Source organism: Ipomoea nil, unplaced genomic scaffold (assembly GCF_001879475.1).
Source record: "Ipomoea nil cultivar Tokyo-kokei standard unplaced genomic scaffold, Asagao_1.1 scaffold2036, whole genome shotgun sequence".
Lineage (NCBI taxonomy): Eukaryota > Viridiplantae > Streptophyta > Magnoliopsida > Solanales > Convolvulaceae > Ipomoea > Ipomoea nil.
Window position 1 is genome coordinate 4,304,599 of NW_017618464.1, and position 54,598 is coordinate 4,359,196.

The 54,598-nt window shown below is 36.9% G+C and overlaps 6 protein-coding genes across 9 annotated transcripts; 2 read left to right on the forward strand and 4 right to left on the reverse strand.

Annotated features, from left to right (window-relative positions):
• Nucleotides 1–3,451: 3,451 nt before the first annotated feature.
• On the reverse strand, nt 3,452–5,744 carry LOC109148279 (2-oxoglutarate-dependent dioxygenase DAO). The gene is made up of 2 exons (XM_019296165.1): nt 4,796–5,744; nt 3,452–4,085 (listed from the first exon to the last, which is right to left on the reverse strand). Exons 1-2 carry the CDS (start codon nt 5,612–5,614, stop codon nt 3,774–3,776), a joined length of 1,131 nt encoding a protein of 376 aa, XP_019151710.1. The 5' UTR covers nt 5,615–5,744; the 3' UTR covers nt 3,452–3,773.
• Nucleotides 5,745–12,355: 6,611 nt separating this feature from the next.
• Nucleotides 12,356–21,472, forward strand: LOC109147950. 4 transcript variants are annotated; one of them, XR_002048737.1, is made up of 25 exons: nt 12,356–12,594; nt 13,012–13,130; nt 13,542–13,626; nt 13,983–14,036; nt 14,548–14,639; nt 14,739–14,842; nt 15,116–15,191; nt 15,347–15,803; nt 16,258–16,593; nt 16,753–16,929; nt 17,075–17,173; nt 17,265–17,343; nt 17,898–18,025; nt 18,156–18,441; nt 18,525–18,730; nt 18,811–18,935; nt 19,119–19,236; nt 19,439–19,491; nt 19,577–19,670; nt 19,744–19,933; nt 20,051–20,119; nt 20,246–20,346; nt 20,434–20,505; nt 20,831–21,180; nt 21,444–21,472. XR_002048737.1 is itself a non-coding variant. In XM_019295628.1 (24 exons), the coding sequence occupies exons 1-24, from the start codon at nt 12,556–12,558 to the stop codon at nt 20,936–20,938; spliced, it is 3,267 nt and encodes a 1,088-aa protein (XP_019151173.1). In that variant the 5' UTR covers nt 12,356–12,555; the 3' UTR covers nt 20,939–21,272. The 4 variants fall into 4 exon arrangements, 2 of the variants coding, with proteins under 2 accessions (XP_019151173.1, XP_019151174.1); XM_019295628.1 differs by lacking the exon at nt 21,444–21,472 and having other exon boundaries at nt 20,831–21,272; XM_019295629.1 differs by lacking the exon at nt 21,444–21,472 and having other exon boundaries at nt 18,528–18,730; nt 20,831–21,272.
• A 1,295-nt stretch (nt 21,473–22,767) lies between these two features.
• Nucleotides 22,768–25,683, forward strand: LOC109147953 (omega-3 fatty acid desaturase, chloroplastic-like). The gene is made up of 8 exons (XM_019295631.1): nt 22,768–23,579; nt 23,658–23,747; nt 23,962–24,028; nt 24,145–24,237; nt 24,345–24,530; nt 24,621–24,701; nt 24,774–24,911; nt 25,247–25,683. The coding sequence occupies exons 1-8, from the start codon at nt 23,068–23,070 to the stop codon at nt 25,430–25,432; spliced, it is 1,353 nt and encodes a 450-aa protein (XP_019151176.1). The 5' UTR covers nt 22,768–23,067; the 3' UTR covers nt 25,433–25,683.
• A 1,845-nt stretch (nt 25,684–27,528) lies between these two features.
• LOC109147954 (N-(5'-phosphoribosyl)anthranilate isomerase 1, chloroplastic-like) lies at nt 27,529–29,805 on the reverse strand. The gene is made up of 5 exons (XM_019295633.1): nt 29,701–29,805; nt 29,475–29,528; nt 28,638–28,996; nt 28,392–28,555; nt 27,529–28,018 (listed from the first exon to the last, which is right to left on the reverse strand). Exons 1-5 carry the CDS (start codon nt 29,717–29,719, stop codon nt 27,793–27,795), a joined length of 822 nt encoding a protein of 273 aa, XP_019151178.1. The 5' UTR covers nt 29,720–29,805; the 3' UTR covers nt 27,529–27,792.
• Nucleotides 29,806–30,926: 1,121 nt separating this feature from the next.
• On the reverse strand, nt 30,927–33,686 carry LOC109147952 (zinc finger CCCH domain-containing protein 47). Its single transcript, XM_019295630.1, has 2 exons — nt 33,558–33,686; nt 30,927–33,211 (listed from the first exon to the last, which is right to left on the reverse strand). The coding sequence occupies exon 2, from the start codon at nt 33,203–33,205 to the stop codon at nt 31,226–31,228; it is 1,980 nt and encodes a 659-aa protein (XP_019151175.1). The 5' UTR covers nt 33,206–33,211; nt 33,558–33,686; the 3' UTR covers nt 30,927–31,225.
• A 9,523-nt stretch (nt 33,687–43,209) lies between these two features.
• Nucleotides 43,210–44,844, reverse strand: LOC109147827. Its single transcript, XM_019295484.1, has one exon. The coding sequence runs from the start codon at nt 44,842–44,844 to the stop codon at nt 43,210–43,212; it is 1,635 nt and encodes a 544-aa protein (XP_019151029.1).
• Between the last annotated feature and the right edge of the window lie 9,754 nt (nt 44,845–54,598).

A 54,598-nucleotide genomic window follows, 5' to 3' on the forward strand; every position in this document is an offset into this window, starting at 1 on the left:
TCGTTTTTACAACCGTATACACCATGCATAGTGTACACAGTTGCACAGCATAACGCTCCGAGTAAGGTTGCCCTTAGGAGCATATAGCATGCCCTGCATTACCCATCTTGCGATTTACTTCCTCCACAAAATCCCAAAGAAATTGTTAGGGCTGGTGATGGGGAACTACTCTAAAAAAAAAAAAATTATAAAATAAAGTAGCTCAATTAATTAAAGAGTTCTCAATTTGACAGTCCAACGTGTGACCTTCGATCTTGTACATAAATTATACTCCATATGATTATGTGGTTTATAATTTATGTACAAGAAAGTCACACGTTGAATTCACCTCTCCATATAGTTATGTAGCTTGCGAGTTATTATACATGAACAAATAACTTATTACATGTTGGTTTTACGACTACTGGCATGGAAGTACATTTGATAATGTGATTGGCTTATGGTAATCGGGTATTTATGGTAGAATGGAATATTTTATATGATGTAGAGGAATTTAGAAAATATAAAGATATTTAGGTAGTGGAGGTGATTCGGGGAATAAAATGATATTTAGGAAATTAGTTTATTTAGGTTGACTTGCCTAATTTCGTAATTGCCACTTTAATTAATTCTTCCCCGTCAAAGTTGACTGGTCACTTAAACTGACTGGCTGGTTATGATTCAAATGTCGAGTGCCAAGCGCTAGATTCGGCTGGCTGACTACCATGCTCGACTGATTGCTAATGGTGCACATCTTCAAATATGTGGTTGCGAGTTTCCCACGTTACAAAACAAAAAACAAAAAACAAAAAACAAAAAAAAAAAAAACAAAAAAAAAACATTTTAAATTAAATAGTTGTGTATTAATTAATCTTGATCATGGTGGGTGTATGTCCTAATTTTTTTTTTTTTTTATAAATGGAACATTTCTCGGTTTCTTTACCAATAGCCAATTGTTTGTTTGTTTGTTTTAATTTTTCAATAATAATAAAAATGGTATAGTTGCTAAAGTACAGTTGTAGCGTTCGAAGTTGGTATGTTCTTGATACATCATATCATATGGTCCAAACGCCAAAGCTAAGCAACTAAATATGAAAAGAACGTGAAAAAGTAACGTAGTTAATTAACAACAAGGCATTACAAGAAAAACGTTACTGTCGCGACGGATGGCGCCACCAATAAAAACCGTAGCATCATATGATACCAATTCAAGTCTTTTAATTAATTTGTCAACAAACAATGTTGGACCAAGTTTAAAGCAATATATACATGGGGCTAATTAATTAGGTAATGTCAATTATTTGATTAATTAATTTAGCCTAATAAGCAGGATGAAACTGATTAAATGATCTTTCATTGTCACCCACGCACAAGGGAGGGGTTGATTCGATGCATCCTTATTCACCAATTCATCTATGGCTTCTTAATATATCTGCGATGAAATATTAGGTAGTAGATTTGATCTAATAGGGTTCCATTTAACATATATGCATGTGTTGAGAGAAAACTAGATCAAGAATTTTTATTTTTTATTTTTAAGAAAAACAAACAAACAAGATTTAAGTAGTTCGATAATGTGCAAAATTACTGCATGCGAGGCCGATGGCCCCACAACCTGGCCCACTTAGCGAACCCAGGATAGTTATGCTGTGGAACCGTGTTCACCATGCGCATATGGTGAACACAGGATAAATCCATAATTTCTAAGTTGTAGATTCATAATTTATGTATGTACTATAGATTCATAATTTCTATATTGTAGAATCATAATTTATGTACTGTAGATTCATAATATCTGTACTGCGAAGACGAAATAATGCGATTGCGAAGAGAAAAACATCGTTAACAACAAATGAAAAACAAAATTATGAATCTACAACATAGAAATTATGGATTACCCTTGTGTTCACCATGCGCATGGTGAACACGTTTCCACAGCATAATTTGCGGCGAACCTAGGTGCAAATTAAACCCCAGAGATAGATGCTATTGTTCAGCTCTAACACTTATATATCATCTTCCAGTAACATATGTGACGTATACAATATGTATAAACTCAATAGAATCTAGAAGCTCAAGTCTAATGGTGTGCATGACAAGATATCATTAATGACATTTAATGCGAACTCATTGAGCTATTGCCGTAGCATATAGATTCATACCTCAACTACCATCCTCGTCCTCAATCTATTTTACTATTTAACTCAAAATTTTGAGATGTGTTTTCTTTATTTTTTGAAGGAACGATATGAGCAATCTTACCATATTTAGGAAGAATATTGTCATGTTTATAATGAGTCAGTTTATGGTCATGCTGGAATTATTAGGAATTTAGTTTCCATATATGACCAAGGGCATTCAATGCTCGTACTAGTACACAACCCTAAAAAAGTAATTGTAATATTGGTTCCGAACTTTCGATACTTACTACACTATCACCTTATACAATTCTGTTCTTTCATTTTTCAATTCTCATATACTCGTTCTTCAATAGTTTTTATTTACCGACTTTTGACCATATCATACATAGTTATACTCGCTACAGTTATAATAAAAAAATTAAAATTAAATTCTTAGATCATAACTCAATTACATTAATTTGCCATTAGATAAAGACAACACCCCAAACCAAGAGAAATACGGCATACTCCCGTCTCAGGCAAATTATGTTGTGCATCCGTATGCACCATGCATGGTGCAAAATGACGTCGTTTTAATAAAACGCGCGTCTCCCCTTAAAAAAAAAAAAGCAGGTTCGATTCCCAACAACAACATATGAACTAAAATTCTATAATCGGTGAACTAAAATTCCATAATCGATGAACTATAATTCCATAATCTAATCTATGAACTAAAAATTCCAGAATGAATGAACTAAAATTCCATAATCTATAAACTAAAATTTCAGAATCGATGAACTACAATTCCATAATCGATGAACTATAATTCCATAATCAATGAACTATAATTCCATAATCTATGAACTAAAATTCCAGAATGAATGAACAATATAATGTTGTTGCTGGGAATCGAACCTGAATTTTTTTTAAAAAGGAGACCCGCGTTTTTTAATAAAACGACGTCGTTTTGACATCCGTATGTACCATGCATGGTGCATACGGATGCACAGCATAACTATCCCCAGTCTCATGGATTGGGTATGTTGCAATTGAATTGGGCTTTGGTTGCATTTGCCCACTACTCAAACGTACCCATTCATGATAGAACTCATAGAAGCCTATAAATTTCTACTTAACAACTAGTGTTATCGAGATAAAGTTTATTTTTAGTATATGCGGAAAGTTCAATTTTAATATATTAAATATTCAATATTTGTGTACTGAAAATTCATTATTTTATATACTATTTAAAAACGTATTTTTAATACATTAAAAATGAACATTTATCTGTAGTTCATATTGCAATGTGGATCATAATCCACAATATAATTTGCCTGTTATCAATGGCACTCTAAAAAAAAAATAAAAAATCTTCATACAATATATATAGTTACATAATAATCAAAAGTGGGTACAACTAAAATTCACCTGCCATGATACGGTGCAGTCTGTAATACCAATACCCACCAGTATCACAAGTGCTGAAGGAGACACAAAACCAAACTGCATGCACTAATCACCATAAGGTCATTAATGATGACTTTAATTTAATTTAAAACCAAACAGAAAAAAAAAAATTTAAAAATTAAAGAAGAAAAACTAACGACAACAACAATATTGTCACCACTGCACTGCCATGATAAAACATAAAACCAAACATAACTAAGGATGATTTCAGACACGGTATCTGAGAAGAGGATCCTTAAGGAGAAGGCGTTCATGGTAGATTCTCCAGGCGTAATCCTCGAATGGGAAGGGATTGAACATTCTTCTTTCTCCTTTACTATCCTCTTCGTGTTCCTGGTTATTACTGTTCTTGATATCCTCGTCCTCGTCTTCGTTATTCGCAGGGTTGGGAAGCATAGGAGAGACGATGCTGTCGAGGGGAAGAGTGATGAGAAGAGCGATTGATATGCAGCGTGACCCATCCTCCCCTGCAGGGACTGCCCTTCCTCTCACCTTCTGTACCTTCCCATTGCTCCACACCTATCATTCATTTAATTACAACTTATGTTTCATCCCTATGTAACATAATGACCAGGCTCGGTAACATAGTTAGTCTATCAGGCAATTTTAACTTATTTAACAACTATTAATTGTTTCACTTAATTAAATAATCAATATGAGTGTTCCATTATAAAGCTTTTTGTAACAATTTGTTGCTTCAAAATGTTAAAATTCTGATCAGCTTTTACAAAAAGGTAATTTTGCATGTGATCAATGAGTGACACTCTCAAATAAAAAGTTTGAGTTCAATAGGTTGAAAAAGTATATATGAACATATACTACTACGTTGTAATAGAGTTAGTTATACTAAAAAAGTTATTTTAATATAATTAAAGGTGTGACATTAAGTCAAAATCTCCTTCCAATCTTCCATTTAGGAAGGAAGGTCGAAAAAAATGCACCCACTCGTACTAATCTAGCTTAAAATATAATATTTTCTCATACTAGCACAACATTATTAAGGACTTAAAGCCGCATATCATTGCATTTGTTAGGTTTTGAGGGGTCCATTTGAGTCAACGTTTGAAATTTCTTAATATCAACACCATATTTCACATTAGGGAGAAAAAAATAGTTAACCCGGCCCACAAAATGGGAACCTGAAATATGGGTTGGCTTGAAAATCCAAATATAAAATGGAAAGGATCCAAATTTATATTTAAAAAAAAAAAAAGAATAAATATTCTGACCTGAGCAATGTCGCCGACGGTGACCAAAATCGAGTCCACCTCCGGGGAGATAGAGACCCAACCCGAATCCGTTAACATATGGTATTTCTGGCATCTTATTTGGTACTGTAACCCGATAGCAAATGGATACATCCGACCCGTTAAAACTGGTGTGCTGACGGAAGACCCGTCGGAAATCCACAATAATGAACTGACCCGTGTGGGGTCTTCACGGGCCGGGTTATCGAACCCGACAATGGAAGCCAGTGCTTCCGTCACCTCTTTCCCAATCTTTTCCATTTCGCGAGTGAACGCACGGAGAGAACTCAAGTCCAACTCGGATTCCTCGGAGGAGCACGCCGAGTCGAGGCAGAACGACTCGCCGGCGCCGCCGGCAGCGTGATCGTCGTCGTCGGCTTCGGAATCGAAACCTAACGGCCAGTTCTTCGGGAAGTACACTTGCTTTCTATCGCGGGGCAGGTCGAAGAGAGAGCGAGCCAAGGACTCGGCCGAGTTGGCTAGCTCAGATTCGACGGAGTGGCGGCTGAGCTGGAAGAATCCGAGGTGTTTACAGGCGGAGAGGACCTCCGCGTGCTCCGATAGCGAGACGGAAGGAACGGCGGCGGTCTTATTGGACAGCGGCGAGCGGCGGCCGGGGAGGGAGAGAGTAGGCGGGAGGCGGTGGAGGAGAAGAGAGAGAGCGTCGGCGTGTCCTGAGGTGGACGAGAGGTTGGGCTGCGATAAGGGAGTTGGCGGCGGAGCAGCGGTGGCTCCGTAGGGCGTACGGAGGTGGTGGTGGTGGTGGTGGGGATGCTGCTCGTGCGCTGATGACGAGGCCATCAAGTTTGATTTGAGGTCACGTGCGTGTTTGAGAGGGAAAGCGAGAGAGGTTGGCTGCGGGTATAAAATAAGCTGGGATGATATTTTTGGAGACTCGTGACAAATCCAAAAGATTATATGCTGGGTCGCTGGGATGATAGAGTATACCTTATACGTGTAACCAAAATATAAAATTGGGGAATTTTATAGGATAAAGTTCAGCACATAAACAATTAATAATTAATTTTATTTTAGCCCTTAACCATAATTACAATTATTTTCGTTTTGTATTATTAATTTGATGGGGCAAATTCATTATAAAATGTTTAAAATTCATTTTTATGTAAACGAGTGAAGGTTTGTGAGAATGTTAGATGTTTATAAGTTGGTTTTTATCACATATTATGGATGACTTAGGTGTGTTTAGTTTATGAGGTAGAGATAAGGAATATGAATGAAATTAAAGTCATAAACATTATTTGATTGATAATTTTTTAAAATATAAATAATTTGATTACCTCAGGAGCGTTGATTCTTTGTATCGGATAAAATCAATTAAAAAACATATATCATCTTATTGACATTTTTATGATTACACTGACATTAATTTCGGATATTAATTTGTTTATTTTCAATGTATAAAATAAAATAAAATTTATTACCACTATGTTATCTATAAACTTTTATTTGACACACATATTTTTTAATATTAAACTTTATTACAATTTAATATTATTGACTCTATTATAATGTAATATCTGTCTAGTCAATATTTCTATTAAGTTTCAAACATGTGACCTCCCATTCAAGGGAGTTACAGTTACGACAGGTTTTTGGCCTGGTGTATATATCTATCACCATTATTATGAATTGAACCTACTCAAAGCTACTACTTACATAGTTGCATAGCCTTGTTAACCACTCCATGAAAAAGAGACAACCGTACAAAAGTTAGTCAGGTGGGCCCTGAATTATAGGACCAAGACAAGCAAGCATGCAGTGAAGCTAGCAGGACTGCCCTTTCGTCTTCTTCTTTTCCTTCACTGAATTTCAATTAGAATTAGATAGGGCATCCAGGTCGGTCTCATTGTTTTGCAATCTCAGCCGGAAAACAAGATTCTTTTTCTTTTAATCATTGCCAAAGAGCTATTGAAACATCCTCAAAGTAGTGTCTTAATTACTAGGTACCATGCATATCTACTCATATCAAAATAATGTTTGGTTAGATTTTATTTGTTGTAAATTAAAGTAAACAAATGTAAATATAAATTTGATAGCATAAATAAACATTGAGTATAATGATTTCGGTCTACGCCACTTAGTTATATTGATAGATAGTGTAAATGTAAGAGGTAGTAATGATATTGGGAAGCTAAGGGTCTAGCCATATAATATGAGGTTATGAAGCTATGGTTGGTACACTGCAAAGTTGCGAGGAATCAACATCCTTTACACTAAGGGGGCGTTTGGTTCACAGAATCTTGGATTACCCCAGGTAATAGGATTACCTTCGGGAAGGTAATGTGAGATTTTGGGAATGTAAGATTACCTTGTGTGTTTGGTTTGGATGGTGTAATATAATATTACCTTGTTTGGTTCATGGTTATATTTTAGATTATATGGATCAATTTACAATAATGCCCTCAATAATATATATATATATATATATATATATATATATATATATATATATATTATGTGTGTATTTATTTATATCTATGAATGTATATCAAAGCTTAAATATTAAAAAAACTAAATATATAAATATACACATATGTATATTTGATTATATAAACATATATTATTATTATTATTATTATTATTATTATTATTATTATTATTATTATATAAGGATTAGTTAACAAGGGCAAAGTTGGAATAATTCAAGGTAATCTAATATTACCTAAAAAAAATGGGGGTAATCACATTACCTTGAAACATTACCGCCACATCAGCTTTGAGGTAATATAACATTACCTGGTAATCTCATAACTTGAACCAAACAAGGTAATATAACATTACCAGACTCAGATTACCTAGGTAATCTAAGATGACCTGAACCAAACGCCCCCTAAGATGGATGCTCTATTTATACTAAGTGGCAAGCCGATAAAATGATGACAAGTTAGTGACAAAGCTAACGCGGCGTCTATCAATTGGGCACTCGAGTCAGTCATAACACATGTAAACTGTAATGTGATGGCTGGTGAAGTGATAAGTCTAATAGCAATGATTGGAAAATATGTTGCTATCAAGATTGAGAAGTCTGTTGATATTAAGATAAAAAAAAAGCTTTTAATATCGAGATCATGAAGCCTTTTTATATTAAAATCATGAAACTTATTGATATCGAGATCGAGAAGCCTATAAATATTAAGGCCAAGAAATTTCATACTATCAAAACTGATAAGCTTATCTATATTCAAATAAAAAAGTCTGTTAAAATCAAAATTGAAAACAAAAAAACCCCACAAAATACAATACATAAATTATCAGTGCTGCTTTCTAACCCATCAAAATTAAAATACGGAAACACATATTTTAAGTTTGGGATAAATTGTCACGGCATTAACCTATTACCTGCTATGCGAATTTGGACGTGATGATGCCTGCAGGACACAGGAGGGTATGGTACCCTCTTTATTGTGTTTTGAACCAACTCGTTGCCACATTAATTTTAATTTATTTTTCCTAACTGCAAATTAAACACTTTTTTTCAGGTTAACGGCAAGCTGCTGCCGTGTTATCCGGAATCCTGTACCCTTCATGGAACAAAAGATGGTTTAATTTGTTTACTAACTCCAATAATCCTTTACATTATTATATCAGAAGCATGCTAATGCTTTACTCAGTGGGATTAGATACCAAATGTCATGTTTAAGATTTCCCAGGTTGAAGTTGTCGCTAATGAGGGACAAATATGCTCCTTGAAATTAACGATGTAACAGAAAGCCCTTAGAAAATTAAATGGTACTTATATCCCAAATGGATTAAGTTACTAAAAAAATTATCAATTTTGATCACACGGATATTAATAAAATTATGGTTTTGATTCATATGTTTAATTATTTCTACTAATTTTTATACATAACAATTGTTTTAGTATCAATTTTCATTCATAACTATTATTTTAGTGCAAAAATTTATCATGTCGGTCACCCCTCTGTTTGAAACATGCCGAAATTTAACATTCTAAAGAGTATTTTTTTCATCTTCAACTTAAGATCCCAATTTAAGCATTCTAACGAGTATTTTTGTCATCTTGTCCTTATAATAATAATAATAATAATAATAATAATAATAATAATAATAATAATAATAATAATATTTGCGGTGAAAGTTGCGGATAAATGAGAAGAGAAAATGATTTTAATTAGGAAGGGTAAATGATGTCATTTCTTTAAAATAATAAGGGCAAAGATGTACAAAAAAAAAAGTTAGGAAGCTAAGCTACTAGCTTATTTTGAAACGATACCTAAGATAGCGGCTCTGTTTGACAAACCTAGCTGAAAAGCTATAAGCTAGGAGCTGGTAGCTGAAAATGAGCTGAAAGCTGAAAAGCTATGAGTTCGGAGCTGAAAATTGAAGAGCTGTTAAGCTAGTTGTTATGATTGAAAGTGTTTGGTAAAATTAGCTTTTTGATAAGCTGATAAATGTAAAAAGACTAAAAAGGACATCTTCATAAAATTTAAATTAGTTTGTAATCTGGATGCTGCTCAAGCACATTAAACATCACGTCATCTTGTGAATTCTTCCGAATATAATTATGTAGTGCAAATGTGGCCATAATAACATTAATTTGGGGCTCCTCACTAAACTGCGACATTTTAACAAGTATCTTCCATCTCTTATTCAATACTCCAAACGATCTCTCAATACAACTTCGAAGAGAAGAATGTGCACGATTGAATGCTTATTGAGCATTAGTTGGCGGCTCTTGTTCAAATTGAGATTGAAGCCGTATTGCTAATCTAAAAATAACATTAATAATAATAATAATAATAATAATAATAATAATAATAATAATAATAAGCTAAAGTTTCAACATAATTGTTTAGCAGGAAACAAAACTAAGGAAGGGATTGACGTGAAAGTTGGGAAAGGGGAAGAGAAAGGGTTTTAATTCATAAGGTTAAAATATGTCATTACTTTAAAATAATAAGGGTAAGGATGGAAAAAAAAGTTAGGAAGCTAGTAGCTTATTTTGAAATGCTACCTAGGCTCTGTTTGGCAAACCTAGCTGAAAAGCTATAAGCTAGGAGCTGATATCTGAAAAGGAGCTGAAAGCTGAAAAGCTATAAGCTCGGAGCTGAAAATTGAAGAGCTGTTAAGCTAGCTGTTATGATTGAAAGTGTTTGGTAAAATTAGCTTTTTGATAAGCTGATAAATGTAAAAAGACTAAAAAGGACATCTTCATAAAATTTAAATTAGTTTGTTTACATATTAAAATTTAACATTTCGTTTTCCAAAAAAAGTAAACACTTTTTAAAATAAAACTATTAGCATGATCATGATCTAGCATCCCATAATGAAGTAGCAATATTGTTGCGAATCTCCTTCATCTCCATAGAGGTGTGACTTAAATTTTCGTTGATGGAGATATTGCTAATTTTTTAATAATAATAATAATAAGCTAAAGTTTCAACATAATTGTTTAGCAGGAAACAAGACTAAGGAAGGGATTTACGTGAAAGTTGGGATAGGGGAAGAGAAAGGGTTTTAATTCATAAGGTTAAAATATGTCATTACTTTAAAATAATAAGGGTAAAGATGGAAAAAAAGTTAGGAAGCTAGGAGCTTATTTTGAAACGCTACCTAAAGTAGCGTTCCAAAATAAGCTCTTATTTTAAGCTAGGAGCTTATTTTGGGAACATTACCAAACAGAGCTTATAGCTTATTAGTAGCTTAAAATAAGCTATAAGCTCCTAGCTTAGCGTTGCCAAACAGAGCCCTAAAATAGCGTTCCAAAATAAGCTCTTATTTTGGGAACATTACCAAACAGAGCTTATAGCTTATTAGTAGCTTAAAATAAGCTATAAGCTCCTAGCTTAGCGTTGTCAAACAGAGCGCGTCTCAAAATAAGTTCTTATTTTAAGCTACGAGCTTATTTTGAGAACATTACCAACAGAGCTTATATCTTATTACTTATTAGTAGCTTAAAATAAGCTATAAGCTCTGCCAAATAGACTCTACTTTTATTTTTCTTTATGATTGCATTAGGGTGACTCAGCCACATCTTATATATAATTTTTATTTTTATTTATTTATTTGTTTTTCCTAAATTTGGAAAATTTTAAAGGGAAAATGTACAAATAGACTATTGAACTATTTGAAGGATATCAATTAAGCCATCGAACTCGAATAAGCTCCAAATTCATCCATTAACCTGTAAAAAATAGCAATTAACATTTTTAGCAAATTAACAACATGTTTATGCTGATTTGGTATGTTTGTGAACGAGTAGAATGAAGCGCTCGTAGGTTAGTCGGTCGATATATCAGGCAACGACTGAGCGATCCGAGGCTGAGTAGTATTATTACAATTAATAAGTAGTAGGTTACAATGTAGTAAGTAGTGTTTGTAATCAGATGGAGATGAAGATATGAGGATGAGACCCTCCTATTTATACCGTCTAAGTCGGTCTACGCATTTAATGCGCCTGCTGCAAGTGGATCGACGTGGCTTCTTCTCATTGGCTCAGTCAGGTGGTCGCTCTGCAATTACGCGTAGGTTGACTAATCGATGAGGCGGAACTGCTACTTTTGCAGGTTGTCAGCGGCCGCCCTGCAGGCGCAAGTTGACCCTTATAACTTGTCGTGTAAGTTACGTCTTCGGCTCTGTAGGATACGTCATCTTGCAGGCCGATCGGTCACCCTACAGTAAACCGGTCGGGTGGCTCTCCGTCGGGGCGATTCGAGAGTATCTTCTTTTGTCACGAGGCCTATTGATACGAACGGTACAATAGACCACAAGTGATTTAGTCATGTCGGGTTGACGACCGTAACAGACCAGTTGGATAACTTCTTGACGGACCGGCTATGTGTATATTTTATTATTATTATCCTACTAAGCATTTGACCATCTTCTGAACGTCATGTTTTATATTTTATTATATATATATATATATATATATATATATATATATAATTTTCGTACAGTAAAATTACTTAATTACAACGAGTATTTTTTTTTGGTGCCGTAGATGCGAGCATTAGCCGATTCCTTCCTCGTTTCACCGTCGTTTTAGTGTATCTGTTCATTTATCTGCAGTTTAATGAAACGAAGATGACTTAATATTTTATTATAGGTTACTTGTGCCGTGTTTTATGGGTATTGTATTCATATATGTTAGGTTGTATATATATAAATATAAATAATATTAATATAATAAAATATAAAACATGACATTTAAGAAGGGTTAAATACTTGGTAAGATATCAAGTGGCTTGTAGTTCATTGGTATCGGGTTATTCCTCTAAGTGGGAGGGGTAAGGGTTGAATTTCAATTGAGGCAATTAGTATGTATATGAATATATGAAATACAATATATACACATTGCATTTAAATTAGTGTATTTTTTTCCTGATGAATTTGAAGCTTATTCGAGTTCGATAATTTAATTGTTAACCCCAAAATAGTTCAATGACTTATTTGCTCATTCTTTTAATTTTAAAATTAAAAATAATAAGAAAAAGAAAAACATTTTTTTTTAATTTTAAAATTTAAAAAAAATAAAAATAAGAAAAAGAAAAAAAAAAAAAAACCAACACCCCGGATACAGTTGGAGAGTTTTGGAGCGTGCAACGAACTCACTCTACGAAGATCATTGAATGCCATCATTCGCATCAGGCAAAGCGCGAGGAGCATTTTTGTGACAAGGCGGCAAGGCTTTGCAGTTACAGAAATTTCAACGAACAAAAGAAGGCACAAAGGAGGAGCTATTCGTCTTCTATGAGAGCAATATGTTCGCTAAATTATTCCAAAAGTTTTCTTCTCCACAGGTAGATTTCTCAAAATCTCGCCCGCATTTAAATTATGATTTTTCTGTGTTAATTTCGTTATAACTTTTCCATATATGATATTGTAATTAATTTTATGCAATTTTCTGCCGTTTCGCCGGAATCGCGTTTCTGAGATTCCAATGATATGAACTTTCAGCAAATTATATCAGCTGATCAGCAAAGTGAAAGAGAGAAAATCGAGAAATGATTTTGTTGTATATGCTGCAAGTCGAATTTTGCTTTTTCCAAGCTCGTGCTTCTGAATTTATCTACTTGATATGGAAATAATTGTTTCGTATGGGCTATATGTGATTTTTCTTCATTTTTTATAATGCGTACAGAACTGTCTTCTACTTGCTTAAATTTCTGCTCAATTTGACTCATGAATATGTCACTTCCTATCTTCTGTTGTAACAGAATGAGCCACGGGAAACTCCAAAACTACCAGCACAAATTGCTGTTCACTATGGGATTCCAGCTACTGCATCTATTCTGGCTTTTGACCCTATTCAACAGCTTTTAGCGATTGGGACATCGTGAGTAGGGAGCTTATTTCAGTGCAGTAGTAGAATAGTATTATCTATGAAGGAACATAGATAAACACCTAATAACACATGGATAACAAGAAGTTTGCATTTTCCTAGTAATTTAATTTATTCACTTGATTGTATTTGATGCTAATGATTTGTCCCAATAAATGAATGTGCACAATGTGTTATATACTGTATATATTTGTACTATATATACTCTGCATTACCAGCCAACCATGATGTCTTTGAGAGAAAGCTTTGAGACATCAAGTCAGCATTTGAATTCACGTAATTAAATGCATAATGATAACCATAACCACCGTATGCATACTATTAGAAACAAATAATGGCTCTCTAAATCTGGTATTGTGTTCAAAATTATTTTGGCTTGATTTTTCCTGATAATTTTAATTCCAGGGATGGTAGGATTAAAGTTGTTGGAGGTGACAATATTGAAGCCCTTCTTGTATCTCCAAAGCCAGCGCCTTTCAAGAATTTGGAGGTTGGTGAGATAAAAGTACTGTGTACTTGTGTAGTGGTATTTTAAGGTCTTTGCTGGAATTATCTTTTGGTATTAATATTCTTAGTTTTTGGGGGTGGGGGCACTGCATGCCTGCACAAGTGTGAAACTTAAAGCTAGTTAATTTCCAATTCCTTAATAGTATGTTTTGTATGATTGAGTCCCTTATTCATCAGTTGATGACTTGTTAGAAAACATAGGATGTCATTGTGAAATTTGTAACAGACCAGGTTCTTTTTCAAGTCTAGAACTTACTGATTTCCTTTATTTACAGTGCAAAACCTCCTTTTGTTTTTGCCAACTAATTATCATTTCTCTTGTGCTTTTTTCTTTTTCAGTTTTTGCAAAACCAAGGTTTCTTAGTGAGCATCTCAAATGAAAATGATATTCAGGTACTTTCCTCTCCAGTCTATGCAATTTGAGCCATAGAGTACTGTTCTCATCAACTGGGTATTCTTATATTGCTTGTGGCCATCTCTTTATCTCCCCACATCCCCACCCCAAGGTTCAAGAACGACAGTATTCTGTTATTACTGACCGCCAGTTTCATTCAAATTCTGTGTTAAACAATAAACTCAACTGTATATTTCTATATGTTCTGTGTGTCAATGTAAGTATAGAGCTATTTATATTAGACAAGAACTAATCCTAGCCATAGATTTCAAACACCTAAAACTAAGGCTAAGAGAGATCCTACCCACTACCCAGTCACCTCAATCTCGCTTTGATACCATGTTAAACAATAAACTCAACTGTATATTTCTATATGTTCTGTGTGTCAATGTAAGTATAGAGCTATTTATATTAGACAAGAACTAATCCTAGCCATAGATTTCAAACACCTAAAACTAAGGCTAAGAGAGATCATCTCAACTAAGACCCTATTTCTCTAACATTCTGCAGGTCTGGGATCTGGCAAGCAGACACTTATCTTCAAAATTAAAGTGGGAATCAAACATAACTGCATTCTCTGTTATCTATGGCACTCATTACATGTAAATGGGTAGTGAAAAATGATTTAATTTATTTTTACTCCATCCAAAAATCTTATGTCATTTATTCGTTCCCTAACCATGTTTTTATTCTACAAACAGGTATTTAGGGGATGAATATGGATATTTATCTGTGCTCAAATATGATGCAGGGGAAAGAAATGTTGTACAATTGCCATATTATGTGCCTCCAAATCTTGTAGCTGGTAATAGGGCTACTTGATTACTCATCTACATTATGTACTTGAATAGAGCTTTTTATTCTGGAAATTTCATCCAACAGCTAGGACCTGGTGTTTGTTTTAGCAACTTTCATAAATCTTCAATTTCTTTGGTCTGGACAGCTGCCTTCATTTTTTCTCAGGGTTGGGAGTGAAACTTCTTGTACTTTACCATTGTTAAAAAAATAAAAGAATGTATGAATTGATGCAATTTTTACATTTTCATTCACTCGTGCTCTAATTTTGTTTGATTTTCAGAAACAGTTGTGAGTTCAATGCCCGACCAACTATCTATTGTTGGGTTGCTTCCCCATCCTTGTTCATTTGGAAATAGGTAAGAAATAATAAGTTTTCCTTTTCATGATTTTCTGGTTTTGAAAATGTTTATATATGGAGTGCTAATTTGGCAAGCTTGCCATACACTTGATCAAGTTTTACTGTTTTAAAGCAGCATAACTTCTTAATCTTTCCTTCTCTATTTGTTTACAGAGTCCTAATTGCTTATGAAAATGGATTACTTATTCTCTGGGAAATTACAGAAGATAGAGCTGTTTTTGTTAGTAGTCAAAACCATCTTCAACCAAAGGAAATTTTTGTTTGTACTCAAACAAACATGAGCACAGTGCATGCAAATGATTCCAAAGATCATGACCAAGAAGAAAAGGAAATAAGTTCCCTTTGTTGGTTGTCCTCTGATGGATCAATTCTTGCTGTTGGTTATGTAGATGGTGACATTTTCCTATGGAACTTATCTGTGCCAGACTTTAGCAAAAGCCCTAAGACTGAAAATCTGTCTAACAATGTTGTTAAGTTGCAACTATTATCAGGAGACCGAAGGCTTCCTGTTACTGTTTTGGATTGCTCTGCTAACAAATCTCAAAACAGTTTAAGAGGCTACCTTTTTGTCTATGGTGGTGGTGAAATTGGAGCTGAAGAGGTTTTGACGGTATGCACCATTCTAACGTAATCTCTCACTCGTCTTATATTGCCTTATGTATTAACTTCTATTTAGAAATATAGCTAAATCTCTCATCGCCTTCCTTAGGTCAAAACATGTTGCATTGTGCATAAAAATTTAGCTTTACCAGCCAAATTTGTAGGCAGTCTGCCCAAAGACTAGAGTATTAATGGGAATAATGGGTGATATCTAGTTAGAAAATAAAAAAGAATTGGAAGTCATCATTTGTTTTCCCTGCTAAACTAAGGAAGAATAATAAAGGTTGAATTTCTATTGGATGTGTTCTATGGAGTATTTTGTTTTGAAACTTGTAACTTGTCATCTTATTCTTCCCCTTTTTAAATGCTATGCTTGCAATTCAACTATATGAGAAATGTTGTTGCATTTAAAGGAATGAAATCAGGAGTTTCTCTATCATTGACAAAATGTATTTGTTTGACAGATCCTGAAACTTGATTGGTCATCTGGACTTGCAGCACTGAAATGCATCGATAGAGTAGACCTTACACTTAGTGGATCATTTGCTGATATTATTACTGTACCAAGTCCTTGTGATACAGAGAATGACAACAGTTCACTTTTTATATTGACAAATCCCGGAGAGTTGCATTATTATGATAAAACTAGCCTGTCTACCTTGAAATCTGAGCCAGAGAACAAGCATAATGCTCACAGCATTCAATACCCAGTGGCCATACCTACTCTCAACCCATGCATGACTGTGGCAAAATCATGTTCTATGGATAGGAAATGGAATTTCTCACGAACTTCCTCAAAGGTGCTAAATACTAATCTTTATTTTGAATTATCATTACTTATAAATAATGCTTTATTGTAAATCTGAACAATGAAGACTTCATTGTGTGGTTTTTCAAAATTTTGTTGTCAAATGCTTTCTTTAGCCAGTTACGATCACAATAGTCATTGTACTGTGCAGTCTAAGAATGAAGAGGAATCAAAGTGGCCTCTAACTGGTGGTGTTCCTAGTCAATTGTCTTTAACTGAAGATAATGGTGTTGAGAGAATACACATAGCAGGATATCAAGATGGATCTGTCCGAATCTGGGATGCCACATACCCAGTTTTGTCACTTATGTTTGTTATCTCATCTGAGGTCTGTACAGTGTTTCAAATTAGTTGAGCCCCCTAACATGTAAATATTGAATAGGTATTATTTTCAGCTAAAGATTGTTCAAGGGTTCACCTATTCATTAATTGACTAGTTGATGCTCACAGAACACTGAAAATATAATTAACAGGTGAAGGGCATTGAAAGCACTAGTACCAGTCCAGCAATATCAGCTCTGGATTTCTCCTCCAGTTCTTTGAGTATTGCTATTGGCAATGAATATGGCCTAGTAAGACTCACATCATTCTGTACTGTTACATTTCACTAGCCTACTTCTATATCTTGACCAAAGGGACAGTCTGATTCTTTTATTCATGTAGGTTCACCACTACATGTTTGGTACCAGCTCTGGCTCTGAGAAAATAAGCTTGCACTTTGTTACAGAAACCAAAAGTGAAGGTGTGGTGTGCTTATAATTGATTATCTGTCACTATCCTTGTGCTTAAATTTTGAGAATAAAAACAGACAAGAGACAACAGAATAAGAGTTCTATAAACTGTGTGTTAAAGAAATTCAAGAAATTTATACCTCTTTGATTATTATTAAGCCTTGACTTTAAGCTAATCCATAAGGATGGCAATAAAAGATATGATAAACAATAAGATTGCATAGATCAGATTTAACACTAAGTTTTTCAGGAGCCAGTTGTCTGCAGATTCATTCATCTATTTCATCAATGTCTCAGGGTGTAAACAATTACTGTTTTAATTGATAAACTCTTGCCTAGAAAATTTCATTGACTAGAATGTAGAAGGTTGTCTGATAGGAGCTTTGGAGGCTATCACTGAAGTTGAAGTTATATTCTCTTACATAGTTTATGTAAATATTTACTAGAGATATATAGTAACCATAACAGAGATGTACTTTTGGGATGTGCTTATATTTTTTCTTTATATATATTTCTGATTTCTGATGCTTTCAGCATATTGGTGATCGACGTGTTTCATTTTCAGTTCACTCTTTCCCAAGTGGGGCTGGGTATCAATGCAAAGCTATCTTTTCACTTCTCAATTCCCCAGTGTGCATCCTGAAGTACATTGCTTCTGGGTCCAAACTTATTGTGGGGTTCGAAAGCAGCCAGGTAAAAGATCTGTTTATACAGTGCTGAAGGTTCTAGTAGAAAATAAGATATGCACATTCCTCATATGCTAAGTTGTGTATTAGTGCAATGGATCTTGTCAGCCGCTGAGATTTGTTTTGCCCTGTTACAGGTTGCTGTACTTGATGTTGATTCACCATCAGTTTTGTTTCTTACAGACTGTGTTTCTAGCTTAAGGTCTCCAATCACTTCTCTTTCTGTGAAGACATTTCCAGGTATCCGTCAGAACATTCTGAACCCTGAATGTTCAACCTCATATGAAGTTGCAGAAGAGCTTGCTTTTGCCTTGACCAGAGATGGACACATAATTTTAATGGATAGCAACACTGGCAATGTGATTAATTCTCAGCCAGTACATCCAGAGAAACTGACAACTTCAGTTTCTTTACATATCCTAGGTAAGTATTGGCTCCTTCAATTGTTTGATTAAGTACAGCTATAATACGTCTTTGTATAATTCTTTATCATTTCCTTGTATTAGCAGAGAGCAATACATCTTTTGACAAAGAGTCTGACAAGCATCCATTGTTCAAGGATATTGAAATTAAAGATCAATCAGCGCAATCTGGTGACCATGATCCCATAGATCCTTTGAAGCCTTCTCTAATGCCTAATGCTACAGATGCCCAGATTTTGGTTTGCTGCGAGGATATTTTATATTTGTTCTCTTTAAACTCTGTTATTCAGGTGCCTTTCTGTGTTAACCTCTGCAATAACTATAATCATTGTTATTCTTTCTCTAGTTGTGATTGGTGGAATAATCACAGGGTAATAACACTACTCTCCATGAAGTGAATCTTGCTAAACCTTGTTGTTGGACTGCTTTGTTCAAGAATGATGGTAGAGAATATGGATTGATCTTAGTATACCGGACTGGAGATATTGAAATCAGGTAAACCCTATTAGTTTCTGATTGTTAATGCACCTTGTTCTAATGATTATGGTAAAGTCACTGTTATAATGTTTTCTTTTTTTCCCTAAATGTTCTGAGATTTATTTCATGGTCTTTGTATCTCTTGATGCATCATTCTGGATAAATGTATAATGTTTTGATCCACAATCACATCTCTGGCAGGTATTTGCCAGATCTTAAATTGCTGGGAGACACATCACTATTGTCAGTACTCAGGTGGAGCTTCAAGACAAATGTGGAGAAGACAATTAGTTCTCCCAGTAAAGGGATTATTTCACTGGTTTGTAGTTTTCTACTTCTCTCTTCTGATATGTTCTCACTTAGTTAAGATTAATTGTTTGGTTATTCTCCTCTTATTATTTCTTGGCAATGTATTTTCTATATAATCTTTTTGAGATTTGTGAGTCATCCATTATAGTGATTGGCCACCCCTATTCTTCTCCCTTCAAAATATTTTGCTAAGTGGCATCCTGGCCTTGCAGGTCCATGGGTGTGAATTTGCCATTTTGGCATTGTGCTCTGGAAAGGACTTTAGGTCTCTCTCTGATCTCACACTTCCCTTTGTAAGCACTAATCTTGTTCAGAATTGTGATGGATGATGAGCAACTTTTTTTTTATAGGATTCCAGAGGCGTTGCCTTGTCTTCATGATAAAGTCCTTGCTGCTACAAAAAATGCAGCTGCTTGTCTAACCCAAAATCAAATGAGTAAAAAGGTTGTGGAATATAAGCACCTTATTATTCTCTATTTCTTGGCAATTATATAATTTGTTTTGCTTTTCTTGTCAGACTACTGTCAACAGTATGATTGCTGATTTCTTTAAGGGGCTTAAAGGGGAAAAAGGAGAGCAGGATATTGATGATACTGAAACTCGGGAAACTTTTATTGCACATCTAGAGAAAATATTTTCTAGGTTTCCTTTCTCAGACCCTCTTACAAATGTAATGGATGACCAAGGCAACTTGGAATTAAACTTAGGTATTTGTATCCCTCTTAATGCTACACAGTATTTGTATCCCTCTTATTATCTGTTTCTTTAAAATATCATTTGCTTCACTGAGTATTTGTTAACTATTTCTATACTTTGTGATACAGATGATATTGAGATTGATGATCCCATTCCCATATCATCGTCATCTCATCAGAGCAATACTAGCAAACAAGGTTGTTAGGGCATGTTATTTATTTATTTATTTTATATCCTGTAACTGTTTAATTCCCTAATCTATATTTACATGCTCCTTCCAGTCTAAATCCCTTATCAAACTAATATTTGTTCTGATGATTCAGAAAATGAAAGACAGCGACAAAAGCTATTTGAAGGTGGGTCCACTGAAACTAAACCAACACAAAGGACACGTGAAGAAATCATTGCCAAGTATAGGAAAGGGGTAATTTAAGTTGATAAACTTTCTGATAACAATGAAATGTTTATAGTTTGTTGAAACTGCATTTCCCAACTATGTTGTTACTTGTAGGATGCCGCCACTGCTGCCTCTGCAGCAGCAGAAGCAAGAAATAAGCTTCATGAGCGCGGGGAGAAACTTGAGGTATGTCCAATTTGTAGTTCTATATATGCACAATCGTTTATAATGATGCTATTGACTCATTTCATCCTAGATTCATATTTTCCCTTATAAACTGGCCTCTTATAGCCTCCATTTCAGATTCAACATCTTTGATTTGCATAAATGATAAAACAAAGCATGCTGCAAAATCTTTCATGCTATCTTAAGCAGCGATTGGTTTGGATTCCACAATAACTGGATTTCCGGTTGTTGGTTTAAATAACTAGAGGAGATAATACTCGATTTTAGGTGAATTTCAAAACCAAATAAATGCTTCAAAGACCACCATTTGTTGTGTTACCTGCAGCAACTGAGTGAACGAACTGCAGAGCTTCAAAGTGGGGCAGAAGACTTTGCATCATTGGCAAAAGAGCTGGCCAAGAAAATGGAGAAACGAAAATGGTGGAACCTCTAAAGCCATTGCTGTCGATTAAGCTGCACGTGACGAGAGTTGGTGTACATACATATCATATACATATGCTTCAATTAGTACCGTTTTAATTATCTCACAAAACATTGAACTTACTATTCTGGAGATGATGCGTTTAGTGATGCAACGCTGAAGCCATCAGGTGAGAGGACGGAGTCAATGAAGAAAGTCAAAGCCATACCGTGACTGTAATGACTTGTGCATGGCCGGCAGTTTGAACTTTGAAGGTAAGAACAAGCTTGTGTTGGAATTTATTATGTAAAAGTAAAACACAAACAATAAAATAAAAATAAAATCCAAGTCAAACTTTTGAATTCTACATTATTGTGTAATAGGTTTATTATTATTATTTTTCTTTTGTCCCAAAGTAGTAGTTAAGGGTTACGAGTTATGACGGTGAAGTATAGGATCTGGCGATCTGCGGTTGAAATTGAATATTCTAATTAGAATGCGTGTTTCAGTTAGGTCCATATTATTTGGTGCATTGTAGTGCGCAGTCACATGCAGGGACTGTTGCAGCAATCATTATTGGATGGACCATGGTCTACACAATGGTGTGGACTATAAATAAAAAATATATTTTTAATATATTAAGAGTACATTATTTATGTACATACGATGCATTTTTGAAAGTATATTTTTAATATATTAAAGGTATATTATTTTATATAATGTATTTTTAGTACAAAAATAATGTACTTTTAATATATTAAAAATATAACTGATATTTATGGTTCACACAATTGTGTGGATCATGGTCCACACCATAATTTGCCCTGTTTGCAGAGATAATGAGTTGTATGAAAGAATGAAACACAAGTTGTATGCAGCTCGATATTAAATACATTTTCGAGAATAGTCATGGTATATACGTCGTTCATTGAATTCGTACATTTTTAAACTACTTATTAATGACTTCCATGTTCAAGATGACTACTCAGGGAAAACCATGCAAGCCAATTCTGACCACGTAACTAGAATCCATCTTCTCGTTTTCAGGTCAATGTGTAAAAATCCCAAGATAAAATATTACGGAGTATAAACCAATTAATGAGTTTATTAATAATTGAGATTATTAATATGGATATCATAAATTAAATTTAATTTTAATCCATTGTTATAAACATATGTCATTTACATAATATTTATTGTGAACATCTCGTTTGACGAGACATCTTATATAACGCGACAAGGTATTATTAGAAGACACTGTGAATATTCCGCCAAGTACAAAAAATTAATCTTGTTTACTTCATATTAGAATGAGACAAATCAATATGAACATCATAAATTAATTTAAATATTAATCCACCATTATATAAAAATATGTATCAGTATTTATTATAGACGTAATTGAACACTTTGTTTGACGAGACACTTTACATAATGTGGTGAAGTATTATTAAGAGGAAAATTATTACGTGGACCCTTAAGTTTTATTCACACCCTCAAATTATTGAAAACATTTTTTGGGATTCACATAATGAAAATAATTTATTATTGTCTATCACGAAAGTAAAAGTAAGGAAATAAAAATTGAGAGGAAATGTACTAGAACAAAATACAGTATTGTGTGGCCAGAAGATTTGACAAATTCGTGTTATGTATATAAAATATTAGCAGAGTACCTAACAACCATAAATGTGGAAATTGTTTAATACTTGTTATTGCAAAACTTAAGCAGCCGGTCAAGCAGTTCTGTATTGAATCTTTGTATGAACAACGAGGAGATAAAGATAAAAGATCTAAGGGTCTATTTCTAAACTAAAAAAAATAAAAAATTAATCCACACGGAGAAAGAAGGCAATAAATAACATAAAAATTGGATCTTTCAAATCCTCGCACACGAAATTCACGTTCCCATTATATTCTAAGCTGCGAAGGAGAGGAAGAGGGCGGGGAATGTTTCCTGTCGTCTCCTTTATATATAAACAGAAGCAGTAGGTGAGAGAAAGCAGAGTAGCAGAAAATCTTGGATCATCCCTCTCTCTCTCTCTCTCTCTCTCAATTCAAGAATCTTTGATTTGTTTTTGGACTGATAAGCTCTGGTTCTAGAGAACCCAGAGCTAAAAGCCTAAAAAGTCTTGATTTTTGTCTTGGGAGGGAGCACTGTAATGGCGAGTTGGGTGTTATCAGAATGTGGTGTTAGGCCACTCCCACGGGTCTTTCCAAAACCTAGGGCTGTTTCAGCTTCTACCCATTCTCTCAGCTTACCAAAGCTGAAAGCTTTGGGAACAGATCTTGGTGGCTCTTCGTTTTCATTGCTGGGGATTAAAGAGAGGAACTGGGCATTGAGGGTGAGCGCACCAGTGAGGGCTCCATTGCTGAGTGAAGAAGAGAGGGAGGGAATGAGTATTGGGAAAGATGAAGAAGAAGAAGTTGAAGTTGAAGGGTTTGATCCTGGGGCACCCCCACCCTTCAAGCTGTCTGACATTAAAGCAGCAATTCCTAAACATTGCTGGGTTAAGGACCCATGGAAGTCCATGAGCTATGTGGTTAGGGATGTTGTGGCTGTGTTTGGATTAGCAGCTGTGGCTGCTTATTTCAACAATTGGATTGTTTGGCCTCTTTACTGGTTTGCTCAAGGAACCATGTTTTGGGCTCTTTTTGTTCTTGGCCATGACTGGTACTCATTTTTCTTTTTCTGTTTTTTACCATTTCATGTTCTAGTTGTGGGTTTTAAGTTTATTTGTGAACTCTGCAGTGGCCATGGAAGCTTTTCAAGTAACCCTAAGCTGAACAGTGTGGTTGGGCATCTCCTTCATTCTTCAATTCTTGTCCCTTACCATGGATGGTTTGTTCTCTCTCTCTCTCTTTCTCAAGTGTAATTACAATTGTGCATTTTGTAATGCTTGATTTTGCATTCGTGGATAACTGATTGTACTGTTTGCATTCTCTCGGGAGGAGGGTAGTTCTCATGTGATCCTGCCCCTATACATACATATATATATATATGTGTGTGTGTGTGTGTGTGTGTGTGTGTTTAACTTAATATGATAATGGTGCAGGAGGATTAGTCACAGGACTCATCATCAGAACCATGGCCATGTTGAGAACGACGAATCTTGGCACCCAGTAAGACACATTGATCTTGCTATCCATTTGCTCTTAATTTAGTTTTGTATTTGCCTTTTCACTAAAATTTTAGTAAATTATTGCTTCAATATAACATTCATGTTCATTCATATCAGATAACCGAGAATCTTTTCAACACTCTGGATGATGTAACAAAAAAATTAAGGTTCACGTTACCATTCCCCTTACTCGCATACCCTATCTATTTGGTAAGCAGTCCTTTTCTTTTCCTTTCTGTTTCCATATGTTATTAATCTTTTATTATCTGTTATTAAAATATGGCGTAGAAATTCATGTGTTATTAATCTACTTGCAGTGGGGTAGAACGCCTGGGAAAAAAGGCTCTCATTATCATCCAAACAGCGATTTGTTTACTCCATATGAGAGGAAAGATGTGATTACCTCGACGTTGTGTTGGACAGCAATGGTTGCGGTCCTTGTTGGATTGTCGTTTGTGATGGGACCTGTCCAATTGCTCAAACTCTATGGAGTTCCTTATATGGTTAGTCTTTATATTTTTTGCGAAGCACAATTAATCTCCTTTTTTTTCTCCCGTTCCCAATTGATTGAGTGTTTTGTTTCCGAAATGTAGGGTTTTGTAATGTGGCTGGATTTAGTTACCTATTTACATCACCACGGCCACGAAGAAAAACTTCCCTGGTACCGTGGACAGGTAAGAATTTTGGTTTCCATATCTTGAATTAAAATGTCAGCATAATTGTATAAACCACATTGGATTCAACAGGAATGGAGTTATCTTCGGGGTGGGCTTACTACTCTTGATCGGGACTATGGATGGATTAACAACATCCATCACGACATCGGGACTCATGTGATACATCACCTCTTCCCTCAAATACCCCATTATCATTTAACAGAAGCTGTAAGCCCCTCCCTCGTGTTCTAATCAACATTTTCTGTTTTTTTTTTTTTTCTGCCACGACTTTCTTGTAGTGCTGATTGTTGAGCATATAGTCATTAATGTGCAATCTAACTATCAGCTTAGGCTTTTAGTTGAGATGGAGCACATGGTTTAATTTGGTATCAAAGCCAAACCAAAGGGTCATGCGCCACCCATAAGTGACTACGGTCCACGTGTTGCTTAGAACCCACCGCACACGTGAGGGGGCGTGTTGAGCATACAGTCATTAGATGGAGCACATGGTTCAATTCTGATATCTTATCTATCCTCTTGAATTGTTTCGGTGGTTTTTGCAGACTGAAGCAGCGAAGCCTGTGCTTGGAAAGTATTACAGGGAGCCAAAGAAATCGAGCCCTCTCCCGTTTCATCTGCTGGGAGACCTCATAAGAAGCATGAAGACCGACCACTATGTAAGTGATACTGGGGACGTCGTATATTATCAATCTGATCCTGAGCTGTCTGGATCTCTGAAGAAAAATTGAACTTTCTGTCAAAGATGGGGTCGCGGGTAAATTTTTAATTTTTTTTTTTTAGTTAATTTTTACCGCTATTGAGGGAAATACCTCAGCTAGATTAAATTCATTTTTCCCATCCAGAATGTGAAGGGATATAGGTTCAGTATTGATAAACAATATATAGTGATTGCTAAATTTAGCTGTTATTTTTGTTGTTTTATAAGTATTTGGTGATCTGGTGATTCTTGAATGATACTATGAAAACTCTGCCACTATTTTATGATGGGAGATTGCCCACAAAATGACAGGAAAAAGAAAAAGAAAAACTGTAATGAAAACAAGGTTTCATTTTCAGTGATTATGTTACTCTTGCCCAGCTGTGATATTGATGCCATGTAAGAGGACAACCTTAAATAAAATGAAGAAATAATTGATGGAATGCTGGAAAGCATCATCAACTCATAATGAAGGTACAGTTATAATAAATCATAAGAATCATTAGTTTTGCTAAATAAATAATTATATTCTCATGAAATCTTGGGTGCAAAGGGCGAAATTTCTCGCCCCTATATCTCAGTTTTACAGGAATTATGAAATGAATTAAATCACGGTAACTCACTGGCCATTTAGATGAGATGATCAGTGTTTAGTGTCCACGAGGAGCTACCCCACAAGATAATGCAACTCCCACACTATAGCTGGCAGAACTCAATCATATATTTTTTATTTCTTTCACTCGAGAACCAATTGAGATATTTTTAGTCTTAAAATTTGAGTCCATGAAATCTTGTGTTTTTCTTATCCGAAAATCCACCCAATTATGTTCCTACCTGATCTTCTTTACACCACATGAAAAGTTTTAATATCCCTTATTTAGGAAAAATAATTATTAGGACTGAATGTTCCCACAACCCTTCTCGGTTATCGAGCCCCAAGAGGAGCACCGCCCTTCTCTTCGGCCTCCAGCCCCTAACACCGACTTTGTCTTAATCACGTCACGTCCATTATCCCTCACATCAAAGCACTTGGCACTGTCTCCCTGAACGGCCAACCTGCGACTTCCACGTGGAGGACATACCGGATCCGCGGCATGTGTTCCCTCCACCTTATATGAGGCGCATTTAATACTGAGAAAGAGGCTTTTTCATCTAATCCGCACTAGCTTCCTAGCATCGCCTAACTCAATGTCATCACTGATAGCCCTCATCGCTTCATCCCAAGGGACTAGGCCTATACGGCTATACCCATCCTTAGTTCCTTGAATATCCAACTATCCAAGCATACAACCAAGTTCAAGGACTAATGGCTCTAACTAAATGTCTAATATTGTAATTTCTCCCATCCCATCTTGTTTTATATGTTTGATTCAATTAATCATTTAATCAACACCTTTAATTTTATGTATTATTTAATTAAACATTAACTATATTAAAAGTTTTATTAAATTTAAAAATTATATTATGAAAACTCTGCCACTTCTTTATGCTGGTTGTGGACCACTGAGAATAGTGACAAACTGTTCCAATTTCAAAATATGATGGGAGATTGCCCACAAAATGCCAGGAAAAAAAAAAAAAAAAAAAAAACTGTTGTGAAAACAAGGTTTCATTTTCAATGATTATTGGAACTGTTACTCTTGCCCAGCTATGATATTGATGCCATGTCAGAGGATAACCTAAATAAAATGAAGAAATAATTGATGGAATGCTGGAAAGCTCATCAACTCATGAATCATAATGAAGGTACAGTTAGAATAAAGCATAATAATCATTAATTTTGCCAAATAAATAATTATATTCTCATGAAATCTTCGGTGTAAAGGACGAAATTCCTTTCCCCACAGTTAGCCTCACAGGAATTATGAAAGAATTAAATCACAGTAACACAGCAATCCTTTATATAGGAGGACCAATTGTTCACAAGAAATTACGGAGTACTTCACCAGAGGATGGAACTTCTACACTGCAGCTATCAGGACTCAATCATGCGTCCTTGGGTGCGATCTTATGAAATTGAGTCCATAATCTTGTGTTTTTCTTTATCTAAAAATCCATCCAATCATGTCCCATCCCAGACACAGTTGGTACACAAGAATGAACATTCACACCTGATTTTTGGAGTAATTTCACCACAAACCACCAACATGAATGCCATTGCACTAATGTAGACTGTTTTCAATAATGTTCATTCAACATGTTCTAATTGTCCAATCATGTTGCACCTTTTTGAGCAGAGCAAGTGAACTAAAATGAGAAATAATCTATGTAAATAATCTTGCACTCTTTATATAAGAATGACTCAAAGACCCTTTATATAAAGACTTAACTCTTAACTCACTTCTGCTCATACTCTAACACAAACTGTCTGTTTACAAGTAGTAATTTCATCTAACAACGTACAGAATTCACTGCATTCATGAAGGAGAGTATCTGCAACTTATCCTTTTGAATCCCATCCGGAGCACAAATGCCGCTGCTGACATCAACTCCATGCGGTTTTAGAGTAGAAAGCGCTTCACATACATTCCCGGGGTAAATCCCTCCAGCCAAGAGCCACCCATATTTACTTCTGGTCGGAGGGAGCTTAAAGCGTGCCCAATTGAATCCTTTACCACTGCAAAGTAAATATATTTTTCATTTAACCAAAAAAAAAAAAAAAAACTTAATTTCACCAAGCTGTTCAGTAACTCTGCAAATTAAGAAATTTCAGGTTTGACCAAACACAAAAAGCATTCTTCTTGTAAATATTAAGTTGTTGAAATGTCTATGGTATATTGGTATGAATAAATTCACAACGCAATTTATAGGTTAATTAACAAAAGACAAATCAAGCATTTCATCGACCAATTCAGTAAGTAGTGTAACAAAACTCGAAACACAAGAACACCCGAGCAGTTACTTAAAGTTGGTTCCTATCCAATCTTTCTAAGATGTAGTGAATTGGCATGAAAACTTGAGAGCATAGAAATAGTAGGATTTGCTGATACCTGCCGCCTTTGGCACTGTCAACTAGAACCCAATCAACCATAGAAGACGCTTCATCAGAAATAGTGTTCAAAAGTTCTCCATCTTCATTTGCATGAAGAACATATATTACTTTTTTTTCCTTCACTAGAAACGGGAAAACATCTCGTGAACCAGTCCCATGAAGCTGCACCGTTTTTACATGTTATGTGCTGAAGAAGAACAACTAAGTAATCTAAGAAGGAAATTCATATACACGAGCTATTTACCTGAACCAATTCAAGGTCTGCTGCATCAGATGCTTTCAGTATTGTATCAGCATCATCATCTACAAAGACCCCAACAGGCTTTGCTCCATATTCCCTCGCAACTTTTGAAATTTCCTTTGCAACGGTTAGTGAAATAGAACGCTTTGAGTTAGGCCATATAATCATACCTATAAAATCTGCACCAGCTTCTGCTGCCAAAGCAGCATCTCTAGCTGATGTAATTCCACACATTTTGACTAAATGTCTTTTCTCTTGTTGCTCATTGTGAGCACATGATACTTTGGTTGACTTCAATATCCATGTTCTGTTCCTTGAGGAAGTTTTGATGCTAGCAGAATGTGTTTCTCTACTTGACAGATCTGCAGAATGAATGAATATACAAGACAACAACTCAATGCATTATGAGCCAGCAAAAATAACAAGTTATCAGTAATTCATATGCACAAATGCACAATGGTCCCAGTTTTACAGAAGAAAACATTCCATAAAAAGGCACTACTAAACATAATTTCACTTTCTTAAAGTATTATGTGCATCTGTTTGGGAAGATAGAGAATCAGGAGCATTCTTTAACTAACAACAGCAATTCCAACATGTTGGATTAAATGCAAACCTTGATGTGCATTGACAAGTTCCTAATACACCCAACTACCCAAGGTTGAAGCTCCTCAAAATTTCCTCCCACCCATTTTTCCAAATAATCCATTAAAGGGCGAAATTTTGGATTTTTTAATTGCTCAACTTGTTGCATTCTTACTAAAATGATGAAGTCGTATGAAAGCCAAAAGAAAAAGAAAAAAAAAAGGCAGATTTGAAAACTTGAAGATTCTTGATTACCTCGCGCGAGCAAGTTATTGATTTCGGGTTTAAGCTGGATCCCCGCATTTAGCCCTGAAAAACAAATTCGCCATCTAGGTAGGAAATGTATTTGCAAGTAACGCTAAACCAAAAAAATGCTTCTATGGGGAAAATTGACAAACACTTAATGTGCATTTCAGGCCACATGTGTATGCTTGTGCAAATGTATATTTAATGAAATGAGAAAGACGCAGAGAGAGTATACCCCCACGAACACATAGCATCTTTCTTCTTCTATGTTAGACAGCCTTCTCTAGACGATTGATTTATGAACCCCAAATACTAAAGGAAAGTATGTATTTGAATTTATGACTAAAGAGGGGTACGAATGATCAAATTTGGAACAAAATTAATAGTTAATACGGTAACTCAGCCCAACAAAGTATTGATTCAACTGAACATGACTAACTCTCACGTTGGAGAGACTCGATCTCTAGTCATTCTTTCAAAATTTTACTTCTATGACCAGTTGAACTACCCATGCGAGCATTAAAAAATCATTTATAATCATATTAAAAGTTGATGATGATGACTCGTCAAAAAAAAAAAAAAGTTAATGATGAAAATTGATAAAGATTAATAAGCATCCTTAAATTTAAATGTATGACTATAGAATTAATAAGTTTTTTTTTTGAAGAAGAAGAAGCAGCAGCTAAGGAGCCGTTTTAATATTTTCAAAATGCATAAGTATGACTAAGGAGTTAAATGAATATTCTATATTTGGTACATATAAAGTGTTCAAAATCATTTATTTAAATATTTAATAATAAATTATTATTATCATTATCTTAATTATTGCACAAAATAGAAAAGAAATGAATTATGTATGAAGTAAACTATACAAAATAATAGAATGGGGGCGGCTAAAGAACCAAAAACATTATCTCTTTTTTTTTTTTTTTTTTGGAAAGACAAACATTTATCTCTAATGACTAGATATTCTACGAATGGGACCCACGCGTATTACCATAGAAAGCGATTGCAGCAATATACGGAGTATAAGTGGATCTTCATTTTCTTCACCTCGTGGGCCGTGGCGGTTGATCAGTTCCAGAAATCAATGACGCGTTTGGGAAGCACATAAATGCTCCTTAAAATATATGTGCGCGCGCACACAATCCCTAAAAAAAAAAAGAAAAAACAGAATTGATCACAACAAAATATATATATATATATATATATATATATATATATATATAATGAAGGTGTTTGGTAAATAATTAACTAATTGTAAAAAAGTATTTAGTAAATTAGTTGATAACCGATTACATATTAAATGACTTTCATAAAAAGTTGATTGAAATTCTTTTTAACTTTTTAAAGCAATAAGTTGTTACAAAAATTAATTCTGATAGAATTAGGTGAAGGATTTTGAGAATTAACATTTACAATCATCCCATGAAACAAGACACAAGAGTGCAACAAGAGATTGTAGAAAACATATTCTCTTAAAATTTTATTTCATATTGTTGATTACATTGGATGATCCGAAGAAAGATTGAATAAAATACAAGAATACCCAGAAACATTTATCTGTTTTTTCTCAAATAAATCTAAAGATCAGTCTGTTCTTCCTATCCATTTCTGTTCCCATCCAACAGGGGGGTGTGTTGGTGTAAACTTTGAACCTACTGACTGGCTACATACATCTTAGAACATATTAGTAAGAATATGAAAGAATATTACTATTTGATTAGCCATGGAGAAAATGCATGGCCACAGAGATTCCCTTAAGCAACCACCTGCTCCTGATCTATGTACATTTGGTCTATCCAGGACGGGACGGAGTCATGAACTCTGCGTTTCTGCTCTGATGACGAAACGTCTTTCACCAACGAATGAACCCACGAGACGTCCGGCTCGTCCGAGTGAGATGACGGGAGGAATGATGTTCGGGTTGAGGCGGGGCTTCCGTTTCGGGTGGCAAACGAGGCAGACTTCTTCAGCTTGTTTAGCTCTTCGCCGTTGAAGCCCCAGTCCAGTTTCCCGTCGGGAGAGCCCCAGTCCGACATTTTGGAGGTCATCAAGGGCGGGGAGTTGGAAGAGCGGGGGATGACTCCACCCCGGTCTATAAAACTGTGGCTGCGTTTCGCGAAGGCAGCAGACCTCGAGTTCATGACTGCGGCTGCGACTGCTGCCGAAGAATCGTATCCATATGTGGGGGCCGCCTTCCTCGCGGGCGAGGATGAGATGTTGGAAGGATAGCTAGCTCGGAGTTGGTTCATGTTTTGGCGGATTTGGAGGCCGGTTGGGGATTGTAGCTGGGAGGTGCTGCTTCTTGCAACCTTTGGGGAGAGACCCTGCAAATGGGACAAGGAAGAATCCCCGAGGGAGCCAAAAACATCATCGAGGTTAGTAGGCTTCAAATCCCCGACCCCGAGCCGGTTGTAATCGCCATTCCAGCGAGATGGAGACGAGAGACCGGCCATCTCTTCGATCAATTGTTGCCTTTGCTGCTGCTGTGTGCGGATACTCTCCAAGCTAAACAATTCCATATCCGGATCCAAATCCCGAGCATTCAAAGCCGTCTTTAGCCTGCTACCCGAAAGCTGTAATGCTGGCGGGATGAAGTTCATCTTGTTCTGCCATGTGTTTCCGCCCATCGGAGACGAGCAAGAAACCGTAGGTGACATAGGCGGGGTTGAACCGAGGGCCAAAGGGCCTAATGTTGCTGTGTCCATTGAACTCACTGAACTAGACTTTGGCGAAGGAATGGCCGAGCCCGTTGAAGCATAGAGTGGGCGTAGCTCCTCGGGCTTGTGAGCAAAGAAGCACACTTTCCTCGAGCATCCGGTCTCGTCCTTACACAGGCGGGTCTTATACTGAGCGGGATGAAGCCAAGACTCAAACACGCCATGGGCAAACTCACAAGCATCTCCCTTTGCACAAGTCCCCTTCTTAAACTCGGGGCACGGGACACAAGTATAGGTATACTTGCTCGGGTCACGCCTCCTCGCGTTCTCCCCGGGATGAACAAAAGGGCACTCGGTCCAGTCATGAGAATAAGCCCTCGAGCAAGGCTTAACCTTGAAACTATACATCCTGAACTCATCACTCCCATATATTCCAGTATTTATATCTGGCAACGACGTATCAATGGGATACTCTTTCTTCTCGCACCCTTCTTTGGGAGGCGCCACCGCTTTCACTTGCTCTTCCTCCTCATCATCAGCAAGCTCAACCTCGCCGCCTCCTTTCAACAACAGCCCCAATGCTCTCCTCTTCAAATTGCTAGACAATTTCTGAAACGGAGCTATCAAGTCACCGGGCTTGTTTCCATTGGCATCGAGAGCGTTAACATCAGCATTAGCGGCAACGAGCAGCTTGGCAACCTCAAGAGACGAGTCGGATCCCCCAGCGATGACACAGTGAAGGGCGGTCGCCCCATCGGAGCCACACGCCATGTTCACATCAACCTTCCCAGTTCCAAGAATATAGTTGAGAACCCCAGTGCTTCCATACATGGAAGCAATTGCAAGGGGGGTTCTCTCCTCCAACCCCATCATCTTCTTTGACCCAATTTTCCTCCCATACCAAAGGCTCAACTCATTAACATCACAACCCTTCTCCTCCACTTCACAAATGAAGCCAGCAACATCATCTGTGGCTGATAATTCAAGCAACTTTGAGCAACTCTTACACAAAATCCCATTTTTCTTCTCCATATCTAAATCAAAAGAGCACAGTTTAGCCTTGGAGCCACTGCACATCAGACCCTGCAAGTTCACAACCACCAAACTCAATTCAGATATCATCCATATAAACCTCAACTCAAATCAAAATCCCAATTTAGAGTGGGGAGGGGGTTTATAAAGGCTCTCCCTGTTCACACAAACCATAATTACTTTGGGTGTTTTTTCAAGATTCAACTAATTGAAGAAAATACACATAACACCTAGAATTAGGTCAATAGATTCAACTACCCATTTCAAAAAAGAATCAAACTTTCACATTTATGTACACATCCATGCAAAAAAAACCTAACCCAAAAACGAAAACACCAAACCATATGAACAAATTCAAATTTATGATAACAAAAAATCCAATCTTTTCTTAACATACCTTGAAATGGGTAAGAATTGTGGGGAAGAAGCTGATTCTTCAGAAGGAATGGGAATGAATGGAATGATTAATGTACGAATGGAGTAGAGCTTTTAGCTTTGAAAATGGTGTGAAGATAGAGAAGAATCGTGGAGGGGGTGGGTTTATAAGGAGAAGGGGAAAGGGGTAGGGGAAGGGAGGAGGAAGGTGTGACTTTTCTTCTCACTGCTTTCTCTCTTGTGGGTTTTCTTGATTTCGCGTTGGTCAAAAGTCAAAGCTTCAAAAGGGTTCTGGGTCCCACCTCACACCTCTTCTGTGTCTTACTGGTTCCCACCTAAATGCAAGTGAAATGCAAATGGGGATGAAATGCGAATGCAAGTGAAATTCAGATGCAAATGCAAATGTAAATGCGGGACAGCGGGAGGGGAGCTGGGAGGAAAATTTATAGTGGGTGGGCTCCACTCCCCTTGTCAGTGCTTCCGTATCGCTATCCAACCGAACCGAGTTAACGGCTTTGTTCGCCGCGCCGTCACTCTTCGGTGTCACGGTAACGGCATCATCATACGGAGTTTTTCCGTCCTACGCCGTCACGTTAACATTGTTATTATCTAAATTTATTCCAATTCTTTTCAAACATGTTTTATTATAGTTTGGAAAGGTTAGGTATTCAGTATTATCAATTTATTGATACTTCTAGACATTGTATTTATAGATTAATTTTTGAGTTTGTGAAATTTATTATAAATCGTATACATACGTAACAGAATGAATCTTACGTTATAAGAATATTTAAATATACTAATTGAATAAGGATGGGAAGGACTTAATGTTTTTTTACCTATGATTAAAGACATCCTAACTCGTTTCTCATAGGGATCAAAAGTAGTCAACAGAGCGCGACGACGGGTGAGACATTTTCTTTGTCCTGGACAGATTAGGGGCTCTAATCTTCAAAGTAAAGGGGGTATTCGTAATCAACATACCATATGCACCCAACGAGGCTCAATTATTAGGAGTGGGCAAGTGACTGACGACAGTGAGCATCCTTAACTTGTTTGATTGTGCTTCGAGTGTTTTTACATATAATGTAACACTTGTAAGTACTTATCATTAATTTAGTCGTTAGACATTGATGGTTAGCATCAATTTGTAATTAGAGTATGAATCTATATGAACATTCACAAGAAATACCGGGGGGATATGTCCACATATTTTAGAATACACAAATATTCTTAACTAGTAGGATGCTTTTATATAATTCTGCTTTTTATGTGAGGAGAAAAATTTATAATCACTATAAAAAGTTATGTATTAAATAAATTTTATACGTATGTAATAACTCTTAAGTAACATATTAAAATCTTGATATCATTCTTGTTGTTACAATTGTGAGAGTGGACATGTTCTTGGAAAAAGCTTTAAGTGCACTCAATTTTGGATTTATATAAAGTGTGTGTCTATATATATATATATATATATATATATATATATATATATATATGCATTGCGTGTGTAATTTGAATAAGTCACAAAAAAGTCTGTAGCTTTTTGAATTGGAGGCTCCAATTTTGAATGAGTTGTAGACTTCAAAACTGTCTTCCCTTAAAGCTGGTTTGATTAATTCATCAAAAGTATACTTAATTGCATAACGTTGTGTAGTGTCACTTTCACTTGTCCATGCCCACTGCTATACTTTATGTAGAACCTGTCAACTCAGTATTAGAATTTTTCCTCTAAGATCATCCATATTAGTTGGGAAGAATATGGGGATAATGTAAGAGTGATTAGGAAAGATAATGGAGGAGGGGAGAGAAAAAAAAAAAGAGAAAATTGATTTTTTTAAAAAAAATAAAAATAAAAATAATGCTGTCAGGCGCGCCTGACGCACCACCGGGCGCGTGCAGTGCACGTGCCCGGCTTGGCTTTTGCACAGGCTGTGCGCGAAACGCGCACAGCCATACCTCTTTCTTTTTCTTTTTTTTAAAAAAAAAAAAAATCTGACATTAACTCTTCATTTGCAGAGTGATTCTTTCTCAAATAACTCACTCCCACATCAATATTATTTTTGGCTTGAGTGATTTATTTCTGAAATATCTCCATATTCTCCCCTTAGTGTGGATGCTCTAAGATTATGAAATTCATAACTTCAACGCGTGCCAAAAGTGTAGTTGATTATGGTTAAACTAAATGTTAATTAAGTTCGGTTGAATTAGTAATCACAAAGTTATTTCTTAAAAAAATAATAATAATAATCACAAAGGTACAAATTTGATTCATAGCGGGAGTGGCCTATTAACTTTATTGATTTGAACCGATCATCTCTTTGTGGTCCTTTTACTGGCTAAGATCACAATGTCGGGTTTACCTAATGCACACTATTGGATGTGACTATGACACTACTACTGACTCTGTCAAGTTCAAACTTGTGACCTATTTATGAGAGTTACAACTATGTTGTTTGACAAAAGGTCTCTGGCAAAGAAAAGTCATGTATATATATGTGTGGAGTTTTTTGCACTTTTGGTCCCACGACTAAAGTGGCACTAGCAGAATTGATCCACGACTTTTGAACCTTGCAATTTTAGTCCACGACTATTGATTTTTTTTACAAAAATGGTCATTCCGGCCACTTTTCCGTCAAAATTCCACCGGAATTTTTTTTAATCCATTTTTAACAGGGCTAAAATTGACATTTTACTTATCTCAAAATATAAGGAAATACATAAAACGGAAAGGTAAAAGCGATTGCATTTGAGAATCTCCGCCGCTTCTCTCGCCGGAAATCTATACAACGAAGCTTTTCCGATGTCTTCGGATGATCCCGCGGGCGTGCTGGCTTCGCCTCCAATGCTGCTGCCGGATAACCCAACTAGCCCGGGGAACGCCACGGCCGCTCCGCCGCTTACTGACAGCCCTACATGCTCCAGGAACTCCGCCACCTGGGGCAGTAGTATGTAGCCCAGTAATATTGTATGTAGTCAAATGTCAATTTTTTTCTTTGATTTTTTTAGATAAGTAAAATGTCAATTTTAGCTATGTTAAAAATGAATAAAAAATGAATAAAAAAAATTTCCGGTGGAATTTTGACGGAAAAGTGGCCGGAAGGATCATTTTTGTAAAAAAATCAATAGTCGTGGACTAAAATTGTAATATTTAAAAGTCGTGGATCAATTCTGCTAGTGCCAGTGTAGTCGTGGGACCAAAAGTGTAAAAAACTCTATATGTGTGTGTGTATTTGTGGGTTATAAATTAGTGAGATAGAGTAAGGATGAGTTGGAAATGTGAAGTGTGCGCGTGTGCTGGGAAAGAGCGTTGAGGACAAAATGGACCATAGAAGTGACTAAAAAAGGTCGATTCCAAGTTGGATGGATGCCGCGTTTCTGGCTCTGAATCAACCTGTTCCATTTCATTTTCTTGTTTTCTTTCTCCTAATTAATTATTATTATTATTATCATCATTAATCTTATCCCCTTCAATTCGGTTTGTGGTTTCTTCGTACCTGCGCAGCTTCAATCCCACTATAACTATAACGTCATCTCCCATTCCCTCTTAACTCTCAACTCACGTCTCTCAAATTATTGTACTCTCATCATTTTTTGCACATTTTTTCCACGTGCTTAAACCCTCTTCCATTTTTTCTCTACTCCACTTCCTCATGTGGTCAACGCCTGTTTTTTACAATATTTTTTTATAGTCCAAGTTTATAGTTTCATGAATCTCATTAATTCGTCATCAAGCGCATAAGAAGGTAAATTGAATTAATTTAATTTCAAAATTCAATATCAAATTAGACACTTATGCACACAAAAAGTTCAACCAAACTCGAAACTCTAATGTTTATGCATGGCAGGAATCGAATCCCACCTTGCAGTTAGAAGCAAGTATTAAGTAATGTTTTTTATCCACTAGACTAATGTTTTGGGAGAACCCACAAGTGAATTGCAATGTTTGATCTTGTGGAATTTTTTTTTTTAATATTTTTTTTTTAAATCACTAGAAAGATTAGAGTGTATATGATGAATTGATGATCATATAATTAGGAGGGATGTGTATTTAGTAAGCAAGAATCAACTAGCACTACTAGAATTTTGTAAACTTTTATTTAAAGTAAAGTAAGATTTGTCTTTTATCTTATTGAAAACAAACTTTTTTGCCTACATATTTGTATTTTAAAAGTAACTCTTTCAAAATTTCCATCTACCGAACTACTTAACTAAATTCGGAATTACTTAATTAAATTCGGTTGGCTTGTTTATATATATATATATATATATATATATATATATATATATATATAACTTTTTGCCTTTTGAAATTTGTGTTTACCTTAGTGGACCGAAAACAAACAAAAATCAGTTACTATTTGAATCATAGAAAGCTTCAAAAACTTTAAGGAAATTAAAACAAAAACACAAACAATTCAATTCAGATTTAAATCCATGATTTGTTACATGAGTTTGTCACTAATACTTTATTTAAAATATATTTTGTCTCACTTATAGTTTCATCCGTTTGCAACTGTTGGTGAATAGTTAATGAAAATTTTCATTCACTTTCCAATAATCAGAAACAAAAAGTAACAATGCACGATTTTCTTGCATGAAATATGTTTGGTTTATGATTTTTTTTTAATTTAAAAATTTAGAAATAAATCAAATAGTAAACGGTTCTTACAAAACTACCAAATAAAACACCAAAAAAAAAAAAAAACACACACACACACACACATATATCAAAATGATCAATATATAGAAGGGAAAATGGCACTTTTTCCCCCTGAGTTATATACTTATAGCACTTTTTCCCCCTCAATTATTTAGGTAAGCACATTAGCCCCTTCAATTATTCTAAAAGTGGTGGTTTTTCCCCCTAATATATTAAATTGACATTTATACCCTTAAAATAAACATTTTATTTATTTTACTTCTCCAACAAATTATTGCGTATACGTAGGGATGACCACGATTCGGTTCGAACTGAATCGGACACTATAGCAATCGAATTAAAAGTTTTCGGTTATGATTCAGATCTAGAACCCAATATTTGGATTTCAATTTATTAAAATTATGAATCAAAGAAATTGGATCCTGAACCGTGAACCAGCGGTTCCGGACCCGATTCGCGATTTTGAACCGTTTTTATTTTAAAATTTTATTTTTATTTTAAAAATAATCTAAATTCAACAATAAATGTATTTTATTTTTTCAGTTCGGAACATGAACCGTCCATTCCGGAATTTTAATAAACTCTAAATATCGATTTTCGATTCTAAATTGTAATTGGAATATTTCGGTTTGGTTGCTATAGTGTTTATTTGGTTTGAACCAAATTATGGTCATAATTTGTTGGAGAAGAAAAATAAATAAAATATTTATTTTAAGGGTAAATATGTCCATTTAACATTTTAGGGGGAAAAATAGCCACTTGAATAATTGAGGGGGGAAAAGTGCTATAAGTATATAACTCAGGGGGAAAAAGTGCCATTTTCCCTATATAGAAACTAATAGATTCATATTTTAATAATTAAGTTGATGCTAATGAAGGAATATTCTTAATATTGAATATACACACGTGTTTAGAGAGGAGTAAAGGGTATAAACAAAATGAGTCAACCAACCATCTTTAGTACTCTACAAACCAAAGTGAAAACAACGCTAATAAAAAGGCTAACGCAATCGATTCTGTTATGCGCTCTCGTGTCCGTTTACTAAAAAGAATTGTTGATTCCATTCCCCACTAAATAAAGTTATTTTATTGGAATAAAATTTTAATTTAAATACCAAATGCCCCTCCTGTTTTATTCTTATTCCATGAGATATTGAAATGCCCTTCCACATTTTGGACGGTAATGTCCCTACTAAACCAAGAGTAGCTGGCCTATCTCTGGCTGGAGAGGAAGAAGAAGGATTTTTTTTTTTAATCTAATTGCATGAATTTGGCTTATTTAGGAAGTTAATGACTAACTAGTATTTTAACTGTGCGATGCAAGAAAATAATTATGATACGGTGAATTAAAGGATAAATGAGAAAAATAGAAAATCATTGTAGAACATTAGAATTGTATCAAAAAAGTTATGATTAAATAATATATTAAAGACGTAAAGTTATACAAATTTTGGAAAACCTCCTTATACGCAATGTTTGATGTGGAATTACTTTGGGTGTTCTCCTTATCACAAATCAAAATCTTCAAACCATTTGGGGCAGTGAGTCTTGAAACAACAACATATAATAATTGTCCATGACTGAATACTGGTCTTTGCAAAAAAGGCCTACATAGGTGAGAAAGTGATTGACCATGACTCTTGTTAATTGTCTTTGCGTAAGAGACTGTTGACTCAAAGTATTTTGTCAAAGTTATGTGCAAAAAGAATTCCAGTTCTATAAAGGAATATCAGTACTAAGAGGAATAGTTATTGAAGAATACTAGTTCTAAGGGGATTTGTTGTTGAAGATTTTCTAGTTCTATTTTGATTAGGAATAGTTTGTTATTCACGAATCTGTTATGAATAGCTACTATAAATAGGGGATGTCCTTTATTGTAGATCTCAAGCATTCAACATTAATCTTGTGAGGTACGAGAGTCTTTGAGAATATGATACTAAATTCCCCTAGAAAGTAGTACATGTGTTTAGGTTTCAATAGTTTGGTAGGAAAGATCATTCTATTGTGTAATCTCAGGTTCCAAACAGTGTACTTTAAATATTGAGCTTTTAGTGGATTTAGGCAAGTTCTCAAATTGAGAAGTGCCTCGCAGATTAGGGTTGTTTGCCCGAACTGCGTTACAGATCGTTTGTGTTACAACGTCAGTTTCAACATCACTGTGTGCTGCGCTTTACAAATTTTCAATTGGTATCAGAGCCAAACTGCTTAAGTTATTAGCAGGATCCTAATGGAGTTTCCCAGAGAAGGATTGTCAAGCACCAGGCCCGCTGCTCTCTTTGGTACAAATTTCTCCTACTGGAAAACTAGAATGAAAATCTATATTTTGGCACAAGGAGAAGGAGTTTGGGATGCTGTTGAGAAAGAATGGAAGAATCCAGTTGATGATAAAGGTAATCAAAAACCTAAAACAGAATGGAACGAAAAAGAGCGAAGGGAATATAATTACAATTCAAAAGCAATGAATGCCATCTATGGAGCGGTAAGTGAAAAACTAATCGCTACCACTGGCATAGCTAAAATTGCATGGGATATACTATGTGATCATCACGAAGGAAATACTTCTGTTAAGCAATCCAAGCTACAAATGATACAAACACAGTTTGAGAATTTAAAAATGGAAGAAGATGAGGATATCTCACAGTTTAGTGCAAGAGTTTTAGGGATTGCTGGAGATGCGTTTAACCTAGGCGAACCTATTCCTGAACCTAGGCTCGTCAAAAAGGTCCTACGTTCCCTACCTGAGAGATTTATGATAAAGGTTACAGCCATCCAAGAAAACAAAGATCTAAACACCTACAAACTCAGTGATCTAATGGGAAATCTTCAAACATATGAGCTTGAGATACTGCAAAAGGGGAAAAATAATGACAAAGGAATTGCGCTCCAATCAAAGCAGAAAGAGAGTCCAGAAATTGATACTGAAACCATGGAACAATCAATTGCTCTCCTAACAAAGAATTTCAACAGAGTTCTCAAAAAATTCAACAAATTTAGAAGCAAAAGTGCTTCAATCAATCAAGGGAACTTCCCAACTGGACAAAATCAATCTATTTCAAAAGGAAGGGAGAGTCTAAAACCTGAAGGAATTCAGTGCTACGAGTGCAAAGGGTTTGGACACATCCAGTCAGAATGTCCAACATATTTTAAAAGGAAGAACAAAACATATGTGGCAACACTAAGCGATGACTCAGATAGTGAAGAAGACACCAACACTAATTTCATAGCATTCACCGCAAATTATGAGAATGACAACGGAAACGAAAATGATATGCAAGAACTGCTAGAGTCATATACCCAATTGTATGCTAAATGGGAACAAATCATCAAAGTGAATCTAGAGCTCATGCAAGAAAATCGGTTTCTAAAAGGTGAAAAAGAGAGAGAAGAAAATCGCCTCAAAGAAACTCAAAATGAATTATTAGAATCTAAAAACAGAGAGGTCAAACTGTTACAAGAAATCAAGGCACTAGATGGAAGGCCTAGATCTCCAAATCCAGCGTCCAGTGAAAGCCACTCTTCTGAAAATCCTGAGGTGTCACAACATCACTTTCAACACCGAAGAAGAATCAGATGTTATTACTGCCACAAATTGGGACACATAAAGGCGTATTGCTTCAAAAAACAAAATGATCTCTATTACAGACAAAACAACAGAGATTGGGCAGTACAAAGCAAAAATAACAGCAAGAAAGTATGGGTAAGAAAGGAACAAACACAAGCTGTTGCGTATACCTCAGAAACAAGCCAAGAACAAAGTGTTTGGTATTTTGACAGCGGATGTTCAAGACATATGACAGGAAATCCACATTATCTTGAGAATATCCAGTACAAAAATGAAGGGCATGTCACTTTTGGAGATGGAGGAAAAGGACAGATTATCGCAAGTGGTACCTTGAATGTCCATGGACTGCCCAGATTACCAAGAGTCTTTTGGTACAAGGACTCAAAGCAACCCTTATCAGTATAAGTCAACTGTGTGATGATAAACTCAAAGTAGAATTTTCCAAAGAGAATTGTAAAGTCTACAACCAAAAACATGAATGTGTTGTGATGGGGAAAAGATCATCTGATAAAAGCTACACATGGGATGGTGATCTAACCTGTCATTAATCTACCATCAATCAAACACCACTGTGGCATCAACTAAGAGGGAGAAAGACAGAGACCAAGGTGTTTGCCAAAAATTTGACAAAGGGGGAGAATGTTGACTCAAAGTATTTTGTCAAAGTTATGTGCAAAAAGAATTCCAGTTCTATAAAGGAATATCAGTACTAAGAGGAATAGTTATTGAAGAATACTAGTTCTAAGGGGATTTGTTGTTGAAGATTTTCTAGTTCTATTTTGATTAGGAATAGTTTGTTATTCACGAATCTGTTATGAATAGCTACTATAAATAGGGGATGTCCTTTATTGTAGATCTCAAGCATTCAACATTAATCTTGTGAGGTACGAGAGTCTTTGAGAATATGATACTAAATTCCCCTAGAAAGTAGTACATGTGTTTAGGTTTCAATAGTTTGGTAGGAAAGATCATTCTATTGTGTAATCTCAGGTTCCAAACAGTGTACTTTAAATATTGAGCTTTTAGTGGATTTAGGCAAGTTCTCAAATTGAGAAGTGCCTCGCAGATTAGGGTTGTTTGCCCGAACTGCGTTACAGATCGTTTGTGTTACAACGTCAGTTTCAACATCACTGTGTGCTGCGCTTTACAAATTTTCAGAGACGATTAGAGAGAATTGTCTTTTTTTTTTAAATTTAAAATGCAGACTGTTTAAAAAAAAATGCAGACTCAAATCTGAACGAACTTAATGACACTCTTGAAATCAAGATTTTATGTCTTGCACCAGGGACGGAGCCAGAAATTCGGTTGGGGGGGGGGGGGAACGGTACAGACGGATTTAGAAAATTTTTCTAGAAAAGGCGAAACATTAAAACAAAAGAGATAATTTAAAAATAAATAAATAAACTACCTAAGAAATTTTTTTTTTGAAAAGAGCCTGCGCGGCATTTATTGGAAATATGCTGAAATAGAGTCTGGCGGACCATTGTCCGAGTACATAGGTGCTGAATAATTAAAGGCCGAAGTGGCTAAAATATGTGCTAAACAATTATCCGATCTAGGAACATAATTAACTGAAACATAATCAAAGGAAACCATCCGGTTTCTGCAGGTGTCAATGGCATAGCCGAGGTATGAACGTGGTGTATCCTTCGCTTGTGATAAATACTGTTGTAGTAACAAAAAATCCATTAGTATGTCCACCGATCTCTCTCCACGATCCAATAGCCAGGATAACACTTCTTTACATGCAATTGCTTCTGCCATAAGCGGGGAGAAGCAGTCTATCAATGGCGCCTGTAGAGCTGTGATATACGATCCCTGTTCGTCTAGGATAATTGCCCCAACAGCGGTCTTATTTGTGGCATGGAAAAAGTCCGCATCAAAGTAACATTTATTCCGTGGGGAGGCAGCCGTGTGGCTTGTGGGCGGGACGGCAGCAGGCTGTTGTGCCACTCCTTGGCGCTGCTCGGAGGTTGCCGTGGGCAATCCACGCGGGGCGTGTTGCTGTTGCGGGCGGTCCGGGTGTGCAATTTGCCATGCCCGGATCGCCGCGGTTACAGTTGCAATTATCTTTTGTGGTCTGGGCAAGTATGCATCCCACACAGCTCCATTCCTCGCTCGCCATATATAGTATAGTAGGCCTACTGCATAAATAATTCCATCATCATCTAGAATATTTAATATCTCATTAAACCAAGCATGGAAAATATCTGTGATAGTATTGGAGATTGGAAGGTGAGATTGTGCCCATATGTTCCTTGTATAATCACATCTAACCAAAGAGTGCATAACATTCTCATGCATAATCCCACACATAGCACATGTTGGGCTAATATCCACTCTCTTTATAATGAGGTTCGTTGTTGTGGGCAATATATTATTCAAGGCTCTCCATAAAAATGTTTTCCATCTCGGGGGTACTTTGAGCTTCCATAATTTGGGCCATTTATCAAACATCCCTGTCGTCTGGTCATAATTTCCCACTATTTGCCTGTAACCGCTTTTTACCGAGTATTCTCCTGTTATATCACCATGCCAATACCACATATCCTCATAATCTGGTGACACAGGTATTTTCAATATTCGTGTCACATCCTCCGGGATGAAAATATCAGTTAAAATATCATTATCCCAGGCCGCCGCTTCCTGATCTATTAATCCCGTTACAGTTGCCTGCGCCAAGTATGGTGGTTTGTCAGTGATTATTTTCGCATTATTTTCATCCTGAAACCATGGATGATCCCATATAAGAGTTCCCTCCCCATTTCCAATCCTGCGTCTGACTCCCCCACAAATTAATTCCTGTGCAGCCATAATACTACGCCAGCAGTAACTTGGATTATTCCCTATACAAGCATCAAAGAATGTCCCTTTAGGATAGTACCTGGCTTTATATATTCTGAAAACCAATGATTCAGGTTTGGTGAGTAAACGCCAGGCCTGCTTCCCCAGCATAGCTAAATTAAAGGCATGCAACTCCTTAAAGCCCAATCCCCCATATTTCTTAGGGATGCACAATTTATCCCATGCCTTCCAATGGATGCCCTGATCATCCTTAGATCTCCACCAGTAACGATTCATAACTCTCTCAATGGCTGTGCAAGTATTCATAGGTAGTAAAAAGACACTCATAGAAAAAGTGGGCATAGACTGTGCCACACTTTTCAATAAGACCTCCTTACCTGCCGTGAAAGCAATTTCTTATTCCAGGACCCAATCCGCTGTCTAATCTTATCATCAATATATGAGAAAACTGCTATCCTATTCCTGCCCACAAATGATGGAAGTCCTAAATACTTCCCAAAATTCGGAGCCTGAGCCACTCCCAAAATACTGGCAATCTCCTCTCTGTGTTCATCCCGTGTATTCTTACTATAGCAAATACTTGACTTATAGTAATTCACTGCTTGCCCAGACATTTCCTCATACACTGATAAACACTGTTTTACCACACTGGCTTCCTGCGCAGTTGCTCTAAAAAAGAGTAAGCTGTCATCTGCAAAAAATAAGTGGGATATAGGGGGGCTCCCCTAGCTACTCTGCACCCATGTAGATCTCCTCTCAACTGTGCCTGTTGTAGTAGCAATGAAAGTCCCTCAGCACAAATAATAAAGAGATAAGGTGATAGTGGATCACCCTGCCTCAATCCACGAGTCGGCATGATCTGGTCACTTCGTGTTCCACCAACCTGAATACTATATGAAACTGAGGTCACACACAACATTATCAAATCCACCCACCTTTCATCAAAGCCCAATGCTAACATCATACTCCGCAAGAAGGGCCACTCCATTCGGTCATAGGCTTTTGCCATATCCAGTTTCAAAGCCCCCCATCCTGTGATTCCACATTGTTTTCTGTTCAAAAGATGCCCAACCTCAGCAGCAATCAAAATATTATCTGTTATTAGCCTGTCAGAAATAAAAGCACTTTGGGTGTCAGATATAATATCCCCCATAAGCGGTTTCATCCTGGCAGTTATAACCTTAGCCATAATCCTGTATACCACGTTACTCAGTGCTATCGGTCTATAATCCGAGACCATCTCAGGGGTTTTCTTCTTAGGGATTAATATTATATTTGTATCATTTAGGCGAGCTGGAAACGAGCGAGTATTAAGACAATTCACAATATAGGCCAATACATCACCACCCACTACATCCCAAAAATGCTGGTAGAAACCCGGATTCATTCCATCCGGTCCTGGTGCTTTGTCAGGAAACATTGAAAATAGAGCACTCTTTACCTCACTAGCATCAAAGGGCCGCAAGAGCAATTCATTCTGTACTTGTGTTACCCGAGAGGCTATATTTCCAAAGAATTCCCCACTATCACTTGGAGAGTCGGAGGTAAAGATAGTCTTATAATAGTTGTAGATAACATTCCTCATGGCTTCACCTTCCACCCAATCCCCACTATCATTCATAATTTTTAAAATAGTATTCTTTTTCTTGCGATGAGATGCATACCTGTGGTAATATTTCGTGTTAGCATCCGCGTTCTTAAGCCAATGCTGCTTGGCTCTCTGCCTCCAGTATGTATCCTCATGGGCCTCAATACGACATAGGCACTCCTCTAAACGTTGGAACTCAGCTAATGAGACCGGATCATTACACCCCCTCAGACGCAATTGTTCCTTCCGCAGGTTTCTGATCCGTTCACCAAACTTATGAAAACGCTCTCCTCCCCAACGTGACAAACGATTTCCACAAATAGAGATACATTCCTGCAACCCCCTTCCTGCGCCTTCATTCCATGCCTTCTCCACCACATTCCTACATCCTTCATCGTGCAGCCATGCCATCTCAAAACGAAACCCTCTTCTCAACCACCCGTCCTTTCCCGAAGATTCAGAATCCCAAGGAAAAGAGCAGAATGATCGGACTTTCGGGTTAATATATTTTGCACACTAGCATCCGGCACATTCTCACGCCAACTCTGGCTAGTCAAAACCTTGTCTAATCTTTCCTCTATCCAATTCGGTGTGCCTTTTCCTTTTTCCCAGGTAAACGGATATCCCATCATTGGCATCTGCGCTAATCCACACTCCTCTATAGTCTCACCGAACCCATGCAATAAACTCAGAGGATGAGGGTTTCCACCCCGCTTCTCAGATTGATAAAGTAAATCATTAAAGTCTCCAATCATCACCCACGGTAGATTCGATCTGCCAGCTAAGGTACGAATAAGATCCCACGAGTCTCTTCTTTGACCCCTCTGTGAAAAGCCATAAAAGCCAGTCATTCTCCACTTTTCAAACCCCGGCATAGTCACCTCAACATTCACATAGTTTGTGGAATAACTAATCCATCTCGCTGTATTATTCGCTCTCCACAACAGAGCCAATCCACCACTCAAACCAGAACTACCTAAGAAATATAATTGTAAATATTGTTGGATATGGACGAAAAATAAAACACATCGAAACTTTATAAAAATATTCATAACAAAATATGAAACATAATTAATAAAATAATTTGAATAGAAAACACATTATAAATTACACATCTAATTATAGAGAGTGTGTGTAATATTAAAAAAGCTATTAAAAAGGAATAAAACAAAAGAGATAATTTAAAAATAAATAAATAAACTACCTAAGAAATATAATTGTAAATATTGTTGGATATGGACGAAAAATAAAACACATCGAAACTTTATAAAAATATTCATAACAAAATATGAAACATAATTAATAAAATAATTTGAATAGAAAACACATTATAAATTACACATCTTATTATAGAGAGTGTGTGTAATATTAAAAAAGCTATTAAAAAAGAATTGTAAAACTATGTTGATGCTAAGATTGGAACCCTTAACCTCATTATTACCAAAGTTGTGCCCTACCACCTACTCTAACTCACTTCTTGTTAATATTTTATAGTTTTTTTATACTAATACTAAAACATGTACTATATATACATATATACATACAAATACTATATATGGGGTGGGGGTGGGGGTGGGATGAGGGGGGCAGCCGCCCCCCTCTCCCTCCGTCCCTGTCTTGCACTATTTCCCAGTAATACATTTGCTTCTAAAACATGATTTTCGAGTTTAGTAATGATCATCCGTGTGTTGTTACACAAATCAATTGAGCGATTAGTTCATTGCACTGCAGTTTCATCCCACACTGTTGACAATATTAGAATCAAATTTGCAAGCACGGTTGATAAAGCTTAAATATGTATTTTCTTCAATGTTTTAAAGAAGTCATATATTCATTGATAGAGTCAACCACATCAAGTGTTGGAGATATTACCCTCTTTTACAAGTATGTTGGAATTTGAATCATAAAAAATATTGGAGTATTTGTTTCACAAATATTCTTTTAGAAAATGTGTACATGATATTTTAAAGGTATTGTAACCCTATGGGCTGAGTATATAAAAATGTTACATTTTAAAAGCTTTGCAAACAAATAATCTACTAAAGAAAAGAATAGTAGTGATACTAAAAACAAAATATAGCATTTTAAGTGTTTTAAATGAATATAATATAACCGTATTAATTTAAAAATTAAAACAAAAATATCAATATAAGTGTCATTTAAAAGATCTTAATTACAACTTTTAAATTATATATTTTTATATATTAATTTTATTTGTATAAAAAAACTAAACTTAAGTTAGAAAAATAGAATTTAATTTAGTGTACTCGAAAAGTGGACCATAGTCCATGGTATAATACTCCACTATTTTAGGAAATCATTACAATAAATTAAATTAACATATATATCTTATTATTTAATTTTTAAAAAATTAGTTGTAATTTCAAGTTTCAAAATAAAAGTATTTTAATTTGGGTAGTAAAAAGTCACTTTTTTATAACTTACATTAATTAAAATGAAACAAAAAAATAGAGCTCAAACAATAATGTATATTATTAAATGAAATTGAAGTAGAATTAAATTGATATTTTAGTATTGCTATAATGAAACTACTATAGAGGAAAAATGAAAGTAAAAAATATAATAATATTATCAAATGAAACTGAAGTGTAATTAAAATAATACACACTTTATAGTCCATGATACTACATAGACTATGGTTCACAGTAAAATTTGCCCCTCTTTAGAAAGGGAGACCATAGGATTGTAAATTACTGAACTCTATGTTCATAATTTTTAAACTTTATATTCACAATTATTGAACTCTATATTCACAGTTACAGATCTCCATGGACGGAGCCAAGGGGGGCAGCTGCCCCCCTCCCCCACCCCTACCCCATATATAATAGTTGTATGTATATATGTATACATAGTACAAGTTTTAGTATTACTATAAAGAAACAAACAGATAAATGTTAATAAGAAGTGAGATAAATTAGTTGGCAGAACATATGTTTTGGTTATAATGAAGGTCTAGAGTTTGAATCCTTTATTGGCATAAATACAATTTTACAGTTTCTCTTGTCTTCAACACAATCACATTGTTAATAGCTTTTTTTTTTTTTTTTTTTTTTTTTTTTTTGGTAAATTTGAAGCCCTCAAAGAGAGCCTTATCTAACCCTTAAACTAGGCGTGCCACGGGAATCCGCCCGGAGAATGTCATTGAGGTCCTCCGGTGCCGAGTCGATCCAAAGCGTTTCCCAAGCGATATTCTGACCAAAATTCGCGAGCCAATCAGCACATCTGTTACATTCTCTCATTATGTGAGAGATCTTGAACCTGTGAAACTTTCTGCTAAGGTCTAAGCAGTCTCTGACCAAAGCCACAGCGGCCTCTTCGTTATGATTACCCTTATTCATGACGGTGACTGCTGCCGCCGAGTCCATTTCGGCCCAAACTGAATCCCACCCCTCTCTCAAACAGAGCCGTAAACCCTCCCTTAGGCCCCACAGCTCTGCTGAGAAGCTATCTGTCATGCCGATTTTTGTTGCGAAACCTTTGACCCAAAGCCCGTGATCATCGCGAACAATGCCACCGGCACTTGCTAGCCCTGTGCTAGCCTTCATCGCTCCGTCTGTGTTGATTTTCACCCACCCCGGTTGAGGGGGAATCCAACTGACCCAGTTGTGATAGCCTTGAGACACACCTCTGTGCCTGATAATATGAGCTTTTGCTTCATTTGCAAAAGTGTATGCCATTTTCGCAACCTGAGTTGGAGCTTCGGCCTTATTATTAAAAATCAAACCATTCCTGCTCTTCCAGATCTGCCAAAGTACATAAACAAAAATGATGTTCCAGGGTGCACCGTCATCAGTCAAGCTTTTACTATGAACATTACACTCGATCCAAGTGTTCATCGGCAGGTAGTTCCTGAGCCTCTTCCCTCCATATTTCTCGATGGCCTCCCAACAATCTCTCGCGAACTGGCAATCTCGGAAGAGATGTGAAAGGGACTCCTCTTCATCTTGGCATCTAACACATGCACCGTCTTCGGTCAAGTGCCTCTGTGTTTGTAAGCAGCTTGCCCTTAAGTAGGAGCCAAAGAAAAGTTTTCACTTTCTCAACGCAATGAATCTTCCACACCCATGGCCAACAATCAACCTCCTCCACCGTACCTGCAATATGGTTATAAGCAGAGGCCACAGAAAACGTACCTGTAGAGCTATCCGGCCATGTGAGTGCATCGGCAGTGGAGGCCTCCACCGAGATGGGAATTGCGCGTATCTTGCTCACTAAATCCTCCGGCAGAAACGTTACCAAATAATCCACATTCCAACTACGGTCCTCCTTAATAAAGTCGCTGACTTTTTTAGTGTAGAGATTTTCTGGGATATCAATCCCCATTTCGAGACCAAGCGGCTTATCATTGACCCACCAATCGGACCAAAAGTCTAAGGACTTACCGTCCCCTACTCTCCAACGTGCCCCGGTTTCCACTATTGATCTTCCTTTGAGGATACTTTTCCATCCCCACGATGCATTAGAATGAGTTGGTGAGGTGAAGAAATTATCCCCTTGAATGTACTTTTGATTTAAGGCTTTAACCCAGAGCTTGTCTGAGTTAGTGAGGATTTGCCACGCAAGTTTGGCCAAGAGGGCCAAGTTGAAATCTTTGGCCATCCGAAGACCTAACCCGCCCAAGTCGCGGGGCCTGCACACCTCCTTCCAACTGATTGGATGCAGTTTTCTTTTACCCTCAGACGAACCCCAAAGGAAATCCCTGCAGATTTTATCAATGTCATTACACGTACCTGTAGGGAGAGCCAACGTTTGCATGGTATAGACCGGTACTGTGGCCAGGGCTGATTGGACAAGAATTCTTCTTCCAGCAAGGCTCAACGAATCCGCTTTCCAGTTATTCAGCTTTCGCCGCATGTTATCAAGGATATAGTTAAAGTGTTGCTTTCTCACTCTCTTTTGGAGAATAGGAATTCCCAAATACTTGCCCAGATTTTCCGTGACCGGGATGCCAAAGATGGTGCCCACCCTCCTTTTGGTCCTGTTGGTAGTGTTAGGAGAACAATAAATGAGGGATTTAGAGAAATTAATGTTCAAACCTGACCAATTGGCGAATTTGTTTAGGCAATCCATGATGGACTTTATTTGATTTTCCGAAGCCTCCCCGAAGAGCATTAAGTCGTCGGCAAAGAAGAGATGAGAGATCCCAATCCCACCTCTTGAGATGTGAACAGGGCTCCACTTCTTATCGCTTATCTCTTTTTGAATGGAATATGAAAGCTTTTCTATGGCTAGAATAAAGAGATAGGGCGCTAACGGGTCACCTTGTCTCAGACCTCTTCCTGGTTCAAACGGGGGAGTTTTTTCCCCATTCCAAAGAATGCCAATTCTGCTTTCCTTTAAAGAAAATAAGATTAGATTGATCATGCGTTGCGGGAACCCAAAATCGGTTAGAACAGAAGCTAGAAAACCCCAGTCCAGGCTATCGTACGCTTTGTGGAGATCAACTTTGATCACCAAGTCACCTTTCTTCCCCTTTTTTCTTGTTGATACTATGCATAACTTCTTGAGTAAGAACAATGTTGTCCAGGGTAGATCGACCTGGTAAGAAGCTATTCTGATGTGGGCCAATGAGTTTGATCATCAGAGGTCTCATCCTGTTGACAATCACTTTAGACAAGATTTTGAAAATGACATTAAGCAAGGTAATAGGCCGAAAGTCGGCCGCAGTTTCCGGACTATCTCTTTTAGGAATCAGGGTAATAAAAGCTTCAAGGAAACTTACCGGTACCTTACCTGAAACCAAAGCCTCATTGACAAACCTGGTTATGCTGCTACCCACTGCATTCCAGTAGTCTTGATAAAAAGCTACTTGGATACCATCAGGCCCCGGACTACCTAGCCTCTTCATGCCAAAAACTGCTTTTCTAACTTCCTCCATGTTTGCGAGCTTGGTCAGGTCCTCCGCTTCCCTCGGACTAAGACGGGGACCCGAATGTTGTTCTGGAGTATGCCCTCCTTCTTGATTGGCTTTTTTAAACAGATTCACGAAAAAGTGAGAGACATGATCCTTAAGTACTTGGAGATCGGAGTTCCACTCACCGTTGACCTTCAGTGACCTGACTCTTCCCCTACTTCTTCTGATGATTGTGGATTTGTGATAGAATCTGGTGTTCCTGTCCCCATCTTGAATCCAAGCCTTTCTCGATTTTTGGAACCAAAACAACTCTTCTTGAGCAAGGACTGAGTTGAGCTCCTTTAAGAGCTTGTGTTCCAGAGCTTGGAGACCCCGAGAGTTGTACCAAGGTGACATTTGGATGCCATGGATTCTGGCTTGGATAATCCTTTTCCTTTTGAAAATGTTACCGAAAACCTCCCCGTTCCATTTCATACTTAGATTGGTAACCTCTTTAATGGCCCTCTCTACGTCATTAGGGTTGTCATTCCAAGCTTTCTTCCAAAGCTCTTTGTAATCCTCCCTCGTGAGCCAGGCGGCCTCGAACCGGAATGGCCTATTATTTCTGTCCGGGACCGGTCCTGCAACACTTAAGAACGATATGGGATGATGGTCAGAATGAGTTCTAGTCAGTACCTTGGCTTTGGCTTCAGGAAAAACCTCTTGGGCTTCAATATTCCAAAAGACCCTATCTAGCTTCCGTCTCAGAACCGTGCGCCCTCCAATTTGTCTAACCCATGTGAATTTTGGCCCATCCGAAGCAACCTCCATGAGCCCACAATTTTCGAAGGCTTCCCGAAATCTGGTAAGATTGTTCATGTTAATATGCTCACTTCCCCAGTTATCTGAAAGATCGGCAACGTCATTAAAATCGCCTAAGAGGATCCACGGTGCATTAAGTGAATCCCCGAAGCTTTTGCAATCGGTCCAAAACAATTCCTTGGCCCTTTGGTTAGGCCTTACATACGCAAAGGATAAAAAGAACTGAGACGTTCCTCCTTCTGACGCTTTGCAGTGAATTGATTGGGAATTACTTCCTACCACCTCGAGATCAAGAATACTCTTGTTCCAAACCAAAAGAAGCCCCCCTGCAAAACCGAGGGTGTTAACCATATAAAAATTATCGAAACCCAACTTACTTAGCATTTTGAGAAGCTTGTCGGCCTTGTTGGTCTTGGTTTCCAGAAAACAAAGAGCCCCCACGTTCCTATTGGCTAATAGAGTCTTTGTGTGACGGATAGTTGCCTGGTTGCCAATACCCCGACAGTTCCAAGAGAGCACAATCATTGGGAACGGACGATCGACGAGGAAGTTTGTTGATCGCCTTCCTTATGCGTAGCCAAAAAAATAGACACGGGGTGAGAACCTCTAGGCAACTGGGAAGTTTGCTGACTCCCCAAGACAGAACCGAACACAAAGGTTCCGGATGCCCCCTCCTCGCCAGGTGTCTGCTGCCGACCTGTTGTGCGGCTCGTCGATGCTCGGGCATGGGCCGCGGTGGTGGTGGTCAACTTCTGGCCTCGCGTAGGAGTATTACCAGTCGGGGACTGGCCTTGGTTCGAAGCAGTCTTCTGTTTGCCTTTGGATTTTCTCCCCTTTTGTTGGGAATTCCTAATGCTGATAGGTCCACTGGTTGTTCCAGTTTCTCCTTCAACAAAGACAGGCGTCTCATGGAGCTCTCCAACATCCTGCAAGGTAGAGAAGGTGTTACTAACAGGAATAACCGGCGCAGCATTGTTTACCTTCGTTCCCTGTTTAGTGGCCGGAGATCCAGAGTTAACAGTTCTGGCTGCCACCACTTTTTTCCCCTTCTCTTTATTATCCGTAGTCTTAGGTTTCGGATTCCTGGCATTCCGACCCTTGTCGCGATTGTTAACTTGTTGCTGAGCTTTCTTCTTGGTCACTAACATCCAAGGACCATATTTCACGTGAACTTTCTCCGGTGCGGCATCTCCCTCCCTTCCCGTTTCTTCCATCGGATCGACGGGGTCGGGGCTGGCTTGAGAAACATCTTCTGGAGATTTCCCATTCTTGCACATTGCCGACACGTGACCTACCTGCCCACAACCAAAGCAAATAGTGTGAAGGCCTTCGAATTCGATACGTTGGATTCTGTCACTAACCCAAACCATGGAGACGAGGGGCTTTTGTAAGTCGATCTCGACCGCTGCCCTGGCAAACATGCTCTTCTCAACCCCTTCAGTTAACTTATCTAGCTTGATAGGATTACCCACGAAGGAGAGTATTTTCTTGATTGAACATTCTTTGTAGTATTCCACCGGTATTCCCGGTAGACGAACCCACACCGCAATTTTCTCCATCTTAGCAGTGCGAGGATCAAAGTCTGGACGCCATCTTTGTGGGATGACATAACAGTCAAAAAGCTTCCAAGGACCACCGAGAAGTACGTGTTTGTACTCCGTCGCAAGACTGAAGCGCGCCACGTAACATCCCATGCCAAGATCAAGGAGTTCTGCTTTGCCATTGATATTCCAAAGCCTAAAGAGGCGTTGGCGGAGAAGAGGAAA

Bases quoted from the DNA above. Each gene is read 5' to 3' on its own strand.
- LOC109147953 (XM_019295631.1), top strand. From the start codon at position 23,068: ATGGCGAGTTGGGTGTTATCAGAATGTGGTGTTAGGCCACTCCCACGG. The intron at 24,238-24,344 runs GTAAGCAGTCCT...ATCTACTTGCAG, and splicing joins TCGCATACCCTATCTATTTG to TGGGGTAGAACGCCTGGGAA. The intron at 24,912-25,246 runs GTAAGCCCCTCC...TGGTTTTTGCAG, and splicing joins ATTATCATTTAACAGAAGCT to ACTGAAGCAGCGAAGCCTGT.
- LOC109148279 (XM_019296165.1), bottom strand. From the start codon at position 5,614: ATGGCCTCGTCATCAGCGCACGAGCAGCATCCCCACCACCACCACCAC. The intron at 4,086-4,795 runs GTCAGAATATTT...AATGAATGATAG, and splicing joins CCGTCGGCGACATTGCTCAG to GTGTGGAGCAATGGGAAGGT.
- LOC109147954 (XM_019295633.1), bottom strand. The intron at 28,556-28,637 runs GTAAATAGCTCG...AAAACGGTGCAG, and splicing joins CAGACCTTGAATTGGTTCAG to CTTCATGGGACTGGTTCACG. The intron at 28,019-28,391 runs GTATCAGCAAAT...TTTACTTTGCAG, and splicing joins GACAGTGCCAAAGGCGGCAG to TGGTAAAGGATTCAATTGGG.
- LOC109147952 (XM_019295630.1), bottom strand. From the start codon at position 33,205: ATGTGCAGTGGCTCCAAGGCTAAACTGTGCTCTTTTGATTTAGATATG.
- LOC109147950 (XM_019295628.1), top strand. From the start codon at position 12,556: ATGTTCGCTAAATTATTCCAAAAGTTTTCTTCTCCACAG. The intron at 18,442-18,524 runs GTAAGTATTGGC...TCCTTGTATTAG, and splicing joins AGTTTCTTTACATATCCTAG to CAGAGAGCAATACATCTTTT. The intron at 18,731-18,810 runs GTGCCTTTCTGT...GAATAATCACAG, and splicing joins CTTTAAACTCTGTTATTCAG to GGTAATAACACTACTCTCCA.
- LOC109147827 (XM_019295484.1), bottom strand. From the start codon at position 44,844: ATGAATCGTTACTGGTGGAGATCTAAGGATGATCAGGGCATCCATTGG.